Source organism: Sorex araneus, chromosome 9 (assembly GCF_027595985.1).
Source record: "Sorex araneus isolate mSorAra2 chromosome 9, mSorAra2.pri, whole genome shotgun sequence".
In the NCBI taxonomy this organism is placed as follows: Eukaryota; Metazoa; Chordata; class Mammalia; order Eulipotyphla; family Soricidae; genus Sorex; species Sorex araneus.
The window spans coordinates 22,105,686-22,177,774 of NC_073310.1; the positions used below are offsets into that span (position 1 = coordinate 22,105,686).

Sequence of the window (72,089 nt, forward strand, 5' to 3'; positions counted from 1 at the left end):
ATTGTATATCACCATTTGTGTATTAAGTCTTTGTCTGAGAGTTTCCTAGCAGTTGTTATAGTTTAGCCTTCTGTGCAATTTTTGTTAGTTCAGATTGCTAGTAATGTTTGTTTGAGATTGGTTGTCTTTTACATTACATTACCGTACAGTCTGGTGTGCTACGACTGGGATTGTTAGTTATCCAAGATTTTGTAAGAAATAATGGTGAGATGTAATTTTATTTGGCATTCACAAATACAGTCTGGAGAGGTGGAATTATATTACATAGCATTTATAGAGAGAGCTTGAAGTATCATACACCTATATATTTATTGGTTCACTGACTTAAAGGAAGCCCAACAATGTTGAAACCATTTGAATAATATATAGTATAATATATAGAATTACATGTTATACTATATTCATTATATACTATTTAGTATCATGTATATCATATATACTGTATTGTTCATAGTATTGTAATCACTATATAAGGTAAAATAGAATTAAATATTGGATAATACAAATTCATAAGAAGTAACTCACTGTGTATATATACAAAGGCACAAAAACTGAGCTTGTCCTTCTCTCTTTTTCTCTTACTACTGTCATTCAAATGCCAAATTACAGTACATCATTTACTGTCTTGACTCTTGTTGGATGAGAGATGGAGAGTGGAAATTGATATTGACAAGTTCAAGAATGCAAAGGCAACATAGTGAGACACAAAGGGGAATATCATTCCTTGTGTTTTTCTGTATTGCTGTTTATTGCTTGTACTTCCTCAACTTGGAGCATCCCTATGGTGGGTAGGTGAGTGTTCCAGTGATCAAGCTGCCTGCGAAATTCAGTACTGCACATATTCCAGCACAAAGAAGTAAAGAAGTGTATCAGGGAGCAGTGAAAAGTATGTTCTTTGTAGTCCGAAAAGTAAGAGATCATCAGAGCAAGTTTTTTTCAGATATAGTTACTAACTTTTCTGAATATTATAAAATAACCTGTAATATGAATCCCAATTGAGGTAATCTGTAGTGGTGCCCCAGGTTTATTTTTTCATGGAGACATTGTCACGTCCTAGCATAGTATAAGACACAGACATTATGAACACAAGGGGTTTCAGCACATTTATTAATCTCTGTAAATCAGGTATAAAGAAATATTTTTTCCTGAGAGAAATGTCAGAAGAATTTTTTAGATGTCTCTAATATCAAGAAATTCTGAGACATCTAACGTTCAAGAGGGGTGAGCAGAGGCAGGTGCAGGAAGCAGCTTTGCATGCAGGCCCCTCCCTTCTCTGGGGCACAGCAGGGATAAGAGCTGGCAGAGAGCCAGGCCCAGGGTTGGGGTGTCAGCAGGCAGCACTCTGGGCATCTCCATCATGACCTGGGCTCTTCTCCTGCTCAGCCTCCTCAGCCAGGGCCCAGGTGAGGCTCAGAGAAGGGGCCTGGGAACATCTGGGCTCACCCTCGACTCCCTTCCTTACTTTCATCCAGAACTAGTCTGAACTCATCAGAGTGTGTTGGTTTTTTTTTTCAGGGATCTGGGCCCAGTCAGCTCTGACTCAGCCTCTCTCAGTGTCTGGGACTCCAGGACAGACAGTCACCATCTCCTGTACAGGAACCAGCAATGACATTGGGAGATATGACCGTGTCTCCTGGTACCAGCAGCAGGAGGGCACAGCCCCTAAAATGCTGATTTATAATGTCAACTATCGGCCATCTGATATCTCTGATCGCTTCTCTGGCTCCAAGTCTGGCAACACAGCGACCCTGACCATCTCTGGGCTCAGGCCTGAGGACGAGGCTGATTACTACTGTTGCTCACTCAGGAGTGGTAGCACACGCACAGTGGTTCATTCTCATAGGGAAGTGAGACAAAAACCTGCTCAGTGTTCCCTGATGCTCCTTCCCTCTATATTCAGATATTTTTCTTTTCATGATTATTTTGAACTTAACTAATTACAAAATGATAAGAATCATAACATTCTTCATGTCCTTTAGTATTTGCCCAGTTTTAACAATCTTGCAAATTTGCAGCTCCTTTCAATTTTTTCTAATTCTCTCTGAGTTTGCTTGCATATATGAGCATGCACAACAATAAATTTATATATGATGTGTGATAGCACAGTGGTTGGGCGTTTGCCTTTCACGCGGCCTACCCGAGTTCGATTCCTCCACTTGTCTCAGAGAGCCTGGCAAGCTACTCGTGCGTATTGGATATGCCAAAAACAGTAACAATAAGTCTCTCAATGAGAGATGTTACTGGTGCCCGCTCGAACAAATCGATGAGCAACGGGATGACAGTGATGATGATGTGAGATAGTCTATATACCTATAAGTTTTGAAAGTTTTTTGATAGAACTTGCACTCTATATTTTTTATTCTAAGATATTTTATTTTTCAATGTTACTAACTTTTCTGTGCTATTTACGTGTTCTAACATTATCTGATAGTTGTAGGTCCAGTGGCCTTATAATAATTTTTATAGGGCACACTAATAGATGAATAGAAGGAAAAAATATCTAGGTAGAAATTATACTAGGACATGGAGTAGAGCCACATCCTGTACAAGCATAGTAAATATAAATACATTAAATCCAATAACACTGTTATTCATTTTAGTTCCTATCGACATCTCTGTTATGTATGGTTTACAGTTTCAAAATATGAGCAATAACTAGTAACTAGAAATCAAAACATATTATGTTTTGAAATGGTGGACACTGTCATATACCTCTGAAGGTTTACTATTTTCTTTTATACTAAATCTTGTTTTAATTTTTGACAGAGCAGGTAGTTCAATTACTCAAAACCCGAATTCTTCTTTCCTTGATGCAAATGTAAGATTCTGTTTCCATTCAACTTTCTTTGGTCTCATTTGCAGTGTTCTAGGCAAATTCCAACACTTTGACAGGGGTTATCTTTTTTTGAATAATGTTCACTAAGGTTATATACAGTGACTGGCCCAATAACACCTCCTTTATCATTACAGAAAGGATAATATACACCTTGTAATCTTTTTATTTGGCATCTTATACTCATTTTCAAAAGGATTCAAACTTTAGTGCAGAAAAGCAGCAACAGTAATTGAGTACATCCATGATACGTTCCTCTCATAAACTGTATAAAGCTTAAAATAAACTATTCACTGGAATTTGTTTCACAAATAATATCTTTTTTCCCCCACTACTCACACAATACCTTACAGTTTAATTTTCTTTCTTATAAGGAACGATATCATCAGCTATAAATACTTGCTTCAGGTAGCAAGCGGCACCCTGGAATCACTCCGGCTAGGTGGGCTCTACTTTGGGCTCTATCAAGGATATTATAAAACATTTGTATTTCTTTTTTTTATTAAAGACCATCAAAACTTTTTTTTAATGAATCATCATGAGGCACAGTTACAGACTTACAAACTTTTGTGCTTACATTTCAGTTATATAATGATCGAGTACCCATCCCTCCACCAGTGCCCATTCTCACCACCAATGTTCCCAGTATCCCTTCTCCCTGCCCCTGCACCCCCACCTCTGTGGCAGGCGCATTCCCTTTCACTCTCTCTCTCCTTTTGGGTTTTGTGGTTTGCAATCCAATGTTAAGTGGCTATCATGTTCGGTCTATAGTCAACTTTCAGCACGCATACCCCATCCAAGCATCCTTTACTTGGTGGTTCCTTCTATATCTGAGCTGCCTTTTCCCCCAGCATGAGAAACCAGCTTCCAAGCCGTGGAGCAATCCTCCAGGTCTTTATCTCTACTATTCTTGGGTGTTAGTCTCCCATTCTGTCACTTTATATTCCACAAATGGCACTCCACAATTTCAGTCACTTTAGATATTTAACTCAGAGGGACTCATTCGCCCCAACAGAGCCCTAGCAGCCCAAACCTTCCAGATTTCAATATCCATCATATTCCGGGCTAATCTCCACAGGCTGGAATGAGCCACATCCGTGAGTGAATTTTTTGCAACACTCAGGTATGTGGGTTTTGTGACCAAATGTCCAGTCTCTATTGAACTCCAGGATGGGTACCCCTCCATCTCCCTGTACTTCCAGGAGCCTGGAAGTAATACCTACAAGCTGCCTCTGTTACCATGTAAGCTCATTAACTGATATGATCCAGAGACTCACAAATAAATCTCAAAAGAGAGCAACAATCTGCAGAGATGCTTCTGTCCCGAAAGTCATCATCCAGTTAAAAATTTAAGTCCAGCTGTATCAATGTATTTAAATTTTAGAAATTCTGGAATCCAAAGACACAAATCTCATTCTTTACACCACTGACATACCAGGAGTAGCACACCACATTGGGGTGTAAAGCAGAAGGCAACTTGATTTTATACATATATATACATATATATATGTTCGCAACATATCTCAACCTGTAACTGCATGGTAGTAAATCTCTTATAAAAAGACTTAAAGGCACCAGGTTGAGATACAACATTCTTCACACAGTTTCTTCTAGATAAAAAAATTTTGATCAATTTTATTGGATTTTTCATAATAAGCAATACAAAATAAATCATTTAGGGCCTTCTTCTGGAGCAGGTGTGGGTGGTAGATGGGAATATTCAAAATTGGTCATGGAGGGCCGGAGCAATAGCACAGCAGGTAGGGCGTTTGCCTTGCACGTGGCCAACCCGGGGTTCAATCCCCGGCATCCCATATGGTCCCCCAAGCACTGCCAGGAGTAATTCCTGAGTGCAAAGCCAGGAGTAACCTTAAGCATCGCTGGGTGTGACCCAAAAAGCAAAAAAAAAAAAAAATTGGTCATGGAAAGGTGTAAACTGGTGATGGAATTGATGTTGGAATATTGAATGTAATAAATTATTGTCAACAATAAAAATAAAATTAAAACGATATGTAACTCACCATTTCTAATACTCTCTTATTGATACACCCATTAACATTATTATTCCATAGTATATTTATCATCTTAAAGAGTCTCCTTATGTATTATCAGTTCCTCCCAATACCATTAATACTCACCATCTCACCATAAAATGTTTAAATTCTGTGTCAATTCATTTGCTTAATCTTTTCATTTGATATGAATAGTTTCATAAATTGTGTGAAATTGTTCTTAGTTATCACAGTATTTTCGACCATTCATTAAAACTTACATTAACCTTTTTGTTGGGCTGGAGTGATAGCACAGTGGTAGGGCATTTGACTTGCCCGTGGCCGACCCGGGTTCGATTCCTCTGTCCCTCTCGGAGAGCCTGGCAAGCTACCAAGAATATCTCACCCACACGGCAGAGCCTGGCAAAATACCCGTGGCGTATTCAATATGCCAAAAATTGTAATAATATTACGAGTAACAGACATTACTGATGCCTGCTTAAGCAATGAGCAACGGGAGGACAGTGATACAGTGAACCTTCTTGTTATGGACAAGTGATAATGCTTTTTAAGAGTATAGCTCATTGGGGCCGGAGCAATAGCACAGCGGGTAGGGCATTTGCCTTGCACGCGGCTGACACGGGTTCGATCCCCGGCATCCCAGATGGTCCCCCAAGCACTACCAGGAGCAATTCCTGAGTGCAAAGCCAGGAGTAACCCCTGTGCATTGCTGGGTGTGACCCAAAAAGCAAAAAAAAAAAAAGAGTATAGCTCATTTTGCTAATTCATTTATAACTTGATGAATTAGTAAATGAATGACCTTGGTATAAATTTCTGCCACTTCCAATCATAATCCAGAAACAAATTGACATTTTAAAATCTTGAGCAAGATTATCCTAAGTTCACAGTTTCACCCATGACAAATCTAAAAATATAAAATGCACATTCATTTAACTATCTGTTTTTATGTTTTGCTGGCAAGGAAGAGTCATGGAGATTTATTACAAATAAAGCCAAGCAGATTAGCACCTTCAAATTCTATTCATCAGGGTCAATAACAAAGAAGGAGATCAACAGTGACTGTCCACGTGGTGTGGACAGATGACCTGACAGCAACAACCCATGGGACAGAATGGCCATTTATTGAGTACAATGTTTCCTTCTGACACAGTTGAGTCTCCTTTTAGCAGGTACATTAAGGAGCACTAGCAGGTACATTATGAGCAAAGGCTGGAATATTTACAGAGTTGTGTAAGACACACCTGAAGACCACTACGTCTTCTGCTTTTTTTTTATTTTAAATTTTTTTCATTAGTAATCGTGGGGTACAGTTATAGACTTACAAACTTTCATGCTAACGTTTCAGTTATAAAGTGATCGAGTACCCATCCCTCCACCAGTGCCCATTCTCCACCACACTTGGTCTTCTTGACAGGAGAGTTGATCCCTGACAGATGATTTCTGTGGGAATCATGGACTCAGGTTGGAGTGGGAATTCCTCGTTGCAGGGAAGGAAAATCAGTCCTAGGCCTTACCCAGGGTTTCCAGGTACTTTGTCCTGTCTTGCCAAAAAGAATTTCAGGAGCACACAAGCAGTGAAGTAAAAACAGATTTTATTTGGATAATTTAGGAAGGGAAGGAGGGAGAGAAATTGGGAGAGATAGGAACACAGACAAGAGAGAAGGCAGGCTTCTCCAAAGGCAGAGAGCCCAGTCCACATCTCAAGAGTGGAGATGTGAGCCACACATGTGCTCTGGCACTACAAGTGCTCAGTCGCATGGGCACAAGCGGCATATAGGCATGGACATCAGATGTGTGTATTTCCTTTTTCAAGGTGGCTTTTATAGAGTTTCTCCAGTCTGTCCCCAAGTGGGATTTCTACGTAGAGTTGGGAGTAGTTGGTGTTCTTCTTTGAAATTCCTTTCTTGGCCTTTGTTTCTGCTGGATCTTCTCTATGAGCGGGGTCCAGCCCTCTCTGCGTCTGTTACTGAGGCCCAGGAAGGTTTTATCAGTCCTTGGTTCCTGTGTTTCCTGTGTTTTCTTGGCTCTGTTGGTTTTATTACTTCCTAGGAATTCCTTTGCCATAGGGGCCCTTTCCTGTCTGACATACTGCATCAGAAATGAATGCATTAATTCCTCAATGAAGATGAGGAATTAAGGTGTGTCTCTTTAAAGACAAAAAAACATGACTTTGTTAGTGCTAAGCCAGGATATCAGGAAGAACCTCTGGTTGCTGCCCTACAAGCAGAAAGCAGAACCGAGGCCTCACTAAGAGGTAAGTGGGCAAGCTAGAACTTGTGAGTCCAGATGATCTGGAAAAGTACGGCGTGCTCTCAAACGCTCGCCTGGTCATACATGATCTTGGCAGTACATAGCAGCGGTTTCCCCTTCTATTCCATACCCTTAATCTGGTTTGAACTTTAAGTATCCGTAGGTGCTTTCTCTTTGTTTTTTGTGTAACCAAACACAAGAATATGGGGACATAATCTCTAGAGCCAATGTGTCCAGCTCTGTATCTTTCTCTGACGTTTTAATCATGACAACACAGGTTTCACAAGACAATGTACACCCTGATGTTCTTGAAATGAATGCTTATCTTATAACTATTTTTACTCTCATTAGTGATTCTTTCCTTGTAATGATGAAGTCATTAGGATGTATCTGATAAAAAATAGAATGAAAGGAGTCCTCTGGTCTTCACTCTTTTTCATGAGCCACATCGATGCCTTGGCCCTCTGAGCTTCTCCATTCCTCGCCCCTGTCTTGTCTCTGTGCCTTCGACCAACTGATATATCACATCATGCAACAGGACTTTTTCACTGGTGTTGTTTTGACAGAGACTACTCATGCTTGCCTCAGCTTCCCAAGTACTATTTTGTTGTTGTTAACTAGGGCTCACTGTGGGTTGTCCCTTAGATTATGTTGCTTGCACATTCAGACTGACACTGACGCTTTCATTTTCCCGTTAAATGTGAGGTGGTGAACAATTTTTCACATGCTGCTAACCATCTATGTATGTCGTTTAGGAAATGTCTCTTCCCCTTATCATCATTTTGGCAGCTGTTGTCCCCACCATTGAGTTTTTCTCTTGTTGAGTTTTGTGAGTTCCTTGTTTATCTTGAATTTTAGTACTTTGTCAAATGTAAAAAATTGTTAGAACTTTCACTTTCGTACAGCAGTGTTTTATATTTTTAATTAAGCTACAATTTCTTGGCAATGCAGAAGCAGAAAATTAATTTTGATGTTTAATTTGATGTAGACCATTTATTTATTTTTGGAGGGTAGGGATTGGGTCACACCAGCTCAAGACTAACTGCTAATCTGTGCTCAGGGATCACACCTGGCAGGACTCTGGGAACCAACCATATGGAATATGGGATCTGTACATGTGCCCTGTACTGCACTATCTCTCTGCACTCAATTTTTGGTTTTTTGAAATTTATTTTTAAATACTACAATATGACTAGAAACACATTATGTTCTTAAGTGTTTTAAGGGGCTGAAATGACAGTATAGTCCAAGGCAAGGGTTTGCCTTGCACACAGTTGACCTGAGTTTGAGTCCTGGCGTCTGTTTGGTCCCTTGAGCATGGACAGAAGTAAATTGCAGAGCCACAGTAACCTCTGAGCAAAATTGATAAGTTAACAAAGTCTGATTAGGAAATAAAGATGATTGACTGGTTGGGGGAGCAGAGCACAAAGAAAGAGGTTACAGATTATCACAGAGGAATGGGAGTGCCTGGGGAGCACTGTGATGAGTAAAACCCAATAAACCTAAGTTCCTTGTGGCCAGGCAGAAAGCACAAACCAATGTTATCTTACATTTATTAATTGAAATTCCTCCTTTGTTGATTTTATTTCTTTTTGTATGTTTCCTCACCCCTCACCCCACCAGTACATCAAGATCACTAACTGCAAAGAAATGTACTGGGGCAAGCAGAAGGATGTTCATCAGCTGAGAATGAGCTTCAGGTGGACTAGTGGACCCAAGGGTCTGTATTGAGCTTGAACTGAAGGGAGGTGGCAGAGGAAATAGCAGGGAATTTTCCATTTCCCACTTAGATGCCTCGCTGGAGTTGGGCTGTGACATGTGTCCTCTGAAAGACAGTTAAGGCTCATACTTGGGGAAATACCTTGATGTGGTTCCCTGACAGGCATGAAGTCCCATGAGTTGCTCTTCTATGAGCTTTGCTTAAGGACTGAGATTCAGTCCCCCATGAGTTATACCTCAAAAAGTTATATTTTATATAAAATCATTAAATAATTTCTACCGCAATCCCTAGTTCAGGCACCATACAGATATAACACAGAAAACCCAGACTGTTGAGGAGACCTAGAGAGGTCTGAAGGAAAATGAGAAAACCCCAGATTTGCCTGAAGGCTATGGAAACAGAACAGTATGATCATGCCCACCTGCCTCCTCTGTCATCATCACCATTTCACACAGAACACAGAATGGAGGTCTTAGACTCCTAAGCCAGGAATTCTGGGCCATGTTCCTTCAACAGGAAGATGGGTGTCACATCATGGTACAATTTGTGACAACCCCTGCAGGTGCGTTTTAATCTCTCAAGTAAGAGCTGCAGTTTAGAGCTGCGGTATCACAGGGTCAGGTTTGAGCAGGTGGGTGTGAACAGATGTTAAGTGAGGAAGGATATTTGCATGGAGGCCCTCCCCCCGCAGAGGCAGACAGAGGATAAGAGTAGGTAGATGAGTGAGTTCCAGTGTTGAGAGTCAGGGAACAGTGTTCTTGGGGGCATTTCTACTATGGCTTGGGCTGTGTTTCTCCTCACTCTCCTCACCCAGGCCACAGGTGAGATCTCTGGGGCTGGGCGTGAGGGGGATTCTAGTTTGATTCTATGTTCTCTCCTCACCTGTGAAACATCTCAAACTCAGCAGAGTGTGGTTCTTACTTCCCCCTCCTATTTTTCAGGTTCTTGGGAAACTCAATATGCCCTGACTCAGCCTTCCTCTTTGTCTGAGGCTCTTGGATAAACGGTCACCATCTCCTGTGACGGAAGCAAAAGTGACATTGGCTTTTACTTATATAGTGTCTCCTGGTACCAACAGCAGCCAGGAACACCTCCCAAACTCTTGGTTTATGGTACAAGTTCTCGGCCTTCAGACATCCCTGATCGCTTCTCTGGCTCCAGGTCGGGCAACACAGCGACACTGACTATCTCTGGACTCAAGCCTGAGGACGAGACTGATTATTACTGTTGCTCACGCAGAAGTGATAACACTTTCCACCGTGGCTGTTTTTCATAAGAAAGTGAGACAAATACCTGTTCTCAACCTCCTTAGACTGCCACACTGCTGAATCTAAGTTTTGTGGCTTTAGTCTTACTTAAAAAATTTAGTGAATGCAACGTTTAAATAACAAAGAAATCTTCATGATTTTTATTTACCATACATCCATTTTCCATAGCAGAGAGTCTCTTCCTTGCATGCCTGGCTGTCTTCCCTGGGGCCCCTGGGAGGAGATGGGCTCCAGATTCCCTCCCCACCTGAGGAGAGCTCCTGGTGGACAAATACCACCGGAACCTAGCTACAGCCATGCTCAAGGGCCCTCTCCACACTTTCGGACAGGCCTCATGCATGAAGGTACGGCAGAGGAACCCAGGTGTGTGTAATCCCATCAATGGCCAACATCCAGAGACTTGAAAGCGAGCTCCCAAAAGTGATATCCTGTAGCCTACTTCTCTCTCTGGGAGAAACTGGCAAGCTTCTGAGAGTTTCCTGCCTACATGGGACAACCTTGCAAGCTTCCCATGGTGTATTCATATGCTAAATCCAGTAACAAGCTGGATCTCATTCCCCTGACCCTGAAAGTGCCCCCAGTGCAACATCCTTGGGAGGGCCCAGTCGAAAGAGACTTCTAAGATCTCAGGGAAAGGACGAATGGAAAGGCTACTGAGCCCGATCAAGAAATCAGTGATTAATGGGATTTCATGATCGTGATTGTGATAGTGTCATTTTTCCATGTGTATCACTTACTGGGGGCCGGAACGATAGCCTAGTGGCTAGGGCGTTTGCCTTGCAAGCGGCGGACCTGAGTTCCATTCCTCTGCCGTTCTTGGAGAGCCCAGCAAGCTATGGAGACTATTCTGCCTGTACAGAGGAGCCTGGCAAGCTACCCGTGGCATATTTGATATGTCAAAAACAGTAACAAGGGGCTGGAATGATAGCACAGTAAGTAGGGCATTTGCCTTGCACGCAGCCCACCCATGTTCAATTCCCTGCATCCCATATGGTCCCCAGAGCACCGCCAGGAGTAATTCCTGAGTGCATGAGCCAGGAGTAACCCCTGTGCATCGCCAGGTGTGACCCAAAAAGCAAAAAAACAAAACTAAACTAAACAAAACAGTAACAAGAAGTCTCACAATTGAGACATTGCTGATGCCCACTCAAGCAAATCAATGAACAACATGATGACAGTGATGATTTAATATTTTATATCTAAAATACTGTATATGCCTTCTAGTTTTATTATATTCACATCTGTGCATCTGCGGCACTATTATGCTTTAACACTTTTATGTCATGTCCGTAAAAGAAATTCCTATTTCATTACCAGTACCTCTCAATTCCCTCCTACCTTAAACTCACATAAACAAAATTATATATTATTTGTATTTATATTCGCTTATTTCATCATTTCACATTAATGAAATCATTAACACATAGACCATGTGTTTGGTTTCTTCTGCTTCCTTTTCAAGATTTTTCCTTATAGCTCTTGAGATGGCTCAATATTTCTATGAAAAAATTCCAATATATGGATATGTGTATAATAATATATCCAATGTTGGAGTATTCCTATATTAATTTAGTTTCCTTTGTAACTGAATTTTTCTGGTTGTTCAGAAACTGAGCAGTCTTGGAAGCTAACCTAGATATATCCATGTTTTGTAATGAAAAAAACTGTCATTTGTAAATTGCTTGTTTATTTTTGTTTTGGGGCCACAGCCAGTGATGCTCAGAAATTATTCTTTGCTCTACACTCAAGAATTTTCCTTAGTAGCAATTGGGGAAGCATATGGGATAGCAGGGAATCAACCCAGGTTGGCCATGTGCAAGGCAAATATTCTACACGCTGTATCATATCTCCGACCCCAGCATACTCACTTTAGAACTTCTGAATTTCTTCTTCATCATAGTTGGATGTTGGTGCATAGGCTATGAAGATAGAAACTTCTGGAAATATGCCACATCTATGCAAGCGTAATGGTCCGATTCTGTTTGTTTTGCATTCGAATGAATCAATGCTCATGGCCAAGTTCGTGGACACCAACACTACTGACACCTCTGTTGTCACATGTTCCGAGGAACAGTTCTTCTCCAGTGTTGAAAGGGGCATGATGTGATCGAAGCCTTCTCATCTCACTCACACCAAAGATGTCGTACATGATCTTCTGTGCTTGCACCATCAGGTCCTCGATGGATGCTTCTGAAGCCATCATGCATGCACTGAAAGTACAGACAGTCATTTTAGTCCTTCTTTAATTTGGCAGCCTAGTTTGGCCCTGAGATTTTGGTCTCTCCTTGCTCGTTCTTTGTAGGATAACATAGCCTCAGGTAGTTTAGGTTTATTGGGTTACTCCCGTTATAGTGCTCCTATTCCTCTTTGTTTATTTGTAGCTTCTTACTTAGTGTTCTGTTGACTTGTAAATAATGTTCTTCTCTTCTCCTTGAGTCCTTTGCATAGTTTATTCAGAGCAAGTCCTTTTTGTATGGACACAGGAAGACTTAACAAATGTTATGCTTTTGTAACCTGGAAGTCATTTGACTCTACATGATATTTTCCTCCAGGGCATCTGTTCTCTAGACCTAAGCCTCAGCTGCCCTTTTTTCCTAGTACCCCCCAAAACAGGGTCCCGACGTGGGACGAGAAGGACCCAGGGCAAGTGGTGAGTTATGTGCTACCCTGGCATCGAGATGGGCCTGGCCAAAGTGCCTAATGCCTAACTATAAGTTAAGAGCTTGGTCATGGACAAATGCTGTCATGATCCAAACAGTGATAACTAGATTTGGACCCTGCTAGGGTGAGGAATGATTAATCTGGCCTGAGTGCTGTGGACTGAGCCTGTGGCAAGATGTTGCCAGGAGAGCTGCCTTGCAAACCTCAATGTATCTCTTGCTATGTCCATACAAAAACAACTAGTATTAAGATGTTAAGTGTTTGGACTAAGGAAAAGGAAAAAAACCTTAAGAGTCAGGAAGGGCTTTCTTATGTTGATTTTGCTACTTGGTTGGGTGTAGCCTAGAGGGCAAGGTGGGAGAGACAAGGAGGAGAAGAGAGGAGAAGAGGCACGGCAGTGAATCCAGAGAGAGGATGGAGCTGGGAGTGCGGGAGATGAGAAAGATGGAAGATTGAATAACCGGTAACTAATCAGCAACCAGCTTGGTCCTCCTTCTTCCTTCGCCTGTCCTTGGCCAACGGCTATCCCGATCCAGCCCATACACAGCGGTTCCAGAGCACCGAACGAGGGCGGTGAGACACAGCCGCCCAGAGAGCCCACGAGTGCATGCGCCCCTCGGCGTTCCTTAGTTTTTTACAGTTCTTCTCAATGTTGCCATATTGGGGGCTCTTTTAGGGTCAGCGGAATAAGGCTCATTATTGTTGCTGGTTTGGGCATATCAAATATGCCACGGGTAGCTTGCCAGAATCTGCCGTGCGGGCAAGACACTCTTGGTAGCTTTCCAGGCTCTCTGAGATGGACAGAGTCTTTTAGGGCAGGCTCTAATCGTCCTTGCAGGTGCTCCCAGTCTACTGAATGCAAGTTTTTGGTTGACTAGCATGTTGTAACGAACTATAGCACCTGTTGCTTAACTCTTCACCGGTTGGCATCATTGTCACCCCTCACCACGATGAGGCAGTGAACCCTATGGCTCATACCATATTTGGACTCCATCAAATATGGTGTGCTTATTATGGAAAATATATGAAAATATGAAATATTTTTTTTAATTTTTAAAAAGTGAATAATGGCCAAAAAATACCACCCTGAACACTGCCAGGTGTTATACCTAAACAAAACAAAACAAAATAGAAAACCCAAAGACAAGGAGTTAGGAGAAAATAAGGAGGAGAAAGACAAGGGGAAGTTTGGAGGATGCTAGAAAGGAAAAATAGCATTGTAGCACTGTCATTCCATTGTTCATCATTTTGCTCAAGCGGGCACCAGTAACATCTTCATTGTGAGACTGTTACTCTTTCTGGCATATCGAATAAGCCATGGGTAGCTTGCCAGGCTGTGTCGTGCGAGTGGGATAATCTCGGTAGCTTGCTGGGCTCTCTGAGAGGGACATAGGAATCAAACCTGGGTCAGCTGCATGCAAGGCAAACGCCCTACCTGCTGTGCTATCACTCCAGCCAATAGAAAGTAAAAATAATGTTAGCAATCAGCTCAATTTTGTGGCTTCTATGAATTTTGGTAGTGCCATTTCATGCCACCAGGGGGCAGTGAAGGCCTTTATTCTGGTACTATCATTACTATGGTTTCACTGTATGTATCACTGTCATCCCATGCTTCATAGACTTGCTCTAGCAGGCGCCAGTAACGTCAGCATCTGTCCCTGTCTTGTGCTAGTGTAGCCCGATGGCATATTGGAAGCTCTTTGAGGGTCAAGGTAATGAGGCCCATTATTGTTACTGTTTTTGGCATATCGAATATGGTACGGATAGCTTCCCAGGATGTGTGTGAGGGGGGTAGGGATACTCTCGGTACCTTGCGAGGCTCTCTGAGAGGGTTGGAGGCTTTTGGGGTGGCCTCTGATCGCCTTTACAAGTTCCCAGTCTACCGAATGGAAGCTTTTGGTCGACTGGCATGTTGTAACGATTTGCACACTGACAAATACGCACCTGCCTGCGTCTCTGGACTGCCCCTGGTATATCTGCGGCCTCAGGTTGATCCCCTTGAGGGTGAGGGGACGCACCTGGAGTTTGTTGAGCAGGACCCTATTGAGGAGGGTTTATGCCAGGTCGAACACCTGTGCCGAGTCCCAGGTCACTGGTGGTTGGCTGTAGCACCTCTCAGTGGATGAGCCTCTGCACACACTGCCGCCATGGCTGAATGTCCAAGGGCACTGCATCATGGCCCGGTTAGGGCAGGTGGCAACACTGCAGCCACCACTGTGATTTATCTGTGCCCTGCCAATGCCGTTTTATCCGAATCTTGCAAAACAGCCCGCAATGTCTAGCAGGAATCACGCATAGATTTCCAGCAGAGATCACGCGTTGAGTTTCATGCCTGGCGTGCTGAGCCTGGTGCAGTTTAAGGCGAGATGGTGAGCCGAAATCAGGAGAGGACAAGCGGTTTGGGTGGCATTGGCACCACCTTAGTTTACACGAAATAAACTCAAAAGTCTCAAAAACTGCTTCTCACCAAGTTTGTCTCAAAGGGATGTAGGAGTAGACTGTCCTAATCTGCTGTGTTTCCTTGAGTGCAACAACACAGAAGGGAAAAAAGAAAGTTCACTGTTAGTTCAAATGTGGATGCCTCTCCTGTTTGCCTTCTGTGACCCACATTTGTAGGGATTCAAATAGTTGTTCTTTGTATGTTCTCAGAGTTTATACCTGAATTAAGGTGTGTGTGTGTGTGTGTGTGTGTGTGTGTGTGTTTTAAGGGGGTGCTGCAAATGGTGTCTGACCTCACTAATACTTTTAACTTGACAATATAGCCTTTTTCTTTTCTCTTTTTTTTTTTTGCTTTTTGGATCATACACGGTGATGCACAGAGGTCACTCCTGGCTCATACTCAGGAATTACCCTGGCAGTGCTCAGGGGAGACCATATGGGATGCTGGTAATCTAACCCGGGTTGGCCAGGTGCAAGGCAAAGGCCATATCCGCTGTGCTATCACTCCAGCCCTAGTCTTCTTTTTCTTAAATGATGTCAAGTGTATTTTTCCCTCCTCTCTCTTATTCGATTGCAGAGGTGGTTGTACAATGATGGGGGTAGAGGGCATAGAAATACTGACTGTGATGCTTTTCCATTGAGTTCTGGTGCTCGCTGGAGCTGCACATCAGGTGGCAGAGCTTCCCCCACCCAGCAACAAGTGATCCTCAGGGTTGCCCTTCCTGGCCTGGAACCACACATCTTATACTGTTCATTGGGGTTGTTCTCCATTAGGTTTGGAGTTGACACACACATGCTTTGGCTATCCTACGGGAGCTGCTTGCAAAGTTGGGAATCCACACAGCAGAGCTGCCCATCTGAAATAGCAAATTTTCCTGGATCATGCTCAGCACAAGTGGAGGTATCAGGGATTGAACTGGCAAGGCAGGCATCCCAAGCTCTGAATGGCACTCATGTATTTGGGGGATTGGGTGGGGGGAAGACAGCTAATTTAAAAGTTCATTATGTTTCTACTTACATATTAATAACCAAAGTAGCTCAGTAAACTTGTAAAAGCTGTTTGAAGGTAGAGTAGAACTCCCAAAGTCGCTATCATTTGGAGAGGCTAAGAATGATTCTAGAAAGCATGTAAGTGCATTGAATTGAGCTATGCATTTTTGTGGCACTTTTATCCAAAGGTTATTTCTTACTGATAGGTGGCACAGGCAAATCCTCTATAAATGAGCAAATTCAGTAACTTAGAGACTTAAAGACTGAGCAGACATTTTGACATCCGGATAGGGTTGAGAAAATAAGAATGGTAGTTCAAGGTCGGCTAACAACGAAGGAACCCAAGCCTTAGTTATAAGTTGCAGAAAAAAGATGAGACAGTAACATTGTTTTTAGACGCTTATGAAAAAAATAAAGAGGATGTACTATTATGTTTGTTTTTTATCTTTAGTATCCATAGTTACAGCGAAAAGACTTATACGCATACAGTATTTACTTATAGAAATTTGATCACGTATCTATAAATATAGTGATCTAAAAGAAAATCACACAAGAAGGTAGAAAAAATTGCCTGTGGCCAGTCTTAAATAAAGGACAAATTCAAATAAGATTCTTGGATAGTATGACTGTTCATAAATACCACACTCTACAGATAAAATGCAGAAAAATGTAGCCTGATTTTCTCTGCCTTTCTGATTATTATCTCCATGTAACACCCACCGTGGGATACACAATTCAGTCCTGAATCTGGCTAAATATCAAAGCAGGATAAAATAAAGTTGCAAGTTGAATAATGTAAAGGAGATTTGAAGAGAAACAGAAACAAAACCTATTGTTGCTGGCAGGTGCCCTTATTTGTTGAAACGGCTCCGTCCCTAGTGGCTGGGTAACTCAGGAGTGACAATCAGCTTCTGAGACTCAGGACAACAGATGCTTCAGCACAAACAAGTGTGGATGGGGTAGTGACAAGTATGTACTTGAGACACTCACCACCAACAACCAACCATCAAGAGCAGGTGTTTACACAAAAGGGTAACTTAACTTTGCCAATGTCTGAGAGAACCTGAAACATGGGCACCCATGAGAGGGCATTTCCTGGAGTAGCACCATACTCAGGGATCACTGAGGCAGTCACATGACAAGCAAAGTCGCAGAACAGCAGGAAGGTCAAGAATGTATGCGATATAATCACATTTGTTTTCCTCTTCAAATCATGTATCAAAAGGTTTATATGAGAAAAATTTATATCAAGGAGAAATAATTTGTTTGATACTTGTGTTATGCAGAACTTCAGATGTGCCAGAGGTAGACTATTGCTGGTTCAATTTCTGGCACCAGATCAGTCTTCTGGGATTGGCCTTGGGGGCCCACAGCACTACAATGGTGACCCTGGTGGTCCACAATACGATAGGGTATACTTGGCCCAGAACACAACGCAGCCCGGGCTTTGAACTGCCAGCCCTGTTAGCAGAGTATCACTGGGAGTCCTCCAAGTCCCCATGAATATCAAAATAAGATAAAAAGTCAAAAAACATAAAAACAAATAATAATGATTTTTAAAGTAATGCAGAAATATCTGGAGCCCAAGGCCAGGCCAGAGAGGGTTGAGCAGAGGCAGGTGCAGGAAGCAGCTTTGCATGCAGGCCCCTCCCTTCTCTGGGGCAGGGGAGGGATAAGAGCTGGCAGAGAGCCAGGCCCAGGGTTGGGGTGTCAGCAGGCAGCACTCTGGGCATCTCCATCATGACCTGGGCTCTTCTCCTGCTCAGCCTCCTCAGTCAGGGCCCAGGTGAGGCTCAGGGAAGGGAATCTGATAACATCTGGGCTCACCGTTTTCTTCCTTCCTCAGATTTATCTAGAACCAACCTGAACTCATCAAAATGTGTTGGGTTTTTTTTTCAGGGATTTGGGCCCAGTCAGCTCTGACTCAGCCTCCCTCAGTGTCTGGGACTCCAGGACAGACAGTCACCATCTCCTGTACAGGAACCAGCGATGACATTGGGGGATATAGTGATGTTTCCTGGTACCAGCAGCAGGAGGGCACAGCCCCCAAAATGCTGATATATAAAGTCAACACTCGGCCATCCGGGATCCCTGATCGCTTCTCTGGCTCCAAGTCTGGCAACACAGCGACCTTGACCATCTCTGGGCTCAAGCCTGAGGACGAAGCTGATTACTACTGTGGCTCCTACAGAAGGGGTGGCACAGCACAGTGGTTCATGCTCATAGGGAAGTGAGACAAAAACCAACTCTTAGTCATCTCATCCTCCTTCCCTAATGAACTTAGATTTTCATTTGTTTACACATTTATTTTGAAATTGAATCATTCTAAGCTTATGTTTTTTGATATTTTAAAATTATAACATTCTCCAAATTCTTTTATATTTAGTCTTTTTGCTGCACTTTATATATGATTCCAGTTCTCTCTGAACTACTATGGTATGCAGGCCTGCAAAATATTAAAGTCATAAAGTTTTTGAGGTAGTCTGAGTATCCACCTATAATGTTGGAGAGTTTTTGGATCAATTGGCAGCCCATAATTTCAGTCCTTTAGACATGTGTTCTTATAGTTTACCTTGATACATCCATTGATACATCCATTAATATTTTTATTCCATACTATATTTCTCCTCTTAAGGAAATAAACTTCCTATATGCTATCAGTTTTTTCCAATACTTCTCCTCCTGAACTCTCTACATAAAAAATATTTAAAATCAATGTCAATGCATTTGCCTTGTTTTAAGAGTTCATATATTCCTGTTAGGGATTCATATAGAGTATTAGTCATTGAATTTTTCTTAATGATGCCAATATATTCTAGTTCATTAATCCTGAAACCTACATAAATTAATTGTTACAGATAAATAATAGTTCCCTTTATCAAGTACAAATCATTTGTGACTTGATAAATTTATCAATGAATAAAATTAAGCACCAATTTCTGGTGTTTTCATTCACAACACACAAGCATATAGACACTTGAAATCTTTTAAATAGGACTATCCAGAAGCAAACTGAAGCAAATGAAATGTGAACACGACTAAGTGCTATGGAATTTGGAGGTCCAAAAATTTCAGGGTCTGTAGACCTGGGATGAGTCTGCAGGAACCTCAGTGAAGCTATGAAGTTAGGTCATAAGCAGTCTGCCTGGCGAGCACTGTCAAGTGGTGCGACTGCAAGAGCTTGGGTAGTGGGGAACATGGCCGGCCCCCTTCCTCAAGGGAGCTCCAGATTTTAACCACGGGAAACCAGTGTGCCTATGAATTTCAGTTGCTTCAATTGCATTTTCTCAGAGGTTTAGGTCATGAGTTTGAAGAGCAAGACTGATAGGTGAGTCAACATGGCAGAAGTGTCACAGTATGCTTATATTTAAGATGGCACTGTGCTGTTTTTAGACTTTTAAAAATTAACAGAGTAAAAATGAAAAAGAAGGCCATAAAATGGGCACTTTGTAGAAATCATCTGTTTTTCTTTTCTTTCAATTTACGTTGTCTTTTTTGGATTCTGAGGACAGAGAAAGAGGTTAGGAAAGGACTAGAAAGAAACAAAGTGGTTTTCAATTTTTTCATTTCCCTCCAAGTCTCTGTTTCCCAACAGAGGAAAGGAAAGGGATTGGAGGAGAGGATTTTCAGCTCAATTGTGCCTTTTTCAGTTGTGCCTTTTATCAGTCTGTGTAATGCAGCATGTGGCCACCAGATGGAGGTAAACAGCTGGGTCGTGAAAATTCCTTGCTGTGGTTTATTCTGAAAACTATGATGTACCATAGATGCCTACAATTCACTCTACCTAGAAGAAATATGGATGGGAGTACTAGTTTGGTGGCTATTGTTGAGTCCAGAGGCACAAAGTGGAAAGCAGGATGTTCACAACTTTTGCTGTCTCTTTATATGCAGGAGTTTCCCTCCTATTCTACATTTTATGATCCATCTATTGAGTGATAACAAAGGACTGGAGTGATAGCACAGCAGGTAGGGCATTTGCCTTGCATGAGGCTGACCCGGGTTAGATTCCTCCGTCCCTCTCGGAGAGCCCGGCAAGCTGCACATGGTGTATTCAATATGCCAAAAACAATAATGTCAAGTCTCACTATGGAGATGTTACTGGTGCCCACTCGAGCAAATCGATGAACAATGAGGCGACATTGCTACAGTACTACATATTGAGTTAGTCAAATAGCTGTCCTCTCTCTGTGTGTTTCAAGGGCTCTCCACTGCTTGGAATGGAGAAATGTTGGTATGAGCTCCCTACAGCTGGAGTAGAACCTGATGCTGAGAGTATTATTTAACTTGACCTTAAAGTGGTATTTTATTAAAACAATGTTTTTGAACTTATAGTTCTCCTTTCCTTCTTAGTTGCTTTAGTAGTTGTTTTTGTGTAATGTCTAAGGGTTGTAGACACACTGACCTTGGTGCTTTCACATTGAGTCGTGTTGCCTACAGGAGCCACACATCAGATTTTCGTGCTCACACACTCAGCACTGTGATCCCTGGGGCAGTATTTTTCTGGTATAAGAGTTCACATGTCTCTTAGTACTAGCATGCCCTCGGTTACAGCTGTTTGCTTTGGTGTTCACATCCACCTGGATGATGTATTGCAGAAAATCCCATGTGGTGCTGAGATGTAGGCAGCAAAGCTTCCAATTTGAAACAGTAGATCTTCTAGGATCCTGTTCAGAACATGTGGTGGCACTGGGTGTCAACCTGGAAACCTAACTCATGCCCAACAGGAATTTTAAACAGTAAGCTAGTTTACAGACCCTAACTCAGGTTTAGAGCACAGGTATAAGAGAATGTGAAAATTGAAGAAAAAGGAAAGACAAAATATGAGAAATTGAAGGTAGATTTCCAAGTCTTTAAAAGGATAAAGAGGGGATATAATTTTATGTTGGACTTCACTGGGCAGGATGCAGAGGAAGGTTCATATTAATATATCATTTATATAGAGAGATTTATGTATCACTCACCTGTACATTCACTAGTTCATTGAGCTGAAGGAAGCCCAAAATATTGAAACTCATCTGTGGTCTAATAAATGTACATGAAATAAAACAACAGAGAACAAAGCATATCATAGGATACAATACTCTCAATTTGCTTCCTATTTCATTTTCCCACATCTCTTCCCTTGACTGCAGGGGATGACTCGTGAAAGGAAGTGCTGGATGTTTTCCCAGTTGATTAAAATCTTTTCTTTCCTGATCATTTAGTTCAGAGAAGGAATGTTCTCAGCATTCTCAGGGACACACAACTGCCATGGCATTTTATGAGAAAGCCTCTTCTTTTACGAGAAATCCCTCTTGCTTCTGCACCTTCTACTTGGAGGTACCTGAATGATTTCAAATAAGTAGCAAGAGCATACAGCCACACATCAATAGACCCTCTGCAAAGATCCCAACTTGAGCTCCTTCATCTACAACTTCACTTCTATTTGTGTCTTCAAAACTCTTGTGGCCACCCTGGTCAGTGTGTATACATTTAGGAATATGAGTTTTCTGATTATTTGAATTATAGAGTTATATGTATTGCTTCTATACTGGTGGATTTACCACTTGGAAGATTATATATTTATATTATCTTGCTATAAATTTTTATCAAATTTTATGGTATGTTTATTCTCTATTTCAAAAATATTTCTGTATGCTTCAATTTAGAGTGGATACTTTGTAGATATTATTGGGTCATTTTGCTCTTTTCCTTTAAATTTTTTTTTGTCTTTTTGATTTGAGGACAAGAGAGAAACTGGGAGGGTTCTAGAAATAACTGATGTGGTTAAAAACATGGAAGAAAAGGAGGAACTGTAGGGGAGATTTTCCAGTTCAATGTGCTTTCTTCATGAGTTTTGATGATGCAATAGATGGTCACCAGGGGGAAGTGAAGACCTTGGTCTGGGGAGATCATTGTGTGGCTTACCCTGAATTGTATGAAATACCAGTACCTGCCTATCCCTAGCTCTTCCTGGGAAGAAATATGGATGTGCAACTAGTTTGGTGGCTCTTCTTGAGTTCAGAAGCACAGAATGGAAAACATAAGGTTCAGTGCTGTTGATGTTTTTTGAAATGCAGAGTGTTCTTCACGAATATCTTATCATCACATTTTTTGTTATTAAAATAGCTCTTCTCTGACAGACATAGAAAGATCGCACTCATATGTGGAATATAAAGTAGCTGAGAGGTACAAGCTTACAATGTTGCGATTCCTGGCAGACATTTCTCTGGACTTAGTTACTAAAATACTAAAATACAGAAATCCAAAACTATGCTGCTGCTAGTGCGGCCTCCTGACCTCACATCTCTTCATTCTCAGCTATGGAAAACAAATTACCAAATGCTTTCTTTTCAGCAGATCGACTTTAGGGGGGAGAAACTCCAAATCAATAATAGTGAATTTCTTTTGTTTAAATATTGAATGTAATCAAAGTAAAGTGAAAGTAAAGTGAAATTTACCAGTTACATATGTGGGGTGGGGGGCTGGGGAGGTGGGGGGAAGGGGGGAGGTATATCGTAATTCTTGGTGGTGGAATATGTGCACTGGTGAAGGGATGGGTGTTTGAGCATTGTATAACTGAGACTTTAACCTGAACGCTTTGTAACTTTCCGCATGGTGAATTAATAAAAGAATTAAAAACAATAATAAAATAGCTCTTCTCTGAGTGTTCTTGTGGCTTTCAACTGCATAGCACAGTCATCCCATTGTTCATTGATATGCTCAAGTGGTTACCAGTAACGTCTCCATTGTGATTCTTGTTGTTACCGTTTATGGCATATCAAATTCGCCACAGATGGCATGCCAGGCTCTGCCGTGAGGGCAGGATACTTGCAGTAGGTTGCCAGGCTCTCCGAGAGGGATGGAGGAATCAAACCCGGGTCAGCCGCGTTCAAGGCAAACAGCTACCCGCAGTGCTATCGTTCCAACTGCATAGGCTAGAAAAATAGTGTGTGAATTTAGCAGAGCTGAAGAGGAACTTGTGGATGATAGTTATTTGACTCAAGTAAAGTTATCACTGTCACTATCACTTTCACTCTCATCTTGTTGCTCATCGATTTGCTCAAGCGGGCACCCGTAACCTATCCATTGCGAGACTTGCTTGTCACTGTCTTTGGCATGTTGAATACACCACGGGCAGCTTGCTAGGCTCTGCCATGCGGGCGAGACACTCTCGGTAGCTTGCTGGGCTCTCCAAGAGTCATTGAGGAATCTGACCAGGGTTGGCCATGTGCAAGTCAAATGCCCTACGGCTGTGCTATCGCTCCAGCCCCACAGTAAAGTGGGTTCCTTTTAAAAGTTGATGTATTTGTAGTTCTCTTTTCCTTTCCTTCTTAGTTTTTTTTGTTCATTTGGTTTTGTGGTTGATATCAAGGGCTTCTTATCACACTGACAATATGGTGCTTTCACCTTTAGTTGTGTTGCTCATTAGGGCCACACATTGGAATTCCCTGGAATCTATTTCCCTGGTGAAAATATTAATGTCTTCTAGTACTGCTCATCATTGGATGTTCCTGAGAGTTTTGCTTTGCCACGTCACCTGAATGTTGTATTGTAGAAAATCTCTTCTGGTTCCAGAATCCAGACATTAATCTGCCAATCTGAAACACAGAGATTCCAGAATCATGTTCGTAACATGTGGTGATACCAGGATTTGAACTTGAAAGCTTACTCATGCATGGCAGGCGTTGTGTATTCCAAGGTGTCAGTACTGAAAAAAAATTCAAAGAAAAAGACAAAATGTAAGAAATAGTATGTAGTTTTCCAAGCCTTTCCCTATCCCTCTCCTGCCAATTTTATTTAAATATTGTGGTTAACAAAGTTAATAACAAGACAGCCAATATTTGTTGTTAGAGGCAGCCAATATTCCAACACCAATCCCACCACCACTGTCACCTTTCCTCTACAATTGACTCCATTTTCCCAAACAGCCGTCAATCATGCCCCATTGCTGGTGCACAATAATTTGTTTTATGTTGCTTTTTACTACTTAATGGAGAATGGAAAAGTCAAGAAGTATTTCTGTATAAGAAAATTTGTGAAATTGTATATCACCATTTGTGTATTAAGTCTTTGTCTGAGAGTTTCCTAGCAGTTGTTATAGTTTAGCCTCTTGTGCAATTTTTGTTAGTTCAGATTGCTAGTAATGTTTGTTTGAGATTGGTTGTCTTTTACATTACATTACCGTACAGTCTGGTGTGCTACGACTGGGATTGTTACTTATCCAAGATTTTGTAAGAAATAATGGTGAGATGTAATTTTATTTGGCATTCACAAATACAGTCTGGAGAGGTGGAATTATATTACATAGCATTAATAGAGAGAGCTTGAAGTATCATACACCTATATATTTATTGGTTCACTGACTTAAAGGAAGCCCAACAATGTTGAAACTATTTGAATAATATATAGTATAATATATAGAATTACATGTTATACTATATTCATTATATACTATTTAGTATGATGTATATCATATATACTGTATTGTTCATAGTATTGTAATCACTATATAAGGTAAAATAGAATTAAATATTGGATAATACAAATTCATAAGAAGTAACTCACTGTGTATATATACAAAGGCACAAAAACTGAGCTTGTCCTTCTCTCTTTTTCTCTTACTACTGTCATTCAAATGCCAAATTACAGTACATCATTTACTGTCTTGACTCTTGTTGGATGAGACAAGGAGAGTGGAAATTGATATCGACAAGTTCAAGAATGCAAAGGCAACATAGTGAGACACAAATGGGAATATCATTCCTTGTGTTTTTCTGTATTGCTGTTTATTGCTTGGACTTCCTCAACTTGGAGCATCTCTATGGTGGGTAGGTGAGTGTTCCAGTGATCAAGCTGCCTTCGAAATTCAGTACTGCACATATTCCAGCACAAAGAAGTAAAGAAGTGTGTCAGGGAGCAGTGAAAAGTATGTACTTTGTAGTCCGAAAAGTAAGATCATCAGAGCAAGTTTTTTTCAGATATAGTTACTAACTTTTCTGAATATTATAAAATAACCTGTAATATGAATCCCATTGAGGTAATCTGTAGTGGTGCCCCAGGTTTATTGTTTCATGGAGACATTGTCACGTCCTAGCATAGTATAAGACACAGACATTATGAACACGAGGGGTTTCAGCACATTTATTAATCTCTGTAAATCAGGTATAAAGAAATATTTTTTCCTGAGAGAAATGTCAGAAGAATTTTTTTAGATGTCTCTAATATCAAGAAATTCTGAGACATCTAAGGTTCAAGAGGGGTGAGCAGAGGCAGGTGCAGGAAGCAGCTTTGCATGCAGGCCCCTCCCTTCTCTGGGGCAGGGGAGGGATAAGAGCTGGCAGAGAGCCAGGCCCAGGGTTGGGGTGTCAGCAGGCAGCACTCTGGGCATCTCCATCATGACCTGGGCTCTTCTCCTGCTCAGCCTCCTTAGTCAGGGCCCAGGTGAGGCTCAGAGAAGGGGCCTGGGAACATCTGGGCTCACCCTTGACTCCCTTCCTTACTTTCATCCAGAACTAGTCTGAACTCATCAGAGTGTGTTGGTTTTTTTTTTCAGGGATCTGGGCCCAGTCAGCTCTGACTCAGCCTCTATCAGTGTCTGGGACTCCAGGACAGACAGTCACCATCTCCTGTACAGGAACCAGCAATGACATTGGGAGATATGACCGTGTCTCCTGGTACCAGCAGCAGGAGGGCACAGCCCCTAAAATGCTGATTTATAATGTCAACTATCGGCCATCTGATATCTCTGATCGCTTCTCTGGCTCCAAGTCTGGCAACACAGCGACCCTGACCATCTCTGGGCTCAGGCCTGAGGATGAGGCTGATTACTACTGTTGCTCACTCAGGAGTGGTAGCACACGCACAGTGGTTCATTCTCATAGGGAAGTGAGACAAAAACCTGCTCAGTGTTCCCTGATGCTCCTTCCCTCTATATTCAGATATTTTTCTTTTCATGATTATTTTGAACTTAACTAATTACAAAATGATAAGAATCATAACATTCTTCATGTCCTTTAGTATTTGCCCAGTTTTAACAATCTTGCAAATTTGCAGCTCCTTTCAATTTTTTCTAATTCTCTCTGAGTTTGCTTGCATATATGAGCATGCACAACAATAAATTTATATATGATGTGTGATAGCACAGTGGTTGGGCGTTTGCCTTTCACGCGGCCTACCCGAGTTCGATTCCTCCGCTTGTCTCAGAGAGCCTGGCAAGCTACTCGTGCGTATTGGATATGCCAAAAACAGTAACAATAAGTCTCTCAATGAGAGATGTTACTGGTGCCCGCTCGAACAAATCGATGAGCAACGGATGACAGTGATGATGATGTGAGATAGTCTATATACCTATAAGTTTTGAAAGTTTTTTGATAGAACTTGCACTCTATATTTTTTATTCTAAGATATTTTATTTTTCAATGTTACTAACTTTTCTGGGCTATTTACGTGTTCTAACATTATCTGATAGTTGTAGGTCCAATGGCCTTATAATAATTTTTATAGGGCACACTAATAGATGAATAGAAGGAAAAAATATCTAGGTAGAAATTATACTAGGACATGGAGTAGAGCCACATCCTGTACAAGCATAGTAAATATAAATACATTAAATCCAATAACACTGTTATTCATTTTAGTTCCTATCGACATCTCTGTTATGTATGGTTTACAGTTTCAAAATATGAGCAATAACTAGTAACTAGAAATCAAAACATATTATGTTTTGAAATGGTGGACACTGTCATATACCTCTGAAGGTTTACTATTTTCTTTTATACTAAATCTTGTTTTAATTTTTGACAGAGCAGGTAGTTCAATTACTCAAAACCCTAATTCTTCTTTCCTTGATGCAAATGTAAGATTCTGTTTCCATTCAACTTTCTTTGGTCTCATTTGCAGTGTTCTAGGCAAATTCCAACACTTTGACAGGGGTTATCTTGTTTTGAATAATGTTCACTAAGGTTATATACAGTGACTGGCCCAATAACACCTCCTTTATCATTACAGGAAGGACAATATACACCTTGTAAACTTTTTTTTTTTTTTTTTAAGGATTATATTTTATTTATTTATTTATTTATTTATTTGCTTTTTGGGTCACACCCAGCGCAATGCTCAGGGGTCACTCCTGGCTCTGCACTCAGGAATTACCCCTGGCCGTGCTCAGGGGACCATACGGGATGCTGGGAATCGAACCCGGGTCGGCCACGTGCAAGGCAAACGCCCTACCCGCTGTGCTATCGCTCCAGCACCACACCTTGTAAACTTTTTATTTGGCATCTTATACTCATTTTCAAAAGGATTTAAACTTTAGTGCAGAAAAGCAGCAACAGTAATTGAGTACATCCATGATACGTTCCTCTCATAAACTGTATAAAGCTTAAAATAAACTATTCACTAGAATTTGTTTCACAAATAATATCTTTTTTCCCCCACTACTCACACAATACCTTACAGTTTAATTTTCTTTCTTATAAGGAACGATATCATCAGCTATAAATAATTGCTTCAGGTAGCAAGCGGCACCCTGGAATCACTCCGGCTAGGTGGGCTCTACTTTGGGCTCTATCAAGGATATTATAAAACATTTGTATTTCTTTTTTTTAAAGACCATCAAAACTTTTTTTTTTTAATGAATCATCATGAGGCACAGTTACAGACTTACAAACTTTTGTGCTTACATTTCAGTTATATAATGATCGAGTACCCATCCCTCCACCAGTGCCCATTCTCACCACCAATGTTCCCAGTATCCCTTCTCCCTGCCCCTGCACCCCCACCTCTGTGGCAGGCGCATTCCCTTTCACTCTCTCTCTCCTTTTGGGTTTTGTGGTTTGCAATCCAATGTTAAGTGGCTATCATGTTCGGTCTATAGTCAACTTTCAGCACGCATACCCCATCCAAGCATCCTTTACTTGGTGGTTCCTTCTATATCTGAGCTGCCTTTTCCCCCAGCATGAGAAACCAGCTTCCAAGCCGTGGAGCAATCCTCCAGGTCTTTATCTCTACTATTCTTGGGTGTTAGTCTCCCATTCTGTCACTTTATATTCCACAAATGGCACTCCACAATTTCAGTCACTTTAGATATTTAACTCAGAGGGACTCATTCACCCCAACAGAGCCCTAGCAGCCCAAACCTTCCAGATTTCAACATCCATCATATTCCGGGCTAATCTCCACAGGCCGGAATGAGCCACATCCGTGAGTGAATTTTTTGCAACACTCAGGTATGTGGGTTTTGTGACCAAATGTCCAGTCTCTATTGAACTCCAGCATGGGTACCCCTCCATCTCCCTGTACTTCCAGGAGCCTGGAAGTAATACCTACAAACTGCCTCTGTTACCATGTAAGCTCATTAACTGATATGATCCAGAGACTCACAAATAAATCTCAAAAGAGAGCAACAATCTGCAGAGATGCTTCTGTCCCGAAAGTCATCATCCAGTTAAAAATTTAAGTCCAGCTGTATCAATGTATTTAAATTTTAGAAATTCTGGAATCCAAAGACACAAATCTCATTCTTTACACCACTGACATACCAGGAGTAGCACACCACATTGGGGTGTAAAGCAGAAGGCAACTTGATTTTATACATATATATACATATATATATGTTCGCAACATATCTCAACCTGTAACTGCATGGTAGTAAATCTCTTATAAAAAGACTTAAAGGCACCAGGTTGAGATACAACATTCTTCACACACTTTCTTCTAGATAAAAAAATTTTGATCAATTTTATTGGATTTTTCATAATAAGCAATACAAAATAAATCATTTAGGGCCTTCTTCTGGAGCAGGTGTGGGTGGTAGATGGGAATATTCAAAATTGGTCATGGAGGGTCGGAGCAATAGCACAGCAGGTAGGGCGTTTGCCTTGCACGTGGCCAACCCGGGGTTCAATCCCCGGCATCCCATATGGTCCCCCAAGCACTGCCAGGAGTAATTCCTGAGTGCAAAGCCAGGAGTAACCTTAAGCATCGCTGGGTGTGACCCAAAAAGCAAAAAAAAAAAAAATGGTCATGGAAAGGTGTAAACTGGTGATGGAATTGATGTTGGAATATTGAATGTAATAAATTATTGTCAACAATAAAAATAAAATTAAAAAGATATGTAACTCACCATTTCTAATACTCTCTTATTGATACACCCATTAACATTATTATTCCATAGTATATTTATCATCTTAAAGAGTCTCCTTATGTATTATCAGTTCCTCCCAATACCATTAATACTCACCATCTCACCATAAAATGTTTAAATTCTGTGTCAATTCATTTGCTTATTCTTTTCATTTGATATGAATAGTTTCATAAATTGTGTGAAATTGTTCTTAGTTATCACAGTATTTTCGACCATTCATTAAAACTTACATTAACCTTTTTGTTGTGCTGGAGTGATAGCACAGTGGTAGGGCATTTGACTTGCCCGTGGCCGACCCGGGTTCGATTCCTCTGTCCCTCTCGGAGAGCCTGGCAAGCTACCAAGAATATCTCACCCACACGGCAGAGCCTGGCAAAATACCCGTGGCGTATTCAATATGCCAAAAATTGTAATAATATTACGAGTAACAGACATTACTGATGCCTGCTTAAGCAATGAGCAACGGGAGGACAGTGATACAGTGAACCTTCTTGTTATGGACAAGTGATAATGCTTTTTAAGAGTATAGCTCATTGGGGCCGGAGCAATAGCACAGCGGGTAGGGCATTTGCCTTGCACGCGGCTGACACGGGTTCGATCCCCGGCATCCCATATGGTCCCCCAAGCACTGCCAGGAGCAATTCCTGAGTGCAAAGCCAGGAGTAACCCCTGTGCATTGCTGGGTGTGACCCAAAAAGCAAAAAAAAAAAAAAAAGAGTATAGCTCATTTTGCTAATTCATTTATAACTTGATGAATTAGTAAATGAATGACCTTGGTATAAATTTCTGCCGCTTCCAATCATAATCCAGAAACAAATTGACATTTTAAAATCTTGAGCAAGATTATCCTAAGTTCACAGTTTCACCCATGACAAATCTAAAAATATAAAATGCACATTCATTTAACTATCTGTTTTTATGTTTTGCTGGCAAGGAAGAGTCATGGAGATTTATTACAAATAAAGCCAAGCAGATTAGCACCTTCAAATTCTATTCATCAGGGTCAATAACAAAGAAGGAGATCAACAGTGACTGTCCACGTGGTGTGGACAGATGACCTGACAGCAACAACCCATGGGACAGAATAGCCATTTATTGAGTACAATGTTTCCTTCTGACACAGTTGAGTCTCCTTTTAGCAGGTACATTAAGGAGCACTAGCAGGTACATTATGAGCAAAGGCTGGAATATTTACAGAGTTGTGTAAGACACACCTGAAGACCACTAAGTCTTCTGCTTTTTTTATTTAAAAATATTTTTTCATTAGTAATCGTGAGGTACAGTTATAGACTTACAAACTTTCATGCTAACGTTTCAGTTATAAAGTGATCGAGTACCCATTCCTCCACCAGTGCCCATTCTCCACCACACTTGGTCTCTTGACAGGAGAGTTGATCCCTGACAGATGGGAATCATGGACTCAGGTTGGAGTGGGAATTCCTCGTTGCAGGGAAGGAAAGTCAGTCCTAGGCCTTACCCAGGGTTTCCAGGTACTTTGTCCTGTCTTGCCGAAAAGAATTTCAGGAGCACACAAGCAGTGAAGTAAAAACAGATTTTATTTGGATAATTTAGGAAGGGAGAGAGGGAGGAAAATTGGGAGAGATAGGAACACAGACAAGAGAGAAGGCAGGCTTCTCCAAAGCCAGAGAGCCCAGTCCACATCTCAAGAGTGGAGATGTGAGCCACACATGTGCTCTGGCACTACAAGTGCTCAGTCGCATGGGCACAAGCGGCATATAGGCATGGACATCAGATGTGTGCATTTCCTTTTTCAAGGTGGCTTTTATAGAGTTTCTCCAGTCTGTCCCCAAGTGGGATTTCTACGTAGAGTTGGGAGTAGTTGGTGGTCTTCTTTGAAATTCCCTTCTTGGCCTTTGTTTCTGCTGGATCTTCTCTATGAGCGGGGTCCAGCCCTCTCTGCGTCTGTTACTGAGGCCCAGGAAGGTTTTATCAGGCCTTGGTTCCTGTGTTTCCTGTGTTTTCTTGGCTCTGTTGGTTTTATTACTTCCTAGGAATTCCTTTGCCATAGGGGCCCTTTCCTGTCTGACATACTGCATCAGAAATGAATGCATTAATTCCTCAATGAAGATGAGGAATTAAGGTGTGTCTCTTTAAAGACAAAAAAACATAGGACTTAGTTAGTGCTAAGCTAGGATATCAGGAAGAACCTCTGGTTGCTGCCCTACAAGCAGAAAGCAGAACCGAGGCCTCACTAAGAGGTAAGTGGGCAAGCTAGAACTTGTGAGTCCAGATGATCTGGAAAAGTACGGCATGCTCTCAAACGCTCGCCTGGTCATACATGATCTTGGCAGTACATAGCAGCGGTTTCCCCCTTCTATTCCACACCCTTAATCTGGTTTGAACTTTAAGTATCCGTAGGAGCTTTCTCTTTGTTTTTTGTGTAACCAAACACAAGAATATGGGGACATAATCTGTAGAGCCAATGTGTCCAGCTCTGTATCTTTCTCAGACGTTTTAATCATGACAACACAGGTTTCACAAGACAATGTACACCCTGATGTTCTTGAAATGAATGCTTATCTTATAACTATTTTTCCTCTCATTAGTGATTCTTTCCTTGTAATGATGAAGTCATTAGGATGTATCTGATAAAAAATAGAATGAAAGGACTCCTCTGGTCGTCACTCTTTGTCATGAGCCACATCGATGCCTTGGCCCTCTGAGCTTCTCCATTCCTCGCCCCTGTCTTGTCTCTGTGCCTTCGACCAACTGATTTATCAATTCATGCAACAGGACTTTTTCACCGGTGTTGTTTTGACAGAGACTACTCATGCTTGCCTCAGCTTCCCAAGTACTATTTTATTGTTGTTAGCTAGGGCTCGCTGTGGGTTGTCCCTTAGATTATGTTGCTTGCACATTCAGACTGACACTGACGCTTGCATTTTCCCGTTAAATGTGAGGTGGTGAACAATTTTTCACATGCTGCTCACCATCTATGTATGTCGTTTAGGAAATGTCTCTTCCCCTTATCATTATTTTGGCAGCTGTTTTCCCCACCATTGAGTTTTTCTCTTGTTGAGTTTTGTGAGTTCCTTGTTTATCTTGAATTTTAGTACTTTGTCAAATGTAAAAAATTGTTAGAACTTTCACTTTTGTACAGCAGTGTTTTATATTTTTAATTAAGCTACAATTTCTTGGCAATGCAGAAGCAGAAAATTAATTTTGATGTTTAATTTGATGTAGACCATTTATTTATTTTTGGAGGGTAGGGATTGGGTCACACAGCTCAAGACTAACTGCTAATCTGTGCTCAGGGATCACACCTGGCAGGACTCTGGGAACCAACCATATGGAATGTGGGATCTGTACATGTGCCCTGTACTGCACTATCTCTCTGCACTCAATTTTTGGTTTTTTGAAATTTATTTTTAAATACTACAATATGACTAGAAACACATTATGTTCTTAAGTGTTTTAAGGGGCTGAAATGACAGTATAGTACAAGGCAAGGGTTTGCCTTGCACACAGTTGACCTGAGTTTGAGTCCTGGCATCTGTTTGGTCCCTTGAGCATGGACAGAAGTAAATTGCAGAGCCACAGTAACCTCTGAGCCAAATTGATAAGTTAACAAAGTCTGATTAGGAAATAAAGATGATTGACTGGTTGGGGGAGCAGAGCACAAAGAAAGAGGTTACAGATAATCACAGAGGAATGGGAGTGCCTGGGGAGCACTGTGATGAGTAAAACCCAATAAACCTAAGTTCCTTGTGGCCAGGCAGAAAGCACAAACCAATGTTATCTTACATTTATTAATTGAAATTCCTCCTTTGTTGATTTTATTTCTTTTTGTATGTTTCCGCACCCCTCACCCCACCAGTACATCAAGATCACTAACTGCAAAGAAATGTACTGGGGCAAGCAGAAGGATGTTCATCAGCTGAGAATGAGCTTCAGGTGGACTAGTGGACTCAAGGGTCTGTATTGAGCTTGAACTGAAGGGAGGCGGCAGAGGAAATAGCAGGGAATTTTCCATTTCCCACTTAGATGCTACGCTGGAGTTGGGCTGTGACATGTGTCCTCTGAAAGACAGTTAAGGCTCATAATTGGGAAAATCATTAAATAATTTCTACCGCAATCCCTAGTTCAGGCACCATACAGACATAAGACAGAAAACCCAGACTGTTGAGGAGACCTTGAGAGGTCTGAAGGAAAATGAGAAAACCCCAGATTTGCCTGAAGGCTATGGAAACAGAACGTCAGATCATGCCCACCTGCCTCCTCTGTCATCATCACCATTTCACACAGAACACAGAATGGAGGTCTTAGACTCCTGAGCCAGGAATTCTGGGCCATGTTCCTTCAACAGGAAGATGGGTGTCACATCATGGTACAATTTGTGACAACCCCTGCAGATGCATTTTAATCTCTCAAGTGAGAGCTGCAGTTTAGAGCTGTGGCATCACAGGGTCAGGTTTGAGCAGGTGGGTGTGAACAAATGTTAAGTGAGGAAGGATATTTGCATGGAGGCCCCTCCCCCCGCAGAGGCAGACAGGGGATAAGAGTAGGTAGATGAGTGAGTTCCAGTGTTGAGAGTCAGGGAACAGCGTTCTTGGGGGCATTTCTACTATGGCCTGGGCTGTGTTTCTCCTCACTCTCCTCACCCAGGCCACAGGTGAGATCTCTGGGGCTGGGCGTGAGGGGGATTCTAGTTTGATTCTATGTTCTCTCCTCACCTGTGAAACATCTCAAACTCAGCAGAGTGTGGTTCTCACTTCCCCCTCCTATTTTTCAGGTTCTTGGGAAACCCAATATGCCCTGACTCAGCCTTCCTCCTTGTCTGAGGCTCTTGGACAAACGGTCACCATCTCCTGTGATGGAAGCAAAAGTGACATTGGCTTTTACTTATATAGTGTCTCCTGGTACCAACAGCAGCCAGGAACACCTCCCAAACTCTTGGTTTATGGTACAAGTTCTCAGCCTTCAGACATCCCTGATCGCTTCTCTGGCTCCAGGTCGGGCAACACAGCGACACTGACTATCTCTGGACTCAAGCCTGAGGACGAGACTGATTATTACTGTTGCTCACGCAGAAGTGATAACACTTTCCACCGTGGCTGTTTTTCATAAGAAAGTGAGACAAATACCTGTTCTCAACCTCCTTAGACTGCCACACTGCTGAATCTAAGTTTTGTGGCTTTAGTCTTACTTAAAAAATTTAGTGAATGCAAAGTTTAAATAACAAAGAAATCTTCATGATTTTTATTTACCATATATCCATTTTCCATAGCAGAGAGTCTCTTCCTTGCATGCCTGGCTGTCTTCCCCGGGGCCCCTCAGAGGGGATGGGCTCCAGATTCCCTCCCCACCAGAGGAGAGCTCCTGGTGGACACATACCACCAGAACTAGCTACAGCCATGCTCAAGGGCCCTCTCCACACGTTCGGACAGGCCTCATGCATGAAGGTACGGCAGAGGAACCCAGGTGTGTGTAATCCCATCAATGGCCAACATCCAGAGACTTGAAAGCGAGCTCCCAAAAGTGATATCCTGTAGCCTACTTCTCTCTCTGGGAGAAACTGGCAAGCTTCTGAGAGTTTCCTGCCTACATGGGACAACCTTGCAAGCTTCCCATGGTGTATTCATATGCTAAATCCAGTAACAAGCTGGATCTCATTCCCCTGACCCTGAAAGTGCCCCCAGTGCAACATCCTTGGGAGGGCCCAGTCGAAAGAGACTTCTAAGATCTCAGGGAAAGGACGAATGGAAAGGCTACTGAGCCCGATCAAGAAATCAGTGATTAATGGGATTTCATGATCGTGATTGTGATAGTGTCATTTTTCATGTGTATCACTTACTGGGGGCCGGAACGATAGCCTAGTGGCTAGGGCGTTTGCCTTGCAAGCGGCGGACCTGAGTTCCATTCCTCTGCCGTTCTTGGAGAGCCCAGCAAGCTATGGAGACTATTCTGCCTGTACAGAGGAGCCTGGCAAGCTACCCGTGGCATATTTGATATGTCAAAAACAGTAACAAGGGGCTGGAACGATAGCACAGTAAGTAGGGCATTTGTCTTGCACGAAGCCCACCCATGTTCAATTCCCTGCATCCCATATGGTCCCCAGAGCACCGCCAGGAGTAATTCCTGAGTGCATGAGCCAGGAGTAACCCCTGTGCATCGCCAGGTGTGACCCAAAAAGCAAAAAAACAAAACTAAACTAAACTAAACAGTAATAAGAAGTCTCACAATTGAGACATTGCTGATGCCCACTCAAGCAAATCAATGAACAACATGATGACAGTGATGATTTAATATTTTATATCTAAAATACTGTATATGCCTTCTAGTTTTATTATATTCACATCTGTGCATCTGCTGGCACTATTATGCTTTAACACTTTTATGTCATGTAGGTAAAAGAAATTCCTATTTCATTACCAGTACCTCTCAATTCCCTCCTACCTTAAACTCACATAAACAAAATTATATATTATTTGTATTTATATTCGCTTATTTCATCATTTCACATTAATGAAATCATTAACACATAGACCATGTGTTTGGTTTCTTCTGCTTCCTTTTCAAGATTTTTCCTTATAGCTCTTGAGATGGCTCAATATTTCTATGAAAAAATTCCAATATATGGATATGTGTATAATAATATATCCAATGTTGGAGTATTCCTATATTAATTTAGTTTCCTTTGTAACTGAATTTTTCTGGTTGTTCAGAAACTGAGCAGTCTTGGAAGCTAACCTAGATATATCCATGTTTTGTAATAAAAAAACTGTCATTTGTGAATTGCTTGTTTATTTTTGTTTTGGGGCCACAGCCAGTGATGCTCAGAAATTATTCTTTGCTCTACACTCAAGAATTGTCCTTAGTAGCAACTGGGGAAGCATATGGGATAGCAGGGAATCAACCCAGGTTGGCCATGTGCAAGGCAAATATTCTACACGCTGTATCATATCTCCGACCCCAGCATACTCATTTTAGAACTTCTGAATTTCTTCTTCATCATAGTTGGATGTTGGTGCATAGACTATGAAGATAGAAATTTCTGGAAATACGCCACATCTATGCAAGCGTAATGGTCCGATTCTGTTTGTTTTGCATTCGAATGAATCAATGCTCATGGCCAAGTTCGAGGACACCAACACCACTGACACCTCTGTTGTCACATGTTCCGAGGAACAGTTCTTCTCCAGTGTTGAAAGGGGCATGATGTGATCGAAGCCTTCTCATCTCAATCACACCAAAGATGTCGTACATGATCTGTGCTTGCACCATCAGGTCCTCGATGGATGCTTCTGAAGCCAGCATGCATGCACTGAAAGTACAGACAGTCATTTTAGTCCTTCTTTAATTTGGCAGCCTAGTTTGGCCCTGAGATTTTGGTCTCTCCTTGCTCGTTCTTTGCAGGATAACATAGCCTCAGGTAGTTTAGGTTTATTGGGTTACTCCCGTTATAGTGCTCCTATTCCTCTTTGTTTATTTGTAGCTTCTTTCTTAGTGTTCTGTTGACTTGTAAATAATGTTCTTCTCTTCTCCTTGAGTCCTTTGCATAGTTTATTCAGAGCAAGTCCTTTTTGTATGGACACAGGAAGACTTAACAAATGTTATGCTTTTGTAACCTGGAAGTCATTTGACTCTACATGATATTTTCCTCCAGGGCATCTGTTCTCTAGACCTAAGCCTCAGCTGCCCTTTTTTCCTAGCACCTCCCAAAACAGGGTCCCGACGTGGGACGAGAAGGACCCAGGGCAAGTGGTGAGTTATGTGCTACCCTGGCATCGAGATGGGCCTGGCCAAAGTGCCTAATGCCTAACTATAAGTTAAGAGCTTGGTCATGGACAAATGCTGTCATGATCCAAACAGTGATAACTAGATTTGGACCCTGCTAGGGTGAGGAATGATTAATCTGGCCTGAGTGCTGTGGACTGAGCCTGTGGCAAGATGTTGTCAGGAGAGCTGCCTTGCAAACCTCAATGTATCTCTTGCTATGTCCATACAAAAACAACTAGTATTAAGATGTTAAGTGTTTGGACTAAGGAAAAGGAAAAAAACCTTAAGAGTCAGGAAGGGCTTTCTTATGTTGATTTTGCTACTTGGTTGGGTGTAGCCTAGAGGGCAAGGTGGGAGAGACAAGGAGGAGAAGAGAGGAGAAGAGGCAGGGCAGTGAATCCAGAGAGAGGATGGAGCTGGGAGTGCGGGAGATGAGAAAGATGGAAGATTGAATAAACGGTAACTAATCAGCAACCAGCTTGGTCCTCCTTCTTCCTTCGCCTGTCCTTGGCCAACGGGTATCCCGATAAAGCCCATACACAGCGGTTCCAGAGCACCGAACGAGGGCGGTGAGACACAGCCGTCCAGAGAGCCCACGAGTGCATGCGCCCCTCGGCGTTCCTTAGTTTTTTACAGTTCTTCTCAATGTTGCCATATTGGGGGCTCTTTTAGGGTCAGCGGAATAAGGCTCATTATTGTTGCTGGTTTGGGCATATCAAATATGCCACGGGTAGCTTGCCAGAATCTGCCGTGCGGGCAAGACACTCTTGGTAGCTTTCCAGGCTCTCTGAGATGGACAGAGTCTTTTAGGGCAGGCTCTAATCGTCCTTGCAGGTGCTCCCAGTCTACTGAATGCAAGTTTTTGGTTGACTAGCATGTTGTAACGAACTATAGCACCTGTTGCTTAACTCTTCACCGGTTGGCATCATTGTCACCCCTCACCACGATGAGGCAGTGAACCCTATGGCTCATACCATATTTGGACTCCATCAAATATGGTGTGCTTATTATGGAAAATATATGAAAATATGAAATATTTTTTTTAATTTTTAAAAAGTGAATAATGGCCAAAAAATACCACCCTGAACACTGCCAGGTGTTATACCTAAACAAAACAAAACAAAATAGAAAACCCAAAGACAAGGAGTTAGGAGAAAATAAGGAGGAGAAAGACAAGGGGAAGTTTGGAGGATGCTAGAAAGGAAAAATAGCATTGTAGCACTGTCATTCCATTGTTCATCATTTTGCTCAAGCGGGCACCAGTAACATCTTCATTGTGAGACTGTTACTCTTTCTGGCATATCGAATACGCCATGGGTAGCTTGCCAGGCTGTGTCGTGCGAGTGGGATAATCTCGGTAGCTTGCTGGGCTCTCTGAGAGGGACATAGGAATCAAACCTGGGTCAGCTGCATGCAAGGCAAACGCCCTACCTGCTGTGCTATCACTCCAGCCGATAGAAAGTAAAAATAATGTTAGCAATCAGCTCAATTTTGTGGCTTCTATGAATTTTGGTAGTGCCATTTCATGCCACCAGGGGGCAGTGAAGGCCTTTATTCTGGTACTATCATTATTATGGTTTCACTGTATGTATCACTGTCATCCCATGCTTCATAGACTTGCTCTAGCAGGCGCCAGTAACGTCTGCATCTGTCCCTGTCTTGTGCTAGTGTAGCCCGATGGCATATTGGAAGCTCTTTGAGGGTCAAGGTAATGAGGCCCATTATTGTTACTGTTTTTGGCATATCGAATATGGTACGGATAGCTTCCCAGGATGTGTGTGAGGGGGGTGGGGATACTCTCGGTACCTTGCCAGGCTCTCTGAGAGGGTTGGAAGCTTTTGGGGTGGCCTCTGATCGCCTTTACAAGTTCCCAGTCTACCGAATGGAAGCTTTTGGTCGACTGGCATGTTGTAACGATTTGCACACTGACAAATACGCACCTGCCTGCGTCTCTGGACTGCCCCTGGTATATCTGCGGCCTCAGGTTGATCCCCTTGAGGGTGAGGGGACGCACCTGGAGTTTGTTGAGCAGGACCCTATTGAGGAGGGTCTATGCCAGGTCGAACACCTTTGCCGAGTCCCAGGTCACTTGGTGGTTGGCTGTAGCACCTCTCAGTGGATGAGCCTCTGCACACACTGCCGCCATGGCTGAATGTCCAAGGGCACTGCATCATGGCCCGGTTAGGGCAGGTGGCAACACTGCAGCCACCACTGTGATTTATCTGTGCCCTGCCAATGCTGTTTTATCCGAATCTTGCAAAACAGCCCGCAATGTCTAGCAGGAATCACGCATAGAGTTCCAGCAGAGATCACGCGTTGAGTTTCATGCCTAGCGTGCTGAGCCTGGTGCAGTTTAAGGCGAGATGGTGAGCCGAAATCAGGAGAGGACAAGCGGTTTGGGTGGCATTGGCACCACCTTAGTTTACACAAAATAAACTCAAAAGTCTCAAAAACTGCTTCTCACCGAGTTTGTCTCAAAGGGATGTAGGAGTAGACTGTCCTAATCTGCTGTGTTTCCTTGAGTGCAACAACACAGAAGGGAAAAAAGAAAGTTCACTCAGTTCAAATGTGGATGCCTCCCCTGTTTGCCTTCTGTGACCCATATTTGTAGGGATTCAAATAGTTGTTCTTTGTATGTTCTCAGAGTTTATACCTGAATTAAGGTGTGTGTGTGTGTGTGTGTGTGTGTGTGTGTGTGTTTTAAGGGGGTGTTGCAAATGGTGTCTGACCTCACTAATACTTTTAACTTTTTAACTTGACAATATAGCCTTTTTTTTTTTTTTTTTTTGCTCTTTGGATCACACACGGTGATGCACAGAGGTCACCCCTGGCTCATACTCAGGAATTACCCTGGCAGTGCTCAGGGGAGACCATATGGGATGCTGGTAATCTAACCCGGGTTGGCCACGTGCAACGCAAAGGCCCTACAAGCTGTGCTATCACTCCAGCCCTAGTCTTCTTTTTCTTAAATGCTGTCAAGTGTATTTTTCCCTCCTCTCTCTTCTTCGATTGCAGAGGTGGTTGTACAATGATGGGGGAAGGGGGCATAGAAATACTGACTGTGATGCTTTTCCATTGAGTTCTGGTGCTCGCTGGAGCTGCACATCAGGTGGCAGAGCTTCCCCCACCCAGCAAGAAGTGATCCTCAGGGTTGCCCTTCCTGGCCTGGAACCACACATCTTATACTGTTCATTGGGGTTGTTCTCCATTAGGTTTGGAGTTGACACACACATGCTTTGGCTATCCTACGGGAGCTGCTTGCAAAGTTGGGAATCCACACAGCAGAGCTGCCCATCTGAAATAGCAAATTTTCCTAGATCATGCTGAGCACAAGTGGAGTTATCAGGGATTGAACTGGCAAGGCAGGCATTCCAAGATCTGAATGGCCCTCATGTATTTGGGGAGTTGAGTTGGGGGAAGACAGGTAATTTAAAAGTTCATTATGTTTCTACTTGCATATTAATAACCAAACTAGCTCAGCAAACTTGAAAAAGCTGTTTGAAGGTAGAGTAGAACTCCCAAAGTCGCTATCATTTGGAGAGGCTAAGAATGATTCTGGAAAGCATGCAAGTGCATTGAATTGAGCCATGCATTTTTGTGGCACTTTTATCCACAGGTCATTTCTAGCTGATAGGTGGCACAGGCAAATCCCCTATAAATGAGCAAATTAAGTAACTTAGAGACTTAAAGACTGAGCAGACATTTTGGCATCCAGATAGGGTTGAGAAAATAGAATGGTAATTCAAGGTCGGCCAACAAAGAAGGAACCCAAGCCTTAGTTATAAGTTGCAGAAAATATGAGACAGTAACATTATTTTTAGAAGATTATTGAAAAAATAAAGAGAGGATATAGTATTAAGTTGGTTTTTTATCTTTAGTAACCATAATTACAGAGAAAAGACTTATAAGCATACAGTATTTACTTATAGAAATTTGATCATGTATCTATAAATATAGTGATCTAGAAGAAAATCACCCAAGAAGGTTGAAAAAGTTGCCTGTGGCCAGTCAAAAATAAAGGACAAATTCAAATAAGATCCTTGGATAGTATGACTGTTCATAAATACCACACTCTACAGATAAAATGCAGAAAAATGTAGCCTGATTTTCTCTGCCTCTCTGATTATTATCTCCATGTAACACCCACCGTGGGATACACAATTCAGTCCTGAATCTGGCTAAATATCAAAGCAGGATAAAATAAAGTTGCAAGTTGAATAATGTAAAGGAGATTTGAAGAGAAACAGAAACAAAACCTATTGTTGCTGGCAGGTGCCCTTATTTGTTGAAATGGCTCCCTCCCTGGTGTGTGGCTGGGTAACCCAGGAGTGACAATCAGCTTCTGAGACTCAGGACAACAGAAGCTTCAGCACAAACATGTGTGGATGGGTTAGTGACAAGTATGTACCTGAGACACTCACCACCAACAGCCAACCATCAAGAGCAGGTGTTTACACAAAATGGTAACATAACTTTGCCAATGTTAGAGAGAACCTGAAACATGGGCACCACAAGAGGGCGTTTCCTGGAGTAGCACCATACTCAGGGATCACTGAGGCAGTCACATGACAACCTAAGACCCAGGAGAGTAGGAAGGTCATCAACGTGTGGATATCATCACATTAATTTTCCTCTTCAAATCATGTATCAAAAGGTTTATATGAGAAAAAATTTATATCAAGGAGAAATAATTTGTTTGATAATTGTGCTATGCAGAACTACAGAGGTGCCAGAGGTAGTCTATTGCTGGTTCAATTTCTGGCACCGGATAAGTCTTCTGGGTTTTGCCTTGGGGTGCCAGAGCACCACCATGGTGGCCCTGGTGGTCCACAGCACCATACAGTGTACTTGGCCCAAAGCAAGATGCAGCCCGGGCATTGAACTGCCAGCCCTGTTAGCAGAGTATCACTGGGAGTCCTCCACCTTCCCATGAATGCCAAAATAAGATATAAAATCAAGAGAAATAAAAATGAATAACAATGGTTTTTAAAGTAATGCAGAAACTTCTGGAGTCCAAGGCCAGGCCAGAGAGGGCTGAGCAGAGGCAGGTGCAGGAAGCAGCTTTGCATGCAGGCCCCTCCCTTCTCTGGGGCAGGGCAGGGATAAGAGCTGGCAGAGAGCCAGGCCCAGGGTTGGGGTGTCAGCAGGCAGTACTCTGGGCATCTCCATCATGACCTGGGCTCTTCTCCTGCTCAGCCTCCAAGTCAGGGCCCAGGTGAGGCTCAGGGAAGGGACCCTGGGAACATCTGGGCTCACCCTTTGTCTCCCCTCTTCAGGTCCATCCAGAATCAGCCTGAACTCACCGGTTTTTTATTTTTCTTTATTCAGGAATCAGGGCCCAGAATGTCCTGTCAGCCTCCCTCAGTGTCTGGGACTCAGGGACAGACAGTCACCATCTCCTGTACAGGAACCAGCAATGACATTGGAGCATATAACTATGTATCCTGGTTCCAGCAGCAGGAGGGCACAGCTCCCAAAACCCTGATATATAATGTCAATAAGCGGCCGTCAGGGATCCCTGATCGCTTCTCTGGCTCCAAGTCTGGCAACACAGCGACCTTGACCATCTGGGCTCAAGCCTGAGGATGAGACTGATTATTACTGTATATCATATGTAAGTGGTGACACTTTCCACAGTAGCTTCTATATACAGGGAAGTGAGACAAAAACCTGTTCTCAACCTCCTCGGGCTGCCAAACTTCTGAATCCAAATTATGCTGCTTTTATCTTACTTACAAAATTTTAGTGAATGCAAAGTTTAAATAACAAAGAAATATCCAAAACTTTTTATTTTATAAATTTTTATACATTTTTCCATATTTACCATTTACTATACTCATTTCTAATTCTCTCACTATATCTGTATTAAAGAATAGATTGTAGGAGTTAGTTTAGTCACTTATAAAATACTTTAGAATATTTTTATTTCTTGTTTCATATATTTCAAAATACTTGTTTTATATCTTATATTTTATATTTTGTCTTTAAGATATTATATTCCTTCTACAGTTTTACTATATTCACATTTGTGCATCTGTTAGCACTATTATTCATGAACTCTTCGATGTCCCTAAAAGTAATTCCTATTTCGTTACCAGTACCTCTCAATTCCCTCCTAGCTTAAACTCACACAACAAAAATATACATTATTGGTGATTATATAAGATCTTTGCAGTCATTTCACATTAATGAAATCATTAACACATAGACCATTGTGTCGGTTTCTCCTGCTTCCTTATCAAGTTTTTTCTTTTTTTTTTTCATTTTTATTTTATTGAATCACCATTTGGAAAATTACAATGCTTTTAGGTTTAAGTCTCAGTTATACAATGCTGAAACAACCATTCCTTCACCAGTGCCCCTATTCCACCACCAAAAAAAAATTTAAAAACACCAAAATCTCAGTATACCTCCCATTCCGCCCCCCACCCCCCAAATGATAAATTTCACTTTACTTTCTCTTTACTTTGGTGACATTCAATATTTCAACAAAAACCTCACTATTATTGTTAGGAGTTCCCCACTAGAGTCATACCTGTTGTGAAGAGATATGAAGTCTCGCGGCCACGATTGTGGCTGCGCGGTTTTGGATTTCTGTATTTTAACAACTAAGTCCAGGGAAATTTCTTCCAGATATTGGATCATTGCAAGCTTGTAAATCTCATTGATGTCCTCATAATATGGCGGTTGCCATGCCCTTCACCCCCCAACAATGAAAAAGGCAAGAAAGAGAGGGAGAGAGAGAAAGAGAGAGAAAGAGAGAGAGAGACAGAGAGCGAGAGAGAAAGAGAGAGAGAGAGAGAGAGAGAGAGAGAGAGAGTTCACCTCCTGGGTGAGTATGGGGCCGTGGCTTAGTTCTCAGTCTGGAGACATTCTGCATGGAGCTGCCCATACCAAAAGTAGTATAGCTGGCCTCTGGAGTCATGCTCGTGCAGCTGCGGAGATGGTTCAATATTTCCATGAAAAATTCCAATCTATGTTATTTGTATAATATTATATCGAATATTGGGGTATTCATATACTAATTGAGTTTCCATTATAAATGAATTTTTCTGGTTGTTCGGAAACTCTGCAGTCTTGGAAGATAACCTAGATATATCCAAGTTCTGTAATGGAATAACTGTCATTTTTTAATTGATTTTTGTTTATTTTTATTTTGGGGCCACAGGCAGTAATGCTTGGGAATTATTCCTGGCTCTGCACTCAGCAATTATCCCTAGCAGTAGTTGGGGGACCATTTGGGATACTAGGAAACCAACCCAGGTTGGCCATGTGCAAGGCTACCCACTGTTTTATCTCTTCGATCACAAAACAGTCATTTTAAAAACGTAATAGGTATCTTGTAGCAGACTACCAGGTAAGTTGTGTCCAGTCTGCTGCATGCATTATTATCTGTAATTTCTTCACTATGCCTGAAAATTACAAAACCAGAACTTTGCTTAGCCTGAAACTAACATGATTAGGTTACCATGGTTACACATCTCCAATCTAGCAAACTAGTGAATCATTTGGTTGCTTTGAACTCAGTTACATTTTCTTCCTGCTATCGTGTCTCTTCTTTCCTGCCCTTTACATTCTGGGAGTGCTCAGACAAAGATACAAGCCCTTTTCTAGGTCCTACACCAAATTTCATGCCTTAATGAATTTTTATATTTGTCTGCACCCTACAGGATCTTCAGATAGATGAATCACCTGGGTGCGGTTTTAATTATGAGCTAGTTTTGTATATAACTCTCATTTCTTTGTACTTTTTTGGTTGTAGCAAGAAAGGGGACTGGAGCAATAGCACACCACAGTTTGTCTTGCACTCGGCTGACCTGGGTTCAATTCCTCTGCCCCTCTCAGAGATCCTGGCAAGCTACCGAGGGTATCTCACCAGAAAGCAGAGCCTGGCAAGCTACCCGTGGCGTATTCGATATGTCAAAAAACAGTAACAAACAAGTCTCAAAATGGAGATGTTACTGGTACCCGCTCGAGCAAATTGATGAGCAACAGGATGACAGTGACAATGACAGTGACAGCCAAGATAGAGAAATTTATAAGGAATACACAGAAGGTTGCAGCCTTCTTACCATAGACTAATATGCAAAATGGAAGTCATTTTCTCTTATGGGAATCTGCTTTTCCCTATAGGGGCAGAATAGTAAAGAGGCTCAAGCAGCAAGGATTCTAGCAAGCATTGAAATTGGATAAATTAGCCAGAAAAAAAGGGGAATTAAACATAAAAAAAAATCTAAAAAAATTAAATTATTACTTTCTTTGCCTGCATTGATCTTCTTCCTGTGACAGTTTCTGTGCAAGACCGAGTTTCAGGATAAAGAGGAACACTGTTGGGTGGGCCCAGGGAGCTCAGGGTAGAAGGACACCTAGAAACCACGGGTGCGCATATGCAGACAGGGATCATGAAATAGTCAGGAGATTTTTCGTCCTGTTAAAATTTGTGGAGCATGCACAGTAGCTCTTATCTGAGAACTTGGACAGAAACTCCTACTCCTCATTCCATCCCTCTCAATCCATATAAGTATGGTCACTCCAGCTGTTTTTGTAAAGCAAATATGGTGGGGGCCACATCTGGCAATGCTCAGGGTTTACTTCTGGTTTGAGAGGTTATAGAACCAGTTGGTGCTATATAGACTCCCAGGCATCTCCAACCTAGCTCATTAAGCTTGGTGGACTTCTACACTGTATCCTCATTGTGTCTCTCTGCTGTGCTCTGATGGCTGTGAATGCAATTCTGATTTTGTAGTACAAAGGTATTAAACTTCAGTGAGAAAAGGGCTTTTGTGGGGGCAAATTTAGCAATTCACGAGGGATTGGGAGGGATGGAGGATTAGTATTTGAAATAGATTTCAAAATTAAAAAGTCTATGTGGAAGAAATACAGACAATCATCATGTCATGATCAAGTGATATGCACATAAAATAGAACCTACACTCCTAAATATACTTTTATGTAATGGAGAGCATCAAGGTATTTAGAGCAACCTGTGTAGATCTGAAAAAAGTAATAAAATAATAGTAGTATATTTCAACACCACTCTCTCACTGCCTGATAGATCAACCAGACAAGAACTCAATAAGAATATGTTTATTTATTCAAAAAATAAATACGAAAATCGGAGTGATAGTACAGCGGTAGGGTGTTTGCCTGCGGCCAACCCGAGTTCAATCTTCGGTATCCTATATGGTCCTTCAATCATTACCTGGAGTAATTCCTGTGGTAGAGTGTGGAAAAGAACCCCCGAGTATCACTGGATTTGACCCAAAAAGCAGAAAAACAAATAGAAAACCATGGTGCTCTCTTGCACTTGCGTTCTGTGGTCTAGCGCTGCTTTCTCCACCTGGGGTAGCCAAGGCATTGAACAGATAAAGGAGAAAATAAAGACCAGGCTGGTTGGTATCAGTAACAGTTCATTCCAATCTCTTCTGCATTCATCTCTGATCCCTGGCGCCCCATCCACCTCTCTTCTAGCCTTAGTTATATCCCCAAATCATGAAGAATTGGGTAGCAGTTACACATAGGTGTGATCATACAATCAACAGATATAAAGTCCTTTTGTCAGGGGAAGCTTTTCCTAGGACAAATTCTCATCCAGCAAGATGAACTGCCTACGGGCGAATATCATCTCGGGATGTGTTTCTCCTTTTCTTAGTCCTATAACCAATTAACCATTCATCTTAATTCTACTTCTTAATAATATGAGTCATTTTGTGTGGACACAGTAAGAAATACATTGAGCTTATAGGGTGGCTATTCTGGGGACATCGCACTATATAACTCAGTCTACAGTGCTCAGGCAAGATTAGTCTTTCCTAACCCTAAGCAGGGTCCTAATCCTGTTGGTAATCTTTGGATCATGACAGAATTTGTCCATGACAATGCTGCTAACTTATAGTAAGTTATGGTGCTTGGCCTGGCCCATTTCGATGTCAGGGTAGCTCACAGCTTGCCCTGGGTCCATCCAATTCCTTGTTGGGATCCTGCTTTTTGATGTGTTAGGAACTATGGGCAACTGAGGCTTAAGTCAAGAAAACAGATGTCCAGGAGAGAATATTATTCAGAATCAATTAACTCCCAAGTTACAAAAGCACAGCATTAATTATATTCCTGTGTCTATACAAAAAAGGACATTGCTCTAAAGTAACTATGCAAAGGACATAAGGAGAAGAGAAAAGCAATATTTCACTTACAAATACAAATCCAGAGTTCTTAAAGGATCTGACTTTATAAGTCAACAGTCTGATTAGGTGATAAAGGTGATGGATGAGTTGGGGAAGCAGAGCAGAGAGAAGAGGTTACAGATAAGCACAGAGGAATGGGAGTACCTCAGGAGCACTGTGATGGGTGTAACCCAATACACCTAAGCTCCCTGTGGCAAAGGTGTAAGGACATACCAATGTTAAGCCTAAAATGTCTAGTGCTATATTCCAATAAACTGAGGAATGGGAATATCTCAGGAGCATTGTGATGGGTATAAGCAAATAAACCCAAGGCCCCTGCAGCCTGTGAGAAAGCACAAACCAATGTTAAGCCTAAAAGGTTTAGAGCTTTATTCCAACAAGAAAACAGTGGTCTTAAAGGAATGAATTGAGAGGACAGGTGTAGCAGATCTTTCTAGAGCTCTTCACCCCTCCCCCACTCCCGATAGTTCGAGTACACATTCTTCCCAAATAAACATTACACATTCTCCAAGATGTTTGCACATTTTGAGACAAAACATCTGACTCCATAAATTCAAGAAAATAAGAGTTAAATCAATTATGTTCTCAGACCATGTTGCTTTGAAAGTGAAAGCAATCACAAACTGAAACTGATATGGAGAGAGACTCAAATAGTTAGATTTAAAATTTACTACTGAACAATCTAGGGAAAGTAGTTTTAAACAGGATATAAAGAAGGCCAAAAGATTCCTCTAATCTTGTGCTTGCTGCTCCACAGTCCCAGGGGAGGCCTGCCTAACGCTGATAATACTGGACCCATCTAGAACAGGAGGCAGAGTTCTAACAGGAGGAAGAGCCCTCTCTCGCGGTGGGTCCCAGCAGCCTCCACACTGAACCTTCATCACTTTAAAGGTCTACATCACAATACCTGAATTGTTGGCCACTTGTGTGATTGTGCAATAGTTCAACTCAACAAACTATATCTGTTCACAGTTTTTCTTCCTGTCATTCTTTGAGATTGGACAGAAAAGATGGAAAGCAGTTGCCAGCTGTATCTTTTAGTATCTTCCAGAGTGGGTGGGGAGGGGTGGCTCTAGCAGCAGGGTGTAAATACTACAAAGACTCATCCTGACCATAAGCACAGGAGAAAACCAATGGGAAAACACGTAGAACCCATCCAGCTCAATGAAGAAAACACAATATCACTGAAGCCATGAACAACAGCAGTAAATCCTCAGACAGTGTCTTCAGTGAAGTTATGATGAGGATGTTCAGTGAGTTCAAAGAAGCAATAGTACAGGTAGTCAGCAAAGCAAAAGGAAGTATAAAACTTGAAATGAGAAAACAATTACAGTCAGAAATCACAGAAAATAGGAACATTGTAGATGATATTAAAAATAAAGTCTATAGAAGCTCTGAGCATCAGAATAACAGAAGCTGAACAGAAGATTAAGGAGGTCCTAGACCAGAATCGAGAAACCACTAGAAAGCAGCAGAAGTTGGAAAATACTGAGACGAAATGAACAGCCTACCAGAGAACTATGGGATGTGTTCAAAAAGGAAAACATAAAAATCATTGATTTCTCTTGAGAACAGGCAGATAAATGTGCAAAAGAAAAACAAGTTAAAAAAATTGATGAGAATTTCTCAGAATTGATGATTACAGGCACCAAGATCCAAAAAGGCTGCTGCGGTCCCAGTGAAAATAGGCCCAATCAGGTAAACTCCAAGACATATTGTACCCAAAGACAAAATCCAAATATAGAGAAAGAAGACTGAAGAAGATAAAAAAAATTTATTCAAGGTAAAGACCATTAAATGAACAGCAGATCTACAAATGAGGTTTTATGTGTCAAATGAACATTGAAGGATATAGTGCAGAAACTAAATGAAATAAACATGTTGTCAAGAATCCTCTACCTGGCTAGATTATCATTCAGATTTGAAGGAATTATATAGAACTTCATGGACAGACAACAGCTTAGGGAACTAGAAGCCTTGAAACATGTTTTGTAGGAAGTGTTTAAAAAGTTCCTATCAGGGGCAGGAGAAACTTCCCATCATGTGGAATTGAGTATATCACTGACTATCGGTTCATCTGGTTGTCCTTCACTAGATCAATAAAGGTTCAAAACATACAAACTCATCATAAATTGACTTTTACTAGTTTCATTTCTGATACTTCTACCCACCATTTCTTGGTTTTATTGGACCTATTATATGAAATACATTTGTTATATGCAACCAAGTGGCTGGGATGGAACCTGGGGATGTTGGTGCAGAGAGGGGACATTCGAGGTGAGAGTGGTGTTGGAGCACTGTATATCTGAAACAACTCTATTATGAGCAACTTTGCCAAACAATGTGTCAATCAACATTCTTAGGGGAGAAAGAAAAAGAATAGTTTCCAAACAATGACCTGGGAGGGGCCCTGGTGGAAGGAAGATTCCTAGAAGCAATAATGAAGATGACAATTACCAGAACATAAGGGATGCCACAAAAACTGTGTTAAAAGATAAGTTTATAGTAAGGAAAGCACTCATCAAGAGTCAAGAAAGGGCCCAAATAAATAATCCATCTGCATCAGGAGTGATTCTTTATTGTAGAGCCAGAAATAATGCATGGCATGAGCACCAAATGAAAAGAGGAGGAGGAGGAGAAGAAGGAGGAGGAGGAGGGAAAAGAGGAGGATGTGCAGGAGAATGAGGAGGAGACATTGGTGGTGGGAAATGTACATTGATGAATGCACAGGTGTTGAAATATTATATGACTGAAACCCAAACATGAACAACTTTGTAATTGTGTATCTCAGTGTGATTCAAGTAAATTTTTTTTTAATTTTGAAAAAGTGAATGATGGTAAAATAAATACTGAGCATCACCAGGTGTGATCTCAAAACAAAACAAAAAAAAGTAGAAAACCAAAGACAAGGAGTTAGAAGAAAACAAGGAGATGAAAGATGAGAAGTTCAGAGGATGTTAGAAAGTAAAAAAAGTGGTAGAAATCAGCTTAATTCTGCCACATTATGAATTTTAGTTATACCATTAGGTGACTCCAGGGGGCAGTGAGGACCTATATTTGGTACCATGGTTTACTGTGGTTTACAGGAAATCAACTTGAGAGGATGTGGGGAGAAAGGGACCCTTCTACACTGCTGGTGGGAATGCTGGCTAGTTCAGCCCTTTTGGAAAACAGTATGGACGATTCTCAAAAAACTAGAGGTTGAGCTCCCATTTGACCCAGCAATACCACTGCTGAGAATATATCCCAGAAAAGCCAAAAAGTATAGTCAAAGTGACATATGCACTTATATGTTCACTGCAGCACTGTTTACAATAGCCAGAATCTGGAAAAAACCCGAGTGCCCTAGAACAGATGACTGGTTGAAGAAACTCTGGTACATCTATACAATGGAATACTATGCAGCTGTTAGAAAAAATGAGGTCATGACGTTTGCATATAAGTAGATCAACATGGAAAGTATCATGCTAAGTGAAATGAGTCAGAAAGAGAGAGACAGACATAGAAAGATTGCACTCATCTGTGGAATATAGAATAATAGACTATAAGACTAACGTCCAAGAATAGTAGAAATAAGTACCAGGAGATTGTCTCCATGGCTTGGAGGCTGGTCTCTCATTCTGGGTAACTCAGGGAAGGGAACACCAAGTAAAATGTGGTTGGAGGTCATGTGGGGGAAGGGTGATGCGGGCCGAATACAGACTAGAGACTGAACACAGTGGCCACTCAACACTTTTATTGCAAACCACAACACCTAATCAGAGAGAGAGAACAAAAGGGAATTCCCTGCCATAGTGGCAGGGTGGGGTGGGGGGAGACGGGACTGGGGAGGGGGGGAGGGATGTTGGGTTTACTGGTGGTGGAGAATGGGCACTGGTGAAGGGATGTGTTATCGAACTTTGTATGGGGGAAACATGAGCACAAAGATGTATGGATCTGTAACTGTACCCTCACGATGACTCTCTAATTAAAAATAAACTAATAAAAAAATAAAGAATATAATATTCCAGGTAAACTAACTAACTAACTAACTAAATAAATAACCTAGTTTCAAATTAAAAAAAAAAAAAGAAAGTCTCAAGAACTGCCTCTCACTAAGTTAGTCTAAACGAAGGGAAGTAAGGGTGCCCTCTTCCAAATCTGCTGTCTTTCTTTGAGTACAGCAACACAGAAGGGAAAACCAGAAATTCAGTGTTGTTTTCTGTTAGTTCAATGTGGCTACCTCCCCTGTTTGCCTTGTGTGCCCCACGTTTATAGGGATTCGAATAGTTGTTGTTTGTAAGTTCTTGAAGTTTATATCTGAATTAAGGGGTGTGTGTGGTTGGGGTGGGGTTATGGTTTTCTGACCTCACTGATAATTTTAACTTGACATTGCAGTCTCTTTTTCTTAAATACTGTCGAGTGTATCTTCCCCTTGTTACCCTTATTTGATATTACAGAGGTGGTTGTACAAGGATGGGGGGATGTGGGGTATAGAAAAACTGACTGTGATGCTTTTCCATTGAGTTCTGGTGTTCACTGGAGCTGCACGTCACGTAGTAGAAATTCCCCCACTCAGCACCAAGTGTTTCTCAAGGCTGCCCTTCCTGGCCTGGTACCGCACATCTTGTACTGTTCATTGGGGTTGTACTCCATTAAGTTTGGAGTTGACAAACACATTTTTGGCCTTGTTACAGCTGGGGTGTTTTGAGGAGTTGGGAATCTACACAGCAGAGGATAACTTGGGAGTGACAATCTGCTTCTGAGAATCAGCAAAACAGCTGCTTCAACACGAAAAAGCATGGTTGGGGCAGTGAAAAGGACGGGACGTACCTGAGAGACTCAATACTGGCAGCCAACCATCAAAAGCAGGTATTTACTCGAAAGGGTAACCTAGCTTTGTCAATGTTAGAGATAACCTGAAACATGGGCACCCATAAGAGGGCACTTCCTGGAGTGACACGGTATTGAGTGATCATTGAGGCAGTCACATTACAGGCAAAGACCCAGAAGATTAGGAAGGTCATGAATATATGTGACGTCAGCACGTTTATTTTTCTCTCCAAATATGGTATCAAAGTGTTTCTATGAGAAAAATTTATATCAAGGAGAATTAACTTGTTTGATAGCTATGCTCTGTAGAAATACAGAGGTGCCAGAGGTAGTCAATTGCTGGTTCAATCTCTGGCACCAGATCAGTTTCCTAGGTTTGTCCTTGAGGTGCCAGAGCACCACCATGATGACTTTGGTGGTCCACAGCACCATACAGTGTACTTGGACCACAGCAGACACAGCCTGGCATTGAACTAACTGCCAGCCCTGTTAGGAGAATATCACTGGGAGGGGCCTTCATGCCTCATTGAATGCCAAAATAAGATTAAAAAGTAAAGAGAAATAAAACTAAATAGTAATGATTTTTTAAAGTAATGCAGAAACATCTGGAGTCCAAGTCAGGCCAGAGAGGGCTGAGCAGAGGCAGGTGCAGGAAGCAGCTTTGCATGCAGGCCCCTCCCTTCTCTGGGGCAGGGCAGGGATAAGAGGTGGCAGAGAGCCAGGCCCAGGGTTGGGGTGTCAGCAGGCAGCACTCTGGGCATCTCCATCATGACCTGGGCTCTTCTCCTGCTCAGCCTCCTCAGTCAGGGCCCAGGTGAGGCTCAGGGAAGGGAACCTGATAACATCTGGGCTCAGCCTTTTCTTCCTTCCTCAGGTTTATCTAGAACCAACCTGAACTCATCAAAGTGTGTTGGGTTTTTTTTCAGGGATCTGGGCCCAATCTGCTCTGACTCAGCCTCCCTCATTGTCTGGGACTCCGGGACAGACAGTCACCATCTCCTGTACAGGAACCAGCGATGACATCGGGGGATATAGCCGTGTCTCCTGGTACCAGCAACAGCAGGAGGGCACAGCCCCAAAAATGCTGATTTATAAAGTCAATAAGCGGCCATCCGGGATCCCTGAGCGCTTCTCTGGCTCCAAGTCTGGCAACACAGCGACCCTGACCATCTCTGGGCTCAAGCCTGAGGATGAGGCTGATTACTTCTGTGGCTCGTACAGAAGTGGTAGCAACACACAGTGGTTCATGCTCATAGGGAAGTGAGACAAAAACCTGCTCTGAGTTATCTCATCCTCCTTCCCTAATGAACTTAGATTTTCACTTGTTTACATATTTATTTTGAAACTGAATTATTATAAACTTATGATTTTTGATTTTTTAAATTTATAACGTTCTCCAAATTTTTTAATATTTAGTCTTTTAGCTGCACATTATATTGGATTCCAATTCTCTCTGAATTTGTATGGTATGCAGGCATGCACAATAATAAAGTCATAAACTCTTTGAGGTAATCGGTATATCCACCTATAGAGTTGGAGAGTTTTTGGATGAATTGGCATTCCATAATTTTAGTCCTTTAGACATGTGTTTTTATAGTCTTACCTTGAAACATCCATTAACATTTTTATTTCATAACATATTTCTCCTCTTAAATAAAGAAACTTCCTATATACCATCAGTTCTTTCCAATATTTCTCCTCCTTAACTCTACATAAAAAAATTTTAAATCCATGTCAACACATTTGCCTTGTTTCAGAAGTTCATATATTCCTGTTAGGGATTCATATAGTGTGTTAATTATTTAATTTTTGTTATTGATGTCAATATGGTCTAGTTCATTCATGCTGAAACCTACATCAATACCTTACTAAACAATAGTTCATTTTATGACTATAATTTATTTGTCACTTGAAAAATTATTCAATGAATAAAATTAATCACCGATTTCTGGAGTTTTCATTCACAACATACAAGTAAATTGACACTTGAAATCTTTTAAATAGGACTCTCCAGAAGCAAACTGAAGTAAATTGAAATGTGAACACGACTAAGTGCTGCAGAATTTGGAGGTCCAGAAACTTCAGGGTCTGTAGACCTGGGATGAGAGTCCAGGAACTTTAGTGAATCCATGGAGTTAGGTCCTAAGCAGTTGGCATGGCTCCAGCAGTGTTGAGTGCTGCGACTGCAGAAATTTCAATCGCAGGAACCATGGCCTGCCCCATTCTCAGGGAGCCCGGGATTTTAACCACAGGAAACCAGTGTGTCTATAAATTTCAATTGCTTGACTTGCATTTCCACAGAGGTTTAGGTTGTGAATTTGAAGAGTAAGACTGGTGGGTGAGTCAACATGACAGAGCTTGTCACTGTATGTTTATATTTGAAATGGCACTTTTCTGTAATAAAACTTCAAAAAATAAACAAAAGAAAAAAGAAAAAGAAGGCCAAAACTTTGTAGAAATCATGCGTTTTTCTTTCAATTTACTCTGTCTTTTCTTGATTCTTAGGACCAGAGAAAGAAATTAGGAAAGGACTAGAAAGAAACGAGGTGGTTTTCAATTCTTTCATTTCCATCCAAGTCTCTAGGTTTCCTAACATGGAGGAAAAGGGAGGGATTGGAAGAGAGGATTTAAAGCTCAAGTGTGCCTTTCCCAGTTGTACCTTTTATCAGTCTTTGTAATGCAGTATGTGGCCACCAGGTGGAGGTAAAAAGGAGGGTCGGAAAAAGTCATTGCTGTGGTTTATTCAGAAAAGTATGATGTACCACAGCTGCCTAACCGTCACTCTTCCTAGAAGAAATATGGGTGGAAGTACTAGTTTGGTGGCTATTCTTGAGTCCAGAGGCACAAAGTGGGAAACAGGAAGTTCACAACTTTTGATGTTCTTTAAATGCTGGGGTTTCCCTCCTAATCTACCTTTTATCATCCACATATTGAGTTAGTCAAATAGCTGTCCTCTCTCTGTGTGCTGCAGAGCTCTCAGCTGCGTAGGATGGAGAAATATTGGTGTGAGCTCCTACAGCTGGAGTGGAATCCGATGCTGAGTATATTAAATAACTTGACCTTAAAGTGGTATTTTTTTAAAACAATGTTTTTGAACTTTTAATTCTCCTTTCCTTCTTTGTTGCTTTAGTAGTGGTAGGGTGTGTATGATGACTAAGGGTTGTAGACACACTGAGTATGGTGCTTTCATATTTAGTCGTGTTGCCTACAGGGGCCACACATCAGATTTCAGATTTCACTCAGCACTGTGATCCCTTGGGCAGCTTTTTTCTGGTATAAGAGTTCACATGTCTCTTAGTACTTATGTCCTGGGTTACAACTCTTTAGTTTGGTGTTCACACACACCAGGATGATGTATTGCAGAAAATACCTTATGGTGCTGGGATGCAGGCAGCAAAGCTTCTAATTTGAAACAGCAGAGCTTCCAGGATCCTGTTCAGGACATGTGGTGGCACTGGGTGTCAACCAGGAAACCTAACTCATGCCTGTCAGGTCCTTTAAGCAGTGAGCTAGTCGACAGACCCTAACTCACGATTAGAGCACAGGTATTAGAGAATGTGAAAATTGAAGAAAAAGAAAAGACAAAATATGAGAAATTGAAGATAGATTTCCAACATTTGAAAGGATAAAGAGGGGATATAATGTTATGTTGGACTTCACTGTGCAGTGTGGAGAGGAGGGTTCATATTCATATATCATTTATAAAGAGAGATTTATGTATCACTCACCTATACACTCACAACTTCACTGAGCTGAAGGAAGCCCAGAATATTGAAACTCATCTGTGGCCTAGTAAATGTACATGAAGTAAAACAACGAGACCAAAGCATGTCCTAGGGTTCAATCCTCTCAATTTGCTCCCCATTACATTTGCCCTCATCTCATACCTTGACTGCAGGAACTGTTGACTCACAGTAGCTCAGGAAAGGAAATATAGGATGTCTTCACAGTTGATTAATGTCTTTCCTTTCCGGATCATTTAGTTCAGAGAAGGAATGTTCTCAGCCTTCTCAGGGACCCACAATTGCAATGACATTTAATGAGAAAGCCTCTTCTTTTGTGAGAAATCCCTCTTCCTTCTTCTCCTTCTACTTGGAGCACCTGAATGAGTTCAAAGAAGTAGCAGGAGTATGCAGCTTCACCTCATTAGACCCTCTGCAATGATCCCAACTTGGGCTCCTTCATCTACTATTTCACATCTATTAGTGTCTTAAAAACTCCTGTGGCCACCCTGCTCAGTGTGTATACATTTAGGAATATGAGTTTTTCTGATGATTTGAATTGTAGAGTTATATGTATTGCTTCTATACTGATGGATTTACCACTTGAAAGATTACTTATTTACATTACCTTGCTATAGATTTTTATTAAATATTATGGTATGCTTAAAAACAGTAACAATAGGGGGCTGGAGTGATAGCACAGAGAATAGGGCGTTTGCCTTGCATGCGCCGACCCGGGTTCGAATCCCAGCATCCCATATGGTCCCCTGAGCACCGCCAGGAGTAATTCCTGAGTGTAGAGCCAGGAGTAACCCCTGTGCATCGCCGGGTGTGACCATAAAGCGAAAAAGAAAAAAAAACAGTAACAACAAATCTCACAATGAGAGACGTTACTGGTGCCCGCTTGAACTAATATATGAGCAATGGGGATGACAGATTATGGTATGCTTATTCTCTATTTCAAAAATATTTCTGTATGCATATATTTAGAGTGGATGCTTTGTAGATATTGCTGGGTTATTCTGCTCTTTTCCTATATTTTTTTTTGTCATTTTGATTTGAGGACAAGAGAAAGGATGGGATGGTACTAGAAATAAATGATGCGGTTAAAAACATGGAGGAAAAGGAGAGGAACTGGAGGAGAGATTTTCCAGTTCAATGTGCTTTCTTCATGAGTTTTGATGATACAATACATGGTCACTAGGGAAGTAAAGATCTTGGTCTGGGGAGATCTTTGTGTGGTTTATCTGAATTGGATGAAATACCAGTACCTGCCTATCCCTAGCTCTTCCTGGGAAAAAATATGGGTGGGCGACCAGTTTGGTGGATCTTCTTGAATTCAGAAGCACAGAATGAAAAACATAAAGTTCAGTGCTCTTGATGTTTTTTGAAATGCAGAGTTTCCCTTACGAATATTTTATCATCACATTTCAGTTACACAAATAGCTTTCTTCTGAGTGTTCTTGAGTCTTTCAACTGCATAGTATAGTCATCCCATTTTTCATCGATTTGCTCAAGTGGGCACCAGTAACGTCTTCATTGTGAAACTTGTTGGTACTGTTAAAGGCATATCAAATATGACACAGGTGGCTTGGCAGGCTCTGCCCTGAAGTCAGGATACTCTCAGAAGCTTGCTGGGCTCTCCAGAAGGATGGAAGAATCAAACCTGTGTAAGCCACATTCAAGGCAAACACCCGACCCACTGTGCTATAGCTCTAACGGTATAGGGTAGAGAAATAGAGTCTGAGTTTGGTAAAGCTGAAGAGGAGCCTGTGGATGAATATTTATTTGACTTGACAGTAAAGTTGGTATCTGTGAAAAGTTGATGTATTTGTAGTTCTCTTTTCCTTAACTTCTTAGTTTTTGTTTGTTTGTTTGTTTTTGTGGTTGATATCAAAGGCTTCTTATCACACTGACTATGGTGCTTTCACCTTTAGTTGTGTTGCTCATTAGGGCCACACATTCAGCATCAGAGTTCCCTGGGGATCTTATTTCCTGGTGAAAAGATCTTCTAGTACTGCTCAACATTGGGTGTTCCTAAGAGTTTTGCTGTGCACACACTTGGATGTTGTATTGCAGAAAATCTCTTCTGGTGCCGGGATCCGGACAAATCTGCCAATATGAAACAACAGAGCTTCCAGAATCATGTTCATGACATGTCGTGATACCAGGATTTGAACTTGATAGCTTACTCATGCAAGGCAGGCTTTCTATATTAGAAAGTGTCAGAACTGAAAAAAGAATCAAAGAAAAGAAGAAATATGTAAGAAATTGAAAGTAGTTTTCCAAGCCATTTCCTGTCCCTCTCCCACGATTTTATTTAAATATTGTGGTTAACGAAGTTGATAAAAAGGCATCCAATATTTGTTGTTAGAGGCAGTCAATATTGCAACACCAATCCCACCACCACTGTCACCTTTCCTCTACAATTGACTCCATTTTCCCAAACAGCCTTCAATCATGCCCCAAAGGAGGCGCACAATAATTTATTTTATGTTGCTTTTCACTACTAAATGAAGAATGGAAAAGTCAAGGAACACTTCTGTATAGGAAAATTTGTGAAAATTTTATATCACCGTTGGTATATTAAGTCCTTGTCTGAGGGTTTACTAAGCAGTTGTTACAGTTAAGTCTTCTCTGCAATTTTTGTTAGTTCAGATTGTTAGAAATGTTTGTTTGAGAGTGATTGTCTTTACATTACATTACCTTACAGTCTGGTGTGCTATGACTGGGATATTTTCCAAGCTTTTGGCAGGAATAACGGTGAGACATAATCTTAGGTTGATATTTCCAATATAGGTTGGAGAGTGGAATTATAGTAACATATCATTTATATAGAGAGACTAATGTATAATATACCTATATATTTATTGGTCCACTGACTTAAAGGAAGCCCAACAATGTTGAAACCATTTTAGTATTATAACATATAGTATTATATATTTTACTGTATTCACTATATACTATTTAGTATTATACATATCATATATACTATATTGTCCATAGTCTTATTATCACAATATAAGGTAAAATATAATAAAATATTGATTAATACAAATTTATAAGAAGTACCTCACTATGTATATCTACAAAGGTACAAAACAGAGTTTTTCCTTCTCTCTTTTTCTCTTACTACTGTCATTTAAATGCCAAAATGCAGTACACAATTTACTGTCTTGACTCTTGTTGAATGAGAGTTGAAGAGAGGAAATTGATATTGACAAGTTCAAGAATGCAAAGGCAACATTGGGAGACACAAATGGGAGTATCACTCCTTGTGTTTTTCTGTATTGATTTTTATTGCTCAGACTTCCTCAATTTAGAGCATCCCTATGATGAGTAGGTGAGTGTTCCAGTTGTCTAGCTGCCTGAGTAATACAATACTGTACATATTCAAGCACAAACAAGTGTGGCAGGAAGCAATATAAAGTTTGTACTTTGTAGTCTTAAAAGTAAGAGATCACCAGAGCAAGTTTTTAATTTTTTCAGAGATAGTAACTAACTTTCCGTATGCTATAAAGAAACCTGTAATATGAACTCTCAATTGAGGGAATCTGCAGTGGTGCCCCACACTTATTTGTTCATGGAGACATTGTCACGTCACATTACAGTATAAAACACAGAGTTCATGAACACGAGGGATTTCAGCACATATATTATTCTCTGTAAATCAGGTATATAGAAATATTTTTTCTGAGAAGAATAATGTCAGAAGAATTTTTTAGATGTCTCTAATATTAAGAAATTCTGAGAAATTTAAGGTTCAAGGCCAGACTGAAGAGGGGTGAGCAGAGGCAGGTGCAGGAAGCAGCTTTGCATGCAGGCCCCTCCCTTCTCTGGGGCAGGGCAGGGATAAGAGCTGGCAGAGAGCCAGGCCCAGGGTTGGGGTGTCAGCAGGCAGCACTCTGGGCATCTCCATCATGACCTGGGCTCTTCTCCTGCTCAGCCTCCTCAGTCAGGGCCCAGGTGAAGCTCAGGGAAGGGACCCTGGGAACATCTGGGCTCACCCTTTTCTTCTTTCCTCAGGTTTATCTAGAACCAACCTGAACTCATCAAAGTGTGTTGGGTTTTTTTTCAGGGATCTGGGCCCAATCTGCTCTGACTCAGCCTCCCTCAGTGTCTGGGACTTCGGGACAGAGAGTCACCATCTCCTGTACAGGAACCAACAACGATATTGGGGGATATCCCTTTGTCTCCTGGTACCAGCAGCAGGAGGGCACAGCTCCCAAAATGCTGATTTATAATGTCAACACTCGGCCATCAGGGATCCCTGATCGCTTCTCTGGCTCCAAGTCTGGCAACACAGCGACCCTGACCATCTCTGGGCTCAAGCCTGAGGACGAGGCTGATTATTACTGTTGCTCAGGCAGAACTGGTGGCCTGGCACAATGGTTCATGCTCATAGGGAAGTGAGACAAAAACCTGCTTTCAGTCAGCTCTTCATCCTTCCCTAATGAACTTAGATTTTCATTTGTTTACATATTTATTTTGAAATTGAATGGTTATATATTTATGACTTTTGGTTTTTTAAAATTATAATGTTCTTCAAATTCTTTTATATTTAGTCTTTTAGCTGCACTTTATATTTGTTTCTAATTCTCTCTGATTTATGGTATGTAGGCATGCACAATAATAAAGTCATAAACTCTTTGAGGTAATCTGTATATCCCCCTATAGAGTGGACAGTTTTTGGAAAGAATTGGAAGCCCATAATTTCAGTCCTTTATGACATGTGTTCTTCATGGTGACTCAATAAAAAACGGAAAGATAAAAAATAAAAAAGAAAAATATTTTTATTATTAAAAAAAAGACATGCGTTCTTATAGTCTTACCTTAACACATCCATGAACATTTTATTCCATAATATATTTCTCCTCTTAAGGAAACTTCCTATATACCATCAGCTCTTTCCAATATTTCTCCTCCTCAACTCTCTACATAAAACAAATTTTAAATCCATGTTAATGCATTTGTCTTGTTTTAGGAGTTTATATGTTCCTGTTAGGGATTCATATTGCATATTAATTATTTAATTTTTCTTAGTGATGTCAATATGTTCCAGTTCATTCATCCTGAATCTTAAATAAATCCCTTGCTACAGATAAATAATAGTTCCTTTTATGACTATAACTCATTTGTCACTTGATAATTAATAAATAAAATTAAGCACCAATATCTAGTGTTTTCAATCACAACATACAAGCAAATAGACACTTGAAATCTTTTCAATAGGACTATTCAGAAGCAAACTGAAGTAGATTGAAATGTGAACACGACTAAGTGCTGTTGAATTTGGAGGTCCAGAAACTTCAGGTTCTGTAGACCTGGGATGAGTCTGCAGGAAGGTCCTAAGCAGTCAGCATGGCTACAGCAGTGTCGAGTGGTGGGACTGCAAGAGCTTCGGTAGCAGGGACCATGGCCTGCCCCCATCCTCATGGAGCCCCAGAGTTTAACCACGGGAGACCAGTGTGTCTATGGATTTTAGTTGCTTAACTTGTATTTCCTCAGAGGTTTAATTTGTGAACTTAATGAGCAAGACTGTTGGGTGAGTCAACATGACAGAGATTGTCACAGCATGCTATATTTAAAATGACACTTTTCTGTGATAAAATATTTTAAAATAAACAAAATAAAAATGAAAAAGAAGGTCATAAGATGGGCACTTTGTAGAAATCATCTGTCTTTCTTTTCTTTTAATTTACAATGTCTTTTTTGGATTCTGAGGACAAGAGAAAGAGGTTAGGAAAGGATTAGAAAGAAACAAGGTCGTTTTCAATTCTTTCATTTCCCTCCAAGTCTCTATGTTTCCCAACATGGAGGAAAGGAGAGGAATTGCCAGAGAGGATTTTCGTTCAGCTCAGTTGTGCCTTTCCCTGTTGTGCCTTTTATCAGTCTCTGTAATGCAGTGTGTGGCCATCAGGCGGAAGTAAACAGCTGGGTCGGGAAAATTCCTTGCTGTGGTTTATTCTGAAAACTATGATGTAGCATAGCTGCATGAAATTCACTCTTCCTAGAAGAAATGTGAGTGGGAGTACTAGTTTGGTGGCTATTCTTGAGTCCAGAGGCACAAAGTGGAAAATAGGAAGTTCACAACTATTGATGTTACTTTAAATGCAGCAGTTTCCTTCCTAATCTACATTTGATGATCCACATATTGAATGATAGCACAGGACTGGAGTCATAGGACAGCACGTAGGGCATTAACTTGCACGTGGTCGACCCGGGTTCGAGTCCTCTGTCCTTCTCGGCAAGCCCGGCAAGCTACCGAGAGTATGCTGCCCGCACTGCAGAGCCTGGCAAATTACATGTGGTGTATTCAATATGTCAAAAACATTAACGACAAGTGTCATAATGGAGACATTACTGGTGACTGCTCGAGCAAATCAATGAACAATGAGGTGACAGTGCTACAGAGCTACATATTGAGTTAGTCAAATAGCTGTCCTCTCTCTGTGTGTTCTCAGGGCTCTCCACTGCGTGGGATGGAGAAATGTTGGTATGAGCTCCCTACATCTGGAGTGGAATCTGATGCTGAGAGTATTATGTAACTTGACCTTACAGTGGTATTTTTTTAAAACAATGTTTTTGAACTTATAGTTCTCCTTTCCTTTGTTTCTTTAGAAGTGGTTTGTGTGTAATGTCTAAGTGTTATAGACACACTGACTATGGTGCTTTCACCTTTACTAGTGTTGCCCACAGGAGCCACACATCAGATTTTAGTGCTCACACATTCAGCACTGTGATTCCTGGGGCAATATTTTTCTGGTATAAGAGTTCACTTGTTGGAGGGGAATGGCAGATGAAATAGAGAAGGGATCACTAAGGAAATGATGGCTGGAGGAACCAGTTGGGTTGGGAGATGCGTTCTGAAAGTAGATAATGAACTAAACATGATGACCTATCAGTGTCTGTGTTGCAAGCTATAATGCCCAAAAGTAGAGAGAGATTATGGGTAATATTGTCTTCCATAGTGGGAGGGGGAGGTGGAAAGGGGGGGTATACCCCAGATATTGGTGGTGGGGAATGTGCACTGGTGGAGGGATGGGTGTTTGATCATTCTGAGATTGTAACCAAAAAATGAAAGCATGTAACTCTCTCAGTGTGATTCAATAAAATTTAAAAAATTTAATAAAATAAAAGAAAATAGTTCACATGCCTCTTAGTACTAGCATGTCCTGGGTTACAGCTGTTTGCTTTGGTGTTCATACCCACCTGGGTGATATATTGCAGAAAATCCCTTATGGTGCTGGGATGCAGGCAGCAAAACTTCCAATTTGAAACAGCAGAGCTCTAGGATCCAGTTCAGGACATGTGGTGGCACTGGGTGGGTGGACCTGGAAACCTTACTCATGCCTATCAGGTCCTTTAAGCAGTGAGCTAGTCTACAGACCCTAACTCAGGTTTAGAGCACAGGTATTAGAGATTGTGAAAACTGAAGAAAAAGAAAAGACAAAATATGAGAAATTGAAGATAGATTTCCAAGCCTTTGAAAGGATAAAGAGGGGATATAATTTTATGTTGAACTTCACTATGCAGGGTGGAGAGAAAGGTTAATATTCATATATCATTTATATAGAGGGATTTATGTATCACTCATCTATACATTCACTAGCTCACTGAGCTGAAGGAAGCCCAGGATATTGAAACTCATCTGTGGCCTAGTAAATGTACATGAAGTAAAACAACCGATGCCAAAGCATGTCCTAGGGTTCAATCCTCTCAATTTGCTCCCCATAACATTTGCCCTCATCTCATACCTTGATTGCAGGAACTGTTGACTCACAGTAGCTCATAAAAGGAAATATTGGATGTCTTCACAGTTGATTAATATCTTTCCTTTCCTGATCATTTAGTTTAGAGAATGAATGTTCTTAGCCTTCTCAGGGACCCACAATTACCAGGTTATTTAATGAGAAAGCTTCTTTTGTGGGAAATCCGTCTTTCTTCTCCTCCTTCTACTGGAGGCACCTGAATGATTTCAAGTAAGTAGCAGGAGCATGAAGCTTCACATCATTAGACCCTCTGCAAAGATCCCAACTTCGGCTCCTTCATCTACTATTTCACATCTATTAGTGTCTTAAAAACTCTTGTGGCCACCCTGTTCAGTGTGTATACATTTAAGAATATGAGTTTTTCTGATAATTTGAATTGTAGAGTTATCTGTATTGCTTCTATACTGGTGGATCTACCACTTGAAAGATGACATATTTACATTATTTTTCTATAAATTTTTATTAAATTTTATGGTATGTTTATTCTCTATTTCAAAAATATTTCTCTATGCTTACATTTAGAGTGGATGCTTTGTAGTTTTTATTGGGTTATATACTGCTCTTTTTCTTTAAATTTTTTTGGTCATTTTGATTTGAGGATGAGAGAGACTGGGAGGGTACTAGAAATAATGGATGTGGTTAAAAACATGGAGGAAAAGGAGAGGACCTGGAGAAGAGTTATTCCAGTCAATGTGCTTTCTTCATGAGTTTTTAGTGATGCAATACGTGGTCACTAGGGGGAAGTGAAGACTTTGGTCTGGGGAGATCATTGTGTGGTTTACCCTGAATTGGATGAAATACCAGTACCTGCCTATCGCTAGCTCTTCCTGTGAAAAAGTATGGGTGGGTGACTAGTTTGGTGGCTTTTCTTGAGTTCAGAAGCACAGAATGAAAAACATAAAGTTCAGTGCTCTTGATGTTCTTTGAAATGCAGAGTTTCCCTCACGAATATTTATCATCACATTTTCAGTTACTCAAATAGCTCCCCTCTGAGTGTTCTTGTGGCTTTCAACTGCATAGCACAGTCATCCCATTGTTCATCAATTTGCTCAAGTGGGCACCAGTAACATCTCCATTGTGAGACTTGTTGTTACTGTTTGTGGCATATCGAATATGACACACAGTGGCTTGCCATGCTCTCCCATAAGGGCGGGTTACTCTCAGTAGGTTGCTGGGCTCTCAAGAGAGACAGAGAAATCGAACCCAAGTCAGCTGCGTTCAAGGCAAACAAACTACCCGCTGTGCTATTGCTCCAACTGCATAAAGTAGAGAAACAATGTGTGAGTTTAGCAGAGCTGAAGAGGAACTTGTGGATGAATATTTATTTGATTCAACAGTAAAGTTGTCGCTGTCACTATTACTTTCACTGTCATCCTGTTGCTCATCAATTTGCTCAAGCGGGCACAGGAAACCTCTCCATTGTGATACTTGTTTGTTACTGTCTTTGGCATGTTGAATGCACCATGGGCAGCTTACTAGGCTCTGCGGTGTGGGCGAAACACTCTCGGTAGCTTGCTGGGCTCTCCAAGAGGCGTGGAGGAATCTAACCTGGGTTGGCACGTGCAAGTCGAATGCCCTACTGCTGTGCTATCGCTCTAGCCCCACAGTAAAGTGGGTTTCTTTTAAAAGTTGAAGTATTTGTAGTTCTTTTCCTTTCCTTCTTAGTTTTTTTTTTTAGTTTTTGTGGTTCATAGTAAAGGCTTTTTATTATACTGACTATGGTGCTTTCACCTTTAGTTGTGTCGCTCATTAGGGCAACACATTCAGCATTGGAGTTCCCTGGAATCTATTTTCCTGGTGAAAATATTAATGTCTTATAGTACTGCTCATTATTGGATGTTCCTGAGAGTTTTGCTGTGCCACGTCACCTGGATGTTGTATTGTAGAAAATCTCTTCTACTGCACGAATCCAGACATTAAATCTTCCAATCTGTGTTAGGGTGCAGAAAGAGATCTCCCAATAATGACAAAAAGACTCCAGAGACTGCAAACAGCAAGCAGGGTTTATTGTAAGACTGGCTATCTAGGGTCCAGCCCCCTACGAGGACACACAGGTCCAGCAGGTTGGGCAAAAGACCCCGAGCTTCTCCAAAGGAGATCTTATACAGGCCTTCCCTGGCCGTTACAGCAGAGCCCACGCATTTCATAGCCAATAGATTTGTAATATTACAAACTTTCTTAACCAATCCATTAAAAAGACATCACTCCTTAGCCTATGGTTTTAGAGATCAGTATTTGTGCCAATATTCAGGAATATCCCGGTTCTGGGGGCAGTCCTGGGTCTTGTGATATGGATCGTGTGATATGGGTCTGGTTATCTGGTCTGACCACCACCCTTCTTGCGACCCAGGGTGCCTGTATCCAAATTCCTTGCTCAGGAACAGATAGACAAGTTATTCTACAACGCGGGCTCCTGTAAAAAGAGTCTTAAGAAAGCTCTTAAGTCTAATAGATTCCTGTGGTCTGTCCTGGGCCAGTTCCTCATATCTGAAACACAGAGATTCCAGAATCATATTCATAACATGTGGTGATACCAGGATTTGAACTTGAAAGCTTACTCATGTAAGGCAGGCATTGTGTATTCCAAAATGTCAGTACTGAAAAAAAAAAATCAAAGAAAAAGACAAAATGTAAGAAATAGAATGTAGTTTTCCAAGCCTTTCCCTATCCCTCTCCCACCCATTTTATTTCAATATTGTGGTTAACAAAGTTGAAAACAAGGTAGCCAATATTTGTTGTTATAGGTAGCCAATATTCTGATAACAATCCCACCACCACTGTCACCTTTCCTCTACAATTGACTCCATTTTCCCAAACAGCCTTCAATCATGCCCCATTGCTGGTACACAATAATTTGTTTTATGTTGATTTTTACTACTAAATGGAGAATGAAAAAGTCAAAAAATATGTCTGTATAAAAAATTTGTGAAAATTGTATATCACCATTTGTATATTAAGTCCTTGTCTGAAGGTTTACAAAGCAGTTATTACAGTTTAGCCTTCTGTGCAATTTTTTTTAGTTCAGATTGCTAGTAATGTTTGTTTAAGATTGGTTGTCTTTTACATTACATTATCATACAGTCTGGTGTGCTATGACTGAGATTGTTTTCCAAGCTTCTGGAAGAAATAACGATGAGATGTAATTTTATGTTGGTATTCACAATACAGTCTGGAGAGGTGGAATTATATTACATAGGATATATAGAGAGATTGAAGTATCATAGACGTATATATTTATTGGTTCACTGACTTAAAGGATGCCCAAGAATGTTGAAACCATTTGAATATTATATAGTATTACATATTACCAGCTTCCCTCCCCACATCAAGCAGAGCTCCTGGCGGCCGAGGACCACTGGAACCTAGCTACAGCCATGCTTGAGGTCCCTCTCCACACCTTCGGATAGGCCTCATGCATGAAGGTACCGGCAGAGGAACCCAGGTGTGTGTAATCCCATCAATGGCTAAAATCCAGAGAGAGACTTAAAAGCGAGCTTTCAGAAGTGATATCTTTACCCTGCTTCTCCCTTTGGGAGAAACTGGCAGTCTTCTGAGAGTTTCCTGCCCACATGGGACAGCCTTGCAAGCTTCCCATGGTGTATTTATATGCAAAATCCAGTAACAAGCTGGATCTCATTCCCGTGACCCTGAAGAGCCCCCAGTGCAACATCGTTGGGAGGGCCAAGTCCAGATGAACTCCTAAGCTCTCAGGGAAAGGACGAAATGAGATGTTACTGGGCCTGCCCGAGAAACCGGTGATTAACGGGCTATCATGATCCTGATCATGATTACACATTATACTATATTCATTATATACTATTTAGTACTATGTATATCATATATACTGTATTGTACATAGTATTGTAACCACTATATAAGGTAAAATAGAATCAAATATTGGATAATACAAATTCATAAGAAGTAACTCACTGTGTATATATACAAAGGTACAAAACCGAGCTTGTCCTTCTCACTTTTTCTCTTACTACTGTTATTCAAATGCCAAACTACAGTACATAATTTACTGTCTTGACTCTTGTTGGATGAGAGTTGGAGAGTGGAAAATGGTATTGACAAGTTCAAGAATGCAAAGTCAACATTGGGAGACACAAATGGGAATATCATTCCTTCTGTTTTTCTGTATTGCTGTTTATTGCTTGGACTTCCTTGATTTGGAGCATCCCTATGGTGGGTAGGTGAGTGCTCCAGTGATCAAGCTGCCTGAGAAATTCAGTACTGCACATATTGCATCACAAAGAATTGTGTCAGGGAGCAGTGAAAAGTGTGTACTTTGTAGTCCCCAAAGTAAGAGATCATCAGAGCAAGTTATTTTTTCAGAGATAGTAACTAACTTTTCCAAATATTATAAAATAACCTTAATATGAACTCCCAATTCAGGGAATCTGTAGGGTGCCCCACACTTTGTTCATGGAGACAATGTCATGTCCCAGCACAGTGTAAGACACAGACATTATGAACACTAGAGGTTTCAGCATATTTATTATTCTCTGAAAATCATGTATAAAGAAATAATTTTTTCTGAGAAGAATAATGTCAGAAGAATTTTTTTTAGATGTCTGTAATATCAAGAAATTCTGAGAAGTCTAAGGTTCAAGTCCAGGCCAAAGAGGGGTGAGCAGAGGCAGGTGCAGGAAGCAGCTTTGCATGCAGGCCCCTCCCTTCTCTGGGGCAGGGGAGGGATAAGAGCTGGCAGAGAGCCAGGCCCAGGGTTGGGGTGTCAGCAGGCAGCACTCTGGGCATCTCCATCATGACCTGGGCTCTTCTCCTGCTCAGCCTCCTCAGTCAGGGCCCAGGTGAGGCCCGGGGAAGAGACCCTGGGAACATGTGGGCTCACCCTTTGTCTCCCCTCCTCAGGTTCATCCAGAACCAGCCTGAACTCACCTGTGTTTTATTTCTCTTTCTTCAGGAACCTGGGCCCAGTCTGCTCTGACTCAGCCTCCCTCAGTGTCTGGGACTCAGGGACAGACTGTCACCATCTCCTGTACAGGAACCAGCAATGACATTGCATATAATCATGTCTCCTGGTACCAGCAGCAGGGGGGAACAGCTCCAAAAGTGCTGATACGTAATGTCAATAAGCGGCCGTCAGGGATCCCTGATCGCTTCTCTGGCTCCAAGTCTGGCAACACAGCGACCCTGACCATCTCTGGGCTCAAGCCTGAGGACGAGGCTGATTATTACTGTAGCTCATATACCAGAGGTAACACTTTCCACAGTAGCTGCTGTACACAGGGAAGTGAGACAAAAACCTCTTCTCAACCTTCTCAGGCTGCCACATTTCTAAATCCAAGTTATGATGCTTTTATCTTACTTACAAAATTTTAGTGAATGCAAAGTTCAAATAACAAAGAAATATTCAAAAATTTTTATTTTATAAATTTTTATACATTTTTTCATATTTTCCATTTACTACACTCATTTCTAATTGTCTCACCACATCTGTATTAAAGAATAGATTGTAGAAGTTATTTTAGTCACTTATACTTATTAAGAATATTTTTATTTCTTGTTTTATATCTTTCAAAATACTTGTTTTATATTTTGTATTTAAGATATTTTATATTCCTTCTAGAGTTTTACTATATTCACATTTGTGCATCTGTTAGCACTATTATTCATTAACTCTTCTATGTCCCTAAAAGAAATTCCTATTTCATTACCAGTAACTCTCTATTCCTTCCTAGCTTAAACTCACAAAACAAAATGTTACATTATTGGTGATTATGTAAGGTTATATCAGTCATTTTACATTAATGAAATCATTAACACATAGACCATTGTGTTTGGTTTCTCCTGCTTCCTTATCAAGTTTTTGCTTTCTTTTTTTCTTTTGTTGCTTTTTGGGTCACACCTAACAATGCTCAGAGGTTCCTCCTGGCTCTGTACTCAGAAATTACTCCTGGTGGTGCTCAGGGGACCCTATGGGATGCTGGGAACTGAACCCGGGTCGGCTGCTTGCAAGGCAAATGCCCACCTGCTGTGCTATTGCTACAGCCCTCAAGTTTTTTCTTTACTTTTCATTTTAGCTCTCAAGATGGTTCAATATTTCCATGAAAATTTCCAATGTATGTATATATGTATAATATTATATCCAATATAGGAGTATTCCTATACTAACTGAATTTCATTATTACTGAATTTTTCTGGTTGTTCAGAAACTGAGCAGTCTTGGAAGCTAACATAGATATATTCAAGTTCTGTAATGGAAAAACTGTCAATTTTAATTGCTTTTTGTTTACTTTTGTTTTGGGGCCACACAGTGATGCGTGGGAATTATTCTTGGCTCTGCACTCAGCTATTATCCCTAGCAGTACTTGCTGTACCATTTGGGATACTAGGGAAACAACCCAGGTTGCCACGTGCACTGTTTTATCTCTTTGATCACAAAACAGTCATTTTAAAAAACATAAAAGGTATCTTGTAGCAGACTACCAGGTAAGTTGTGTCCAGTCTGCTGCATGCATTATTATCTGTAATTTATTCACTATGCCTGAAAATTACAAAACCAGAACTTTGCTTAGCCTTGAACCTAACATGGTTAGGTTACCATGGTTACCCATCTCCAATCTAGCAAACTAGTGAATCATTTGGTTGCTTTGAACTCAGTTACATTTTCTTCCTGCTATCATGTCTCTTCCTTCCTGCCCTTTGCATTCTGGGAGTGCTTGGGCAAAGATACAAGGCCTTTCGGGGCCCCACACCAAATTTCATGCCTTAATGAATTTTTATATTTGTCTGCACTCTATAGGATTTTCAGATAGATGAATCACTTAGGTGTAGTTTTAATTATGAGCTTGTTTTGTGCATAACTCTCATTTCTTTGTACTTTTTTGGTTGTAGCCAAGATAAAGAAATTTATAAGGAATACACAGAATGTTGCAGCCTTCTTACCATAGACTAGAATGCAAAATGGAAGTCATTTTCTCTTATAGGAATCTGCTTTCCCCTATAGGGGTAGAATAATAAAGAGGCTCAAGCAGTAAGGAATCTAGCAAGCATTGAAACTGCGTAAATTAGCCAGCAAAAAAGGAGAATTAAACATAAAAATAAATTTTAAAAATAAAATTATTACTTTCTTTGCCTGCATTGATCTTCTTCCTGTGACAGTCTCTGTGCCCAGACTGAGTTACAGGATAAAGAGGAACACTGTTGGGTGGGCCCAGGGAGCTCGGGGTAGAAGGGCACCTAGAAACCACGGGTGAGCATATGCAGACAGCCATCATGAAATAGCCCGGAGATTTTTCATCCTGTTGAAATTTCTGGAACATGCACAGAAGCTCTTACCTGAGAACTTGCACAGAAACTCCTACTCCTCATTCCATCCCTCCTGATCCCCGGTGAATTGCTAAATCTGCCACCACTAAAGCCTTTTTCTTACTACAGTTTAAGAACTTTGTACTACAAAATCAGAATTGCATTCATAGCCCCCAGAGCACAGCAGAGAGACACAATGTGGATGCAGTGTAGAAGTCCATCAAGCTTAATGAGCTAGGTTGGAGATGCCTGGGAGTCTATACAGCACCAACTGGTTCTATAACCTCTCAAGCCAGAAGTAAGCCCTGAGCATTGCTGGATGTGGCCCCAACCATATTCAATTTACAAAAACAGCTGGAGTGACCACACTTGTATCAAAATAGATTTCAAAATAAAATGTCTATGTGGAAGATATACAGACAATCACCATGTCATGATCAAGTGATCTGTACATCAAATAGAAATTACACATCTAAATATACTTTTATGTAATGGTAGATCATCAAGATATTTAGAGCAACCTGTGTAGATCTGAAAAAGTACTGACAGCAATAAAATAATAGTAGTATATTTCAAAACCACCCTCTCACTGCCTGATAGATCAACCAGACAAGAACTCAGTAGGATCATGTGTATTAAAAAAATAAATACGAGAATCGGAGTGATAGTACAGCAGGTAGGGTGTTTGCCTGCGGCTGACCCAGGTTCAATCTTCGGTATCCCATATGGTCCTTCAATCATTGCCTGGAGTAATTCCTGTGGCTGAGTGTGGAGAAGAACCCCTGAGCATCACTGGGTGTGACCCAAAAAGGAGAAAAACAAATACAAAATGACGGTGTTCTCTTGCCACTTGCATCTGTGGTCTAGCGCTGCTTTCTACACTTGGGGTAGCCAAAGGCATTGAACAGACAAAGGAGAAAATGAGGACCAGGCCGGTTGGTATCAGTTACAGTTCATTCCAATCTCTTCTCCATTCTCCTCTGATCCCGGCCCCCCCTCCCATCTCTCTTCTAGCCTTAGTTATATCCCCAAATCATAAAAGATTGATAGCAGTTACACATAGGTGTGATCATACAATCAATAGATGTAAGGTCCTTTTGTCAGGGGAAGCTTTTCCTAGGACAAATTCTCATGCAGCAAGATATTCCACATAAGGGCAAAATACCGTCAAGGGGTGTGTTTCTCCTTTACTTAGTCCTACAACCAATTAACCATTCATCTTAATTCTACTTGTTAATAATATTAGTCACTTTGTATGGACATAGTAAGAAATACATTGAGCTTATAG

General features: G+C 41.2%; 5 gene segments (V, D, J or C); all 5 read left to right on the top strand.

Moving 5' to 3' along the window:
• The first annotated feature begins 1,357 nt into the window (after positions 1 to 1,357).
• On the top strand, positions 1,358 to 9,783 carry LOC129407078 (immunoglobulin lambda variable 2-18-like). The segment is given in 3 exon segments: positions 1,358 to 1,403; positions 1,516 to 1,847; positions 9,757 to 9,783. Coding segments are annotated over 3 exon segments (405 nt in total).
• Positions 9,784 to 17,913: 8,130 nt separating this feature from the next.
• LOC129407079 (immunoglobulin lambda variable 2-18-like) lies at positions 17,914 to 18,407 on the top strand. The segment is given in 2 exon segments: positions 17,914 to 17,959; positions 18,073 to 18,407. Coding segments are annotated over 2 exon segments (381 nt in total).
• A 7,143-nt stretch (positions 18,408 to 25,550) lies between these two features.
• LOC129407080 (immunoglobulin lambda variable 2-18-like) lies at positions 25,551 to 33,245 on the top strand. The segment is given in 3 exon segments: positions 25,551 to 25,596; positions 25,709 to 26,040; positions 33,138 to 33,245. Coding segments are annotated over 3 exon segments (486 nt in total).
• Positions 33,246 to 33,886: 641 nt separating this feature from the next.
• LOC129407081 (immunoglobulin lambda variable 2-18-like) lies at positions 33,887 to 53,296 on the top strand. The segment is given in 2 exon segments: positions 33,887 to 33,932; positions 52,959 to 53,296. Coding segments are annotated over 2 exon segments (384 nt in total).
• A 14,998-nt stretch (positions 53,297 to 68,294) lies between these two features.
• LOC129407082 (immunoglobulin lambda variable 2-18-like) lies at positions 68,295 to 70,443 on the top strand. The segment is given in 3 exon segments: positions 68,295 to 68,340; positions 68,454 to 68,783; positions 70,388 to 70,443. Coding segments are annotated over 3 exon segments (432 nt in total).
• The last annotated feature ends 1,646 nt before the right edge of the window (positions 70,444 to 72,089 follow it).